At 46.0% G+C, this 72089-nt stretch overlaps 1 protein-coding gene and 1 pseudogene across 1 annotated transcript; one reads left to right on the top strand and one right to left on the bottom strand.

The window, feature by feature from the left end:
* Nucleotides 1-17178: 17178 nt before the first annotated feature.
* On the top strand, nt 17179-18742 carry LOC121055960 (annotated as a pseudogene).
* Nucleotides 18743-49858: 31116 nt separating this feature from the next.
* On the bottom strand, nt 49859-59375 carry LOC102713590 (probable Ufm1-specific protease). Its single transcript, XM_040529336.1, has 13 exons — nt 59095-59375; nt 58661-59011; nt 57464-57717; nt 56686-56773; nt 56263-56438; nt 54000-54090; nt 53775-53894; nt 53613-53660; nt 53443-53519; nt 52247-52335; nt 51743-51854; nt 50782-50884; nt 49859-50177 (listed from the first exon to the last, which is right to left on the bottom strand). The coding sequence occupies exons 1-13, from the start codon at nt 59291-59293 to the stop codon at nt 49948-49950; spliced, it is 1938 nt and encodes a 645-aa protein (XP_040385270.1). The 5' UTR covers nt 59294-59375; the 3' UTR covers nt 49859-49947.
* Nucleotides 59376-72089: the final 12714 nt, after the last annotated feature.

Genomic DNA, 72089 nt, shown 5'->3' with positions numbered 1-72089 from the left:
GTCGTGTGACCCAGATTGAATCTGAGTCTAACCTGATGCTTCCTTGTTAGGCTCGAACTGGCAACTTCTTCGTCGGAGTCGGAGGAGCTTGAGTCGGTATACGACAATGCGCCGAACTGGTCGGTCTGAAGTCTGATGCTGCCGAACTTGAAGGTCAAGCCCGGCGGGAACTTCCTCTTCATGATGTCCGAGTTGAAGTCCATCGAACATCGCTGAAAAGAGCTTTAGATTGAAAAAGAAAGATAGCGCACCCCCTACCTGGCGCGCCAACTATCGACGATTGGTGTCGGCAATAAACTTATAGGGTGTCTACCGAGCTCGGAATTCAATGGTTAAGATGAAGAGGGAGGCGATTTATCCAGTTTCAGGCTCTCGACGTGGCGAGACAATACCTAATCCTGCTTGGCGATCGTATTGCGTAGATGAATCTTCGTTGCCCTCAAAGGAGGCACCCCCGTACCCCTTATATAGTGGGGGGAGGGTCATAGATATGATAGAGTTCTAATCTAGTAAGACTAAGATCTATCCCAATTTGGTTATGCTTTGGGTCCGAAGTACACGGCATGCAATCTGGTATGTACCAGACTCCTAGCCGACACCATATAGATATATCCTTCTTCCTATTCGGTACCCTGTTGACCGGTATTTGTATAGGTATCCCACAAGTATCAATTTCAAATGAGAATGTGCTTATAAAATCTAACAAGTTTGAGAATGTTGTGATGATCAAAATTTCAAAAGTTTGATCAAATTATATTCTAAACACCAAATATTTATAGCCAGAAGAGATATTTCTTCTCTATTTCAATCACATAGAAAACGCCCACACAGACATGAGTACTTCTCTTAATATGCTCCGGCAACCGCTAGGAACAAAATTTACAAACCTCACAAAATTCATACCAAAAGCTTACTTACCTGCGTATGCGTTATATATTAGGATTTCAATGCTAATATGCGGAATTATGCACCCAAAATTTCATTATCTAGTTCATCTCCGCTATTCTCATAACATTCCATGAAACCTCACATCTCTTAAACCGAGCAAAATCTTATTGAAATATTTGCCCGTGATGGGCTACCGGCTATATTACTGTCAACACTGTGCAACCCATCTGCTCGCCTATGATTAAGCCTAGCTTAGAGATTAATCATGTGGTTCACCGCTAAAACAGGCCTCGATATACCCGATAAGGCCAGACATATTTCCTTGGTGCTCGATTACTTAAGTCATGCAATCACTAATTAGGGCCTGTGTTTTCTTTAACCTCTTTGCTACTCCCTTAATTTCATACACTTCTAATTTGTTCTATAAACTTTTTGAAGGTTGATCATACTTTTAAAAAATATAGTAACATAAATAAAAAATAAATATAATATAAAGATATATTCGACGTTGAATATTAATAAAACCAATTTGATGTGGTAGAAGTTAGTATATTTTCTACAAATTTAGTTAAATTTGAATATGTTTGACTTAGAATAAATCTAAAATTACTTATAATATGAAATGGAGCGAGTAAATTACACAAATCTCTCTACAACCAGCATGAATAATATTTTTCTGTATGCACCATTTCACACACACACACAAAAAAAAAACCCTGGCTTGTTGGGACTAAAATGGCTTCAATAAACCAGAAGTTGGAACTGAGTTCTTTCGCACAGAAAAACGTTTAGAAGACATTTGTAAGAAATCAGCAGTAGTCAGTTTTTTTCTCAACGATACGATACATAATATGAATCAGTAAAATTCTCATAGAGGCCAGGAAATATTCTTACTTTGGGCCTTATCATTTCCATTTTACGAAAATTAACAATGACACTGCCAACGTGTTGGGTAGCCGACAAAACGTACTGGGGACAGCTTTGGAAATGCAAAGATCCCGTCACCTTTTTTTTTTTCTGTCTGTGACAAGATTTTGGTCATAGCAACAAAAACAACCATATCTATCCGTAGTCACAAACTCCCAAGTTTGAGACACAACCATATCTATCCGTAGTCACAAACTCCCAAGTTTGAGACAAAACGGAAGTATAAAGACCTGTGCTTTTGGTTGTCCCCATCTCACCTGCAATCTTCTTTCAACCATAGAGTGTGTGATTTGTGCTGCTGCAGCAGCAGCAGAAGAGCCACATGAGAGCTTCTCAAGTTGCATGTTTAATCCTTGTGGTTGGTGCCTTGTTTATCGGCTTTGCTTCTCTGCAAGTGAGTGCAGGTGAGCTAACTTGTTCCGTGGTTTCTCTCTTGTTTAGGGTTTATTTGGAGCACATGAATTTTATATTAGTTTATTGGAAATTTGGTATGTGGAGTAGTTTATTTCTCACATAAAACTGTTGTGTTCCAGACAAGTCGCATGTGTTTTTAGAGCGATTAATTTTTCGAGCAAACATTTATTGAGCTGTTTATCCTAAATGTTTCTCAGTTTTTCCTCGTTGCATGGTTAATCATTGTGGTTGGTGCCTTGTTTGTCGTCTTTGCTTCTCTACAAGCAAGTTTAGGTGAGCCAACTTGTTTCATGGTTTCTGTTTTCTTTAGGGTTTCTTTGGAGCGAGGAATTTGACATTAGTTTATTAGTAACTTTGTATGTGGAGTGATTTATTTCTCACATAAAACTCGTGTGTTCCAAACAAGCCTCATGTGTTTTTTTAGAGCCATTACTTTTTCAAGCAAACATTTGTCGAGCTGTGTTTATCCTGAATGTTTCTTCTCATTTTTTTTCCCTCCGGGTTGGAACAACAAAGATGCTTCTGGGTTGCATGAAGAGGCCGGGGCATTGAGGAAGGGGAAGCTGCCATGGTGGTGGGACACCGATTATACACGGTCGAAACGTCGAAGGCCAATACATAACTAACCAGCTTGACGAGAGCAAGAACGAGACTGGTGCTACAGTTGTCTCCATAGTTCCATTCTACTGATTCATATATGAATCAATGTTCAATTAGGCTACATATGGTAGGCAATGCATTTCTGTGGCATGTCTTTCACTGCAATAGATAGAATATTTCTTTTAAGAAGGATAGAAGGAATCTTAATGATTGACATGATAGAAGTGAAAGTATGTACCAATTGAACACATTTGATGGCCTATGAAACTAGCTAGGTTGCGTTTTTTGGTTGCTAGGAGATAGACGATAAACGATTATTTATTTTTTATAGCTATTTAATAGCATAAATAATAGAATTAACTATTACAAATCTATACCAGACTTTTTAGCCTTATCTAGATTCATATGAATACTAATGAATATATATATATATGTATATATATATATACAATATATACATTCATCAATTGACGAATTTAGATAAGGCTACAAAGTCTTATAATATAAAACGGAGATAGTAGTTTAGAAATATAAAATAATAAACATAATATATTTATATATACCTTTTTCGAAAATATACCGTTTAGTCCACAAAACTTGCGCAAAAGCCAAAAAAAAAACTTAAAAAAGTTTGGAGCTTGGATGCAGCCTAGCTGGTCGGGATGAATGACTTGACCAAACAAATTGGACTACAGTGAAATCTTCCATGTAAACCTACTGGCACAACCTCACAAAATGTAGTAAATCTTACCAAGAATTGTCTATCCAAATAGCAAAGAAACCAATTTATCTAATCTAGGAATATGAGATGATAAATCCGAAACACTGTCAAAATGCTATTCAAGGGTGTAAAGAAAAATAAAAAGTAGATCCTCTAAAGTAATGCTAGAAGGTTGTTGCCACTGATATGTGGGCCCCATCGAGTTCAGGGCTCACACGTCAGTCCCTCTTAACTTTAGATCAAAGAATTTCGTTCCTCAAAAATGGTATTGTTTGCAGCATCACAAGTATGAGGAAAGCAGCTCGTGCAATCAGTACTACAAGATTGCCAGACTAGCGACCAGTTAGCTGAAATATACGAATTGGTGAGGCCATGATGGCTTTATCAGCCGATGATTTTGTATCTGTGAATTTCTCTCCTCAGAGGAGTATTCAGCCCCATTTTACCACATACAAATTTAGCCTGCACTTAGGCCACGTTCGGCCATGACCATAAGTTAAATAAGCTCTCCTTGTTTTCCACGCGCATGGTGTATTTTTTGCAAAAAGTTTCTATAGAAAAATTGTTTTTAAAATCATATTAATGTATTTTATATTTTTTTAATACTTAATAATTAATTAAACATGTACAAATCTATTACTACGTTTTCCGTGCCAGGTATATGTTAACTTATGTCCCCCATACCGATCAGGGCCTTAGTGAAGCCAACTAATGAATGGTCACAAAGGTAGGTTACTTGTATGATCAAACGGTAACGGAATGTTAAAAAACAGAGCCACTTTGTGTAACACCCACTGCTACACAAACTATGGTGCTACTAATCTCCTCAACACAAACAAAATATAACTATGATAAACAAAACAAAGACTGGATATTTGGATAAATAGTAAATCAATTAAGCAGAAGCATAGACTTAGATGCTAACAGTAAAGGAAGTCTTGACCATAGGTAAAACATCACATAGAACATGAACAACGGTAAATAGTTTGACTATCCAATTAAAGAGTAAAGAAGTCAATAAAGGTGACAAAACATTCTATGGTTGTTTTCTTTCTCATGTGGTGAAGACAGTGTGTGACTGACTATAGGTCCCTCCCACATGCTCGCGAACACATCACAACACACCTGGGTAGAAAGAAAACAAGGGGTGAGGTAATCTCGGCAAGTGAATTATTCAACAAGCTATTGGTATGCGATAATATTGTCATATTGTCATTCAAATTAAAACAAGTAGTAGTGCATCACATGTTGCAAACATTTTGTTATGAATGCAAATGAATGTACATGTCATGCCATGCTCTTCCTCACCATATCCCTTCTTGGGAATGTATAGTTTGTACCGGTACGGTCACGACGCTGCATGACAAAACTTCCAATGCATAATATGCAAGCCATGCTCAATGTATGGTAAATGCATAGCTTCTCAACCAACATCCTCGTTCTCAACCAACAAGTCTGCAATTATAAATTAGGTGGAGGCAAACAATAACAAGTTAAAAGAGTAGCAACACCGCTATATCAACTTGCCTTTACCGACGAAGATTGTGGGCTTTAATTACGACCTGAAGTAGAACCACCTGTACAAGATCAAGTTTAACCACCAATGCAAGAGGCAGGGCTCACAACATAAATACATACACGCTCCCTACGCTGGAAACCCACCCAAAACCAAACTATAAAATAAACTGAGAATCTGCCAACAAGAGCAGCCTGGCTTAACAATTTTGCATCTTTAGTTCCACATTACATAATATAGTAAATAATATTATTTCTGAAACCTAAAGAATTATATCTACAACTTTTATTTAGTCATCACAGTTAAATTCTATCATTTAAATGTCCCAAAGATAGACACAAAACATTCAACTGCGCTGATCAGGAAAAACTGCACATCACCTAGTTAAAAAGGCACTAACCACAAGCCACAACATGAATGCTCACAATTTTTATATAGTAGATAAATAACAACAAGATCTACAACTTTCACAATTGTCATGTCTTCTGATTCTAACGTTAAGGACCTCTAAATGCCCTCTGAACTTCGACAACAAGAAAAACAACAGTAAACTGACAGTCAACTTTTGAAAATCATAAAGCCGAAACCGTTTGAGATAAAATCACGTCATTTTTACAGATTATAGATCTCAACGTTTTCTACAAATTTTGTATAGAACATATTCCCTAGGAAAAATTATTAAGATGTCGAAAAATACTACGCAAACAGAACTGTGCAGATTGCGACCAAACCAACGCTAGGCCATGAGAAAACTCGGTTAATCTTCAACTTTTTTCGCCCCCAATACTTGATCTAAACCTTAGAACACAAGCCAAACAGTGGATAGATATCATGGTTGGAATACCTTTGTCTCCACAAGTGGCGGCAATGGAAAACGATCTTCTTCTTTCTCCCTCCCCTCCCCTTCCCTTCCCTTCCTTCTTCTTCTTCCCCCCCCCCCCTTAGAGTCTCCAGCAGTGTGCTGCCATGGGGAGGACTTCTAAGGGCTCGGGGATGACGTCTAATGGAGGCTAGGGTAGGTGGGGATGCCTACTAGGGTTATGGGGGGAATATGAGTGACCAATGAACCTTGGGTTTTCGCATAGGCCGGCCCAAATACCCTTTCACCTTGGTTTATTAGCCATTTACACTATTTTTCTTTAGATATTTAATCGATATGAATCTCTATTATAATGTCACGGGCATTACATTCTTATCCCCTCGAAGGATTCGTCCTCGAATCTACTCTTTTCAAGACATAAAAACAGAACAACTCATATGACAAAAAGATAAACATCAACTAATGCTTACCGGCCTCAAAGAGCTATGGGTAGGTTTTCCGCATTTTTCCTTGAGTTCCCAAGTGGTTTCTCGTTCAAATTGATTTGTCCAGGGTACCTTTACATATTTGATTGTCCTCCTTCTCATGACACGCTCAGAAAATTCTAAGATGAGCAGTGGTTGACATTCCACAGTAAGGTCTTGTTCCACTCTAATTGGATCCAAATCAATCTTATGCTCGGGGTCACGTAGATATCTTCGTAGCATAGAGACTTGAAACACATTATGCACTCTATTCATTGAGTCAGGTAACTCTAGACGGTATGCCAAACTGCCAACACGGGCAATAACCAAGAATGGCCCAATGTACCATGGGCTAAGTTTACCTGCGGTTCCAAAGCGAACGATGCCCTTCGTTGGTGACACTCGGAGAAGAACATGATCTCCAACAGCAAACTCTAAGTCACGACGCCTTACATATGCATAACTCTTCTGACGGCTTTGAGCAGCTAAAAGGTTTTGTCGAATCTCTTGCACCTTCTCTGATGTTTGGTGAATAAAATCTGGACCAAGCAAAGAACTTTTACCGAGAACATCCCAACAAAGAGGGGAACACACTTCCGTCCATAAAAAGCATCAAAGGGGGCCATTTTGATACTTGCCGGATAACTATTGTTGTAGGCAAATTCTGTCAAAGGAAGATGGCTTTCCCAATTACCCTTCCATGACAGAACACATGCACGCAACGTATCTTCCAAAGTCTGAATGGTTCTCTCTGATTGCCCATCAGTTTGAGCGTGGAAAGGCGTGCTAAAATTCAATTTTGTATCTAGAGCACTATGTAGGCTTTGCCAAAATTTGGACACAAATTTAGAAACTCGGTATGATACAATTGACTTTGGAATACCATGCAACCTCACCACTTCCTTCACATATAAGGGAACTAACTCTTGTGCAGTGTTTGTTGTTTTCATTGGAATAAAATGCGTGGACTTTGTGAGTCTATCCACAACAACCCAAATAGCATCATTACCTCGAGGCGATCGAGGTAACCAATCACAAAATACATGGTGATACATTCCCATTTCCACACCGGGATCTCCAATGTTGCAACAAACTTGCAGGCCGCTTATGCTCAGCCTTTACTTGCTGGCATACACCACATGAGGCAACATACTTAGAAATGTCAAACCTCATACGCTTCCACTAGAAGATTTGCTTCAAATCACGGTACATCTTGGTCTCACCTGGATGTAAGGAATATGGCGTCAGGAAGAATATCATCTTTCACTTCTAACTTCTGCGGAATACAAAGGCGGCCCCTAAAGTGGACTATACCATGCTCATCTAAACTGAACTCACCAGAACGACCGTCCAAAATCCTCTTCCTCACACCAAAAAGAAGACGGTCATGTTGTTGGGATTCACGAACACGCACTGGAATAGAGGATTGGATGTTCATCTGTATCTCTTGTTGTGCAACACCCGCAAAACAAAAGGATATACACATCCTCTCGAATTCAGAGATCAAAGGCATCACAGCGTTGGGAACTCCTGTTCTACTCAAAGCATCTGCCACCACATTAGCCTTCCCAGGGTGGTATTGGATTGTAAGATCATAGTCTTTAATTAACCCCAGCCACCTACGTTGCCTCAAATTGAGCTCCCGCTGAGTGAAGATATACTTCAGGCTTTTATGGTCTGCAAATATATCACATGACTCTCTGTAGACATAGTGCCTCCATATTTTCAAGGTAAAGACAACTGCAGCCAACTCTAGGTCATGAGTAGGATAATTTTTCTCATGGGACGTTAACTGCCTAGAAGCATAGGCAATAACATGACCCTCCTGCATCAAAACATAACCCAACCCAATTCGAGAAGCGTCTATGTACACTATGAAATGTTTGCCACTCGTAGGTAAGGTCAGAATAGGTGCATTAACTAGCTTGTGTTTCAATGCTTGAAAACTAGCTTCACACTCATCAGACCAAATAAAAGGATCCCCTTTCTGAGTGAGCCTCGTCATGGGCTTAGTGATGGTAGAAAAGCCTTGCACAAAACACCGATAGTAGCTGCCAAGACCAAGAAGAAATGTTTCTTGGATCAACAGTTATACCTCTCTGGTTAATGACATGCCCAAGGAAACTCACTTCAGACAACCAGAAAGCACACTTCTACAACTTGTGTATAGAACATATTCCCTAGGAAAAATCATTAAGATGTCGAAAACTACTACGCAAACAGAACTATGCAGATTGCGACCAAACCAACGCTAGGCCGCGAGAAAACTCGGTTGATCTTCAACTTTTTCGCCCCCAATACTTGATCTAAACCCTAGAACACAAGCCAAACAGTGGATAGAGATCATGGTTGGAATATCTTTGTCTCCACGAGTGGCGGTAATGGAAAACGATCTTCTTCTTTCTCCCTCCACTCCCCTTCCCTTCCCTTCCTTCTTCTTCTTCCCCCCCTTAGAGCCTCCAGCAGTGTGCTGCCATGGGGAGGACGTCCAAGGGCTTGGGGATGACGTCCAATGGAGGCTAGGGGGAGGTGGGGATGCCTCCTAGGTTTATGGGGGAATAGGAGTGACTAATGGGCCTTGGGTTTTCGCGTAGGCCGGCCCAAATACCCTTTCACCTTGGTTTATTAGCTGTTTACACTATTTTTTTTTCAGATATTTAATCGATATGAATCTCCATTACAATGTCTAGGGCATTACACTTTGTCTAACCCACGTCAGCAACAAAAACATATTTTATAATAATTCGTATAAATATAGAGTCATGCATGGTTTCTTAACTAATACAACAAAATATTTTTTATTACACTACTTTCCTTTTTATCCACCCTCATACCACAAAAATTCATTTAGTAAAGGCTAAGAGTCAACTCTAAACCGTTGGGGCACGTACAAAGGTGTTTATTAGCTAACTCTACTAATCGACATGCAAACAAATTTGGTAACATGGAGGAAAGAGAGTGAATGAGAGAGAAAAGTCATTGTCATACATGACAATGGCTTAGAGTCGACTCTCGGCATTTATTAAACAAAACTTTGTTACATAAGGATGGATAAAAAAGTAGTGTGATAAAAATATTTTGTTATATTAATGAAGAAACCATAGACTCTACCTTTGCATGTAACATTATAAAATAGTTTCTTGTTGCTAAGGGCATTAGATAAGAGTACATAGTGAACTCTACCTTTGAACATGCCCTTACCAAGCATAAGGACTTTCTCCTCCCATGCATAAGGACTTTCTCTCTACTTCATGTCACCAAATTTGCTTGCATAGCAAGGATGTGTCATCCATTATACGTGCCTTAATATCAACTAGCCACAAATGCCCGCGCTTCGCCGTGGATTATGAACTATAATAAGCTTTGTCGATGATTGATGTCGACAATAAACTTATAGGGTGGCTACCAAGCTCGGAATTCGATGGTTAAGATGAAAAGGGAGACGATTTACCCAGGTTCACAATCTCGATGGGGCGAGATGATACCTTACTCCTGCTTGGCGATTGTATTGCGTAGATGAATCTTTGTTGCCCTCAGGGGGCACCCCATACCCCTTATATAGTGGGAGAAAGGTTACAGATATGATAGAGTCCAAATCTAGTAAGACTAAGATCTATCCCAATTCGGTTACGACTCGGGTCCGAAGTACACGGCATGCAATCCGGTACGTACCAGACTCCTAGCCGACACCGTACAGATATATTCTCCTTCCTATTCGGTACCCCATTGATCGTACGTATTTGTATAGTCTCTGGATACCCCCGATATAGGTATCCCACAAGCTTATTCTAATATTTTTTCAAGAGTCATTTTACCCCGTATCAATTAAAAGATATGTTATTTAAATATGTTATTATTTTTGTATTATTACTTGTATGATTATATTATATAGCCTAAATGTACGTACTTTTTATAATATGTAATAAGATAGAACTTGTCCATGCTGTGTTGTTGTGTACACACTACTAAGTATAAATGCATGTTTATGTTTGCATCCCTAAAAACACAAATATTTTCATGATAATATATAATGAGAAGGAAACATGTTGCTTGGGTACCACTGCACCCCACAACGCATAGGCATAGAGAAATATACAAGGCCTATAAAGCCAAGGGATATGAAGAGCCCTCTCGGAAAGAAGCCACCCTTCTCATTGGAACATCAAAACATCTTAGTGCTACCATAGCCTTCCCATCCAAAATGGGGAACTTCTCATAGGAAACCCTGGAGTTTTCCCCTAAAGTCGTCCATGGCAGTTATGCCGAACAACTAGAGCTCCTACTTAAGCAGTTGCGCTTTCCAATGAAGCCGATCCATCATGGAGAGCAAGTGATCTGTCGATCCCAGAAGGACTGGAGAATGAAGATCTACTTCAAGCAAGGGAAGAGGAGTGTCAAGGACATGTTTTCAAGTCCTGCCACCTCCAAGCTAGCAAAGAGGTAGCAATTCAAGATGCATCGCGTGAGGCATTCATGCAACTGTCTAAGATCTACAACAATGAGATTGCAACAACTCTATTTTTCCTACACCCATGTCATGCACGTGGTGACCGCGACTGCCATATCCGAAAGGTGAGGCTTCTTGAGGAACAATCACCGATACATTTTTCCAAGTGGATCTGTGCTGCAGATGAGGCCTACGAAAGAGCCCTCGAGGAATTGGATGTGCTTCGGGGAAAGATAGTTGACTACGAGGAGAGGTACAACCAGCTTGCCTAGGAACATACCACTCATGGACTGCAACTGGAAGCAATTAATCTCCGCCTCCAATGGTATTTTCAAACCCCATCTCAATCTCAAACTCTACAAAACATGCCACCATCATTACAAAGTGGGATAGAATTATTGGTGATAATTCCACTCAGATAAATGTACCATGGGCATGCTTGAAATGGATGGAGACTGGGTATCATAGTGCCACTTTACAAAGTTGTTTGCAAGGATTCGGGGTCACATCAGAATCTCTCAGTGCTATATAAAGTCAAGGGATAAAATAGCTAAGAGGAGTGCAATGTTACCAATAGGAGGAAGTCATATAACTTTTACATGGAAGGACGAGCATTATATTCTAATGGAATGATGAAAATAGACCATAGAGAGAAAATGAGTTCTTATTATATGATGCAATCTTACCTTGTAAAACCAATTTGGTGACTCTAGAACAATGAAAGGATGTCCTTCAACTTAACCTTTCTTGGTCTATGCTTGGCTAGGTCTAGTAGCAAGACCTATATATAATGAGTGTGCAATATATAGAGGGAAGGCTTGGGCATGTGTTGCAGCAATGCATAATAAACTAGCTATTTGGACGGATGAAACAAATCTGCGGGCTACTGAAAAATGGTATGGACAAAAGGATAGAGTCAAAGATGACCAGCATTAATTGCAATGACTTTTTATCAAAACAAGTGTAAATCATTTTCTTATTTTAGGAGGAAGGTAATATTATATATGAGGTCATGGAATAAATACACAGACAATTGTTTGAAGCACAGCTTTGGATGAAAAAGATAAAGACATGGCATATCACGATGGCTGTAGTGAAGAAACTATACGTGTAACTCTTTGTTTATTATTCAAGTTGTTAGGAGTATTAAGATGTAAGAACTGTACCAAAACTTTCATACTACACATTAGCGATGATATAATATTTATTACCAAAATATTATAATTATCTTACAAGCAATTGTATTGCATGTAAATGGTAAGGCTATGATCCGAGTTTATACACCCTATCACAATCATACATTATTGATATGGATCTTAAATTATATATTTTTTGAAGGGCATCTTAAGTTAGTCTAATTAGTTTGGAAATCGATTGTAAGTTTTTTAAGTTGAAATAAACACTGGAGAGTAGTATCCATGATAGAGAAATTTCCTAGTCCAATTAAGCACCAAATATTATTTGGTCTGAAGTTATATTTTTTAGCAAAAAAATATATATGTTACTCTTGTAAAGCGGTAAATGCTTATCTCAAAAAAATATATACATAATGTGTTGGGCTTCTTTTTAGACTTGTAACTAAAGCTACATTTTTACTAGCATTTTCTTTCGCTTCTGTAGATTGGCATGTGAATGATTTAACAAAGCGAAATTATATTGAGATCCGTAAGGATTGGCATTTTAATTTACATATCACTACACACTAAGAATAGGACTAAACCTTGATATTTTTAGGACATCAACTTGATTTTTCAGTTGCTAATGCTTGAAAGAAACTTCTATGTGACTAAACTATTCACTACAACAAGAACCCCTCTTTAGCAATACATGCTTACCAACGTAAAAAACAAACTTAGTAACACTTACTGCTAGGTGAGTTGAGTTTGCAATGGATAATTCACGTTGCAGCACATGCGTTACAACATCTTACACAATTGGCAATAAATAATAGTATATATTGCAAGTTATGTGTTGCAAGGGATGAATTATGTTGGTAAAACTTTAAGGACTAGATATGTCAATCTTTTCCGTACTTAACCAAAAAAATTCTCATATATATATAAAAAATAACATATTTCAATCTTATCCGTAGTTAGCCAAAAAATCTCATTCATGAGAAAAATAACATATTTTAATCTCATCCGTAGTTAGCCAAAAAAATCTCATTCACGAAAAAATTACATATTTTAAAAAATAACATATTTTAATCTTATCCGTAGTTACCGAAAAAAATCTCATTCATCGGAAAAATAACATATTTTAATCTCATCCGCAGTTAGCCAAAAAAAAATCTCATTCACAGAAAAATAACATATTTCAATCTCATCCATAGCCAAAAATAATCATTCATAGAAAAAATAGCATGGTAAAAGTGCACAAGTCCAGGCTCGGCACACTACCTATAGGTTGAAGCATTGAGTCACTAACCAAGTAATCAATGTATGAAGACTTGATACAAAGAGTACTTAACTTTTCTAATAAAGAGTATATATCAGAAGTGGATTAGTCATTCACATTCATTGACAAAATAATACATTTTATTATAAGTTAAAATATTAAATTATTGTACATGTACGTACTCAGGGGTACATGTCAATAATTTTTAAGAAAATTGACAAAATAATACGTTTTATTATAAGTTAAAATATTAAATTATTGTACATGTACGTACTCAGGTACAGATTAATAATCTAAACTAGAATAATATCAAAATATGTCACGAGCTCACGAACCTAATCGAGATATTTTAGATCATCCTCACGCTTAGGCTGACTACAAATCAAGATCATGGTGCAGTGGGTAGGATGTCCCTCCACAAACAGGAGGTCCGAGGTTCGATCCTCGTCTCCGGTCATTCTTTAGTTATATTTAAATAATAATATAATATAATTATAAATATAATAATAAAATCATAAAATTAGAGGAACATAAAACTGTCCATTATTAAAATTAATAGCGCACAAATATATTGCTACAACTTATATTCTTTATTGCTAACTAGCCACGCTTATTGTCACATATTAATATTACCAACAGTTGTGCATGTTAGCAAAGGCAACGTATATTTAATGTGTTGGTGTAGACCCTAGCAATACTTATTTGAACTTTTAGCCATATATATATATATATATATATATGTATTGCTAAAGGGGGTTTTCTCTAGTAGTGATTATACTTGCGAGCAACAATGGAGTATATATATTTTTTTGAAAAACAGAGAGCCCACAAAGTTTTCTATGATATGTGTAGTAAACAGGGAACACCTTTGCATCTGTACAATCAAACAATTGCCATGACTTAGCATTATGTTTTCCCGCACACGCCTCATTATTGTCATAATGTTTTCTAGAAAATTTGCTTTAAAAATCATATTAATTCATTTTCATATTTTTATAGCTAATACTTAATTTATCATATGCTAATCTATTGCCTTTTTTTGCATGCTTGAGCAATTTTTTTCCCATCACAGACATCCAAACGGTCACTAATCTTGGCTGTTTGGCTGTAACAACAAAGTAAAAGGAATTGTATGTGTTTAATTGGATCACCACTAATGTCCGTATATACCGCTCCATACATGGCTACCTGTTCCACGTTAGTCATGAACGAGTTTTCAAATTAAGTGTGCCCAGAAGTGTTGCACCCTTTGATACATTAGTAAATTTATTTTAAAGCAACTAATATGAGAATATTTATTACTTGACAGATGCACATAAAGATACAGCAAACATGAAAAGCCAGATATGCCCACTTCCTTAATTCTAACGATATTTTTCTCTTTCTAAGATAGCTAATAGAAAGACTCGAAATGATAATATAACATATTATACACCAGTAAGGATGTGCATATCAATTTAGGTACAACAGATGGTACCAAATATTACAGGATAATACAGGGATTTATGGCCACCTTCACATACTTTTTTAGGGAACAAATAATTTCCTCTATAAGGAAACTTGTGCATGTGCTTATTTGGATGGTGGCTGTTAGAACATCCATTGCATTACAATAAATATTGCTTCACCATTTCTGAGAGAATATTGGCACATTGTCTGTCCTGAAAAGATAAGCCCCTGTAAAAAAAGTTGCCTATATATTTTTCCATAATTGCAATAAAGTAAATGTTGTAGACAAGAAAATAAACCAGTGTAAAGACCACATACCAGATAATTTAAATTAAGGTGTTGTTGGGAGTGTACTCATGGATGATGTTGAATAACTCCCTAGCAAGCTTTTCAAGCCGTGTCTCCGGGAGTGGTTCAACAAATGAACTGAGTGGATTTGTTGGTGGTGTAGGGACTGTCGGTGGAACTATATCATCATAACTTTTACAATTAAACTGAGTTGTGTCAGAAGATCTTTGTGGCTGTCAGAGAGCCTGTTCTTTTCAGCAAGAAGCAACTCATATCTAATTTGGAGAACTTCCACCCAATCGGTATAATGGAGCAAACTTGTAACTGTTTCCATATAGGCAGCATAGTTCACATCATCAACATTTATATTCATGTGCATGATGCAATCAAATATGGGTTTTTCACAAACATTTCCTCAACATCAAAATTATTTGCACAAGGAGCTCCACAAAACCTCTCCATTTTTACTTTCCCAATATTGTTTGGTGGAGGAAACTCCAGTTCTAGCCATGCTAGCCTTTGAGTTTCCCCCAGCTTCACTATTCCTTCAGTGAATAATTGCACCTAGCTTGCTAGTAATTTGCCTCAGCATGCTTTTACGTGAAATGTAAATGACATTGGGTTCCTGAGTAAACAAAAAGGAAATATAGTCGGGTGATGTTTATTATGCAAATAGTTTGAAGTAAATAGTAGATGATTTATAATAGTGCACTACAAGGATTAAAAATTTTTGAAGGCCAGAAACATGATTAGGTAGCATTGGCACAGTTTTTACATATCACTTAATTTAGGCACTACTATTAATTTTATCTAACTATAATATGTCCAAGTCTCATATCTTGTGCAAGCATTGCATAACAAAAATAAAGGAATGAAATTAATTAGTTTATAGTCAAATAGGAATTAAAAATAAATACACTGAGTGCAAAATCATCGGGTTGATTGTTGTCCTGAGTGGGCATTGATGATTGTTCGACAATATTTTTGCCCTTGTCCATGGCACTGCTATTGCCAGGTGATCTCATCATTCTCTACATATAAAGTAAGGAATCTGATTCATGAATTAACAAGTAATAAATTAATTATGAAAAAATAGGGGACTACACATTTAAGCAATATAAATTAATTAGTTTCTAGTCAAATGGGAATTAAAAATAAAGACACTGAATGCACGATCGTCGGGTTGATTGTTATCCTGAGCGAGCATGGATGATTGTTCGATAATATTTTTGCCCTTGTCCATGGCGTTGCTGTTGCCAAGTGATCTCAACTTTCTCTGCAAATAAAGTAAGAAGAAAGTAAGAAATTTGATTCATGCATTCACAAGGAAAAAAATTATTATGAAAAAAATAGGGGACCACACATTTATAAAAACACAAGCAATCTAATCTCCTGTAAAAACTTCATGTTAGTAATTGGCATAGAGGCTCAAATAAAGTTAATGAAGGATATCATTACACACTCTTCATGGTACAATTTGAAGGATATGTATAACACACATTCATATCCTATATTTTTTGTCTTATAAAACATACCAGGATTTATCCAATGGTAAATTACCTATGATGAAAGCTACACTTGAAGAAATATGGTGAAGGATGAGAAGCATGGTGAGAACATTCTTGTATAAATAGGCAGAGAGGAAGTTGATGCATGCCATGCTAGTGGCTGTGTATAGGAAGGAAGTATAGCCTGTCCTTATGGTTTGGTAGGAGTAACATTGAATGGTTACATGAGGCAAGAATGCTTGTAACTATGGTACAATAGCTGTACATTGACATGACCAATCACTTGCACTAGTGTATAGGCATAAACTGTTGATATACAATGGAGCAAGATCATATAGAATGGATAAAGTTGTCATGCTCTCCACCCCTCTTTAACTACGTATACAGGTGCAGCACACATTAAAGTGTTTAATTGATAAGCACTTCAACGATCAGACTCTATAAAAAGGGCATACATGATATCGAAGCAGCAAGAGACTTACCCCACACATGTCTACATGAAAGAAAAAGTTTGGTAGGAAGCAAGGTATGTTTTCTAAACATTTATGTGTCATTATGAAAATAAGGTAATAACCCTATGGTGTGCATCTATGTCTTTTTATCCACCACACCTCTAAATTTGGAAACGAGGAAAGATTAATATATGCAAAATTAATTATTATTTTGTATTTACATTTAATTGGTTTTTACATCTGGTTATTTTTATAAACTTTATACGATTTTTTTGAAGGATTTCACCATGGCTGAAGTAACTTTAAGTTATGTGAAGATTCTAATTAAAATTTTGAATCATCTTGGATTAGAGAAACCAACGATATCACATGGTGAAATGATAAGGGAATTTAACTATTTGCCACTCTAAGAAATGGCATCTCTTCAAATGCCATCTTTAAGATTGCTCTTACACAATTGTCATCAGAGAGAAACGTTGTTAACTATTTGCCACTTTCTGCCTCCGTGGCATGCCCACCATGGCACTGCCTCTGTGGTTGCGCGGGATCAGTGGTGGTGGGGAGGAGGAGCTCGGCAAGGTTGGCAGCGGATCGACGGCGTGGGCGGAGGTGCGTCGCCGGCGCTTCGGGCGGTGGATCTGGCACCGTGGACGGAGGGGCGTAGCCGGTGCTGGGCGGCGGATCCAGCGGCGTGGAGGACGGGCGTCGCCGGCGCAAGGCGGTGGATCCGACGATGTGGGCGGAGGGGCATCCCTGGCATCGAGCAGCCGATCCGGTGGCGTAGGCGGAGGGGCGTCATCGGCGCTTTGCTGGCGCTAGGCGGCGGATCCGACAAGGTGCACTGGCACAGGCGCGCCCGCGGCGAAGTAGCGATAGATGAGTACCTGGTGCTCCATCTCCTACTGTTGCATGAACGTCAATGCCGTCGGCTTATGCGCCAGTGCCGGGGCCTATGCCGGCAATGTTTCCACATCATGCTTGCCATGGCTATCGCCGCCGAGGTATTGGGCGGGTGGGCCTCACTGGCATCGAGCGGCCGATCTGGCGACATGGGCGGGAGGGGCGTCGTCGGCGCTTTGCTGGCGCCGAGTGGTGGATCCGTCGGCGTGGGTGGGAGGGGCGTCGCCGGCGCTTTGTTGGCGCCGGGCGGCGGATCCGGCGGCGTAGGCGGGAGGTGCGTCGCCGGTGCTAGGCATCATTGGCACCCACGACGACGACAACGAGAAGAGTTCGTCGGCTGTGGAGGAGAAATGATGGAGAGATGAGATAAGCCACTGACTTGCGGGGCCTACACGGGGTAAAATAGACATTGCACGCCCTCATCCATGTGGCAAAGTGAGTTGGCATGCCACAGAGGCATGAAATGGCAAATAGTTAAGAACATTTATCTCTCTAATGGCAAATGTGTAAGAACAATCTTAAGGATGGCATTTGAAGAGATGCCATTTCTTATAGTGGCAAATAGTTAAATTCCCGAAAATGATAGATGGTATCTTCCATTCCTCTATTGAAGTTGATCTACCAAACTGGGTGTCTAAAGGGTTTCGAGGTTCATGACAATTCACGGGAACATCACATGTCTCTTTGAGAAGAGTTTTGAGAAAAGCAGCTCGTAATGTTGTCCGAAGGCTAGAGAAATGTGGCCTTGTTAAGATCAATGACTATAGCTGATGTGATTTGAATTTATGGAAAACAGAGTCATGAAGGTTACTAAAGTATGCAAAGAAATTGTTGAAGATAGAGATGAGCTTGAGAGTGATTTCCTTTTTGCAACAAAACCACGCTAAATTACTTGCAGAGAACTGTAAACTACATAAGAAGATAGCTGAGTTGGATGATAAGCTAGATTGAAGTATGACAGGTAAGTGGACGAAACATAAAATCATCATTGAGGATTAGGAAAACTGTATGCTTAAAAAAGTACCTTGTAGAAGTTGAGAATAAGATCAAATAAGCCTATGTAGTTCTTAAAACATAGTCCTAGGTGTAATGTTTTTAGATGTATTATGTATGTGCCTCGCTAAATAATATAATGTAAACTTAATTACTACATGTGTTCTTGTGGTATGTTTCTTTATGAATATTATTGCTAAATAATATAGTATTTAATTATGGTGAGAAAACACACTGGAAGCCTTGTTCCAATAAACAACGAAGATGCAATCCAGTGGATGGAGCAATAGAATCTGCATGCTTCATGCGTTCAATCACTAGACCACCTCCTATATAGATCCAATATACACATGCTAGATTGTGCAGGTTCCTGTCCAATTACCAGAGCAATTGTTATATGGGTCCAATGTACATAGGCTATATTGTGCAGGTGCTACAACTCCCACTCTGTTTCTTTATTTTTCTAGACTTAATGAAACTTGAATGGACCTAAACGGAGACTAGATGAATTAGCTATAAATTTTAGAAAATTAACTGTGTTTTTAAACTAAACAGAAAACCTTAATTGATTTATTGCGCAATTAACTGGAGGTATGACGTCAGCACAGGAGAGAGAGGGGATCGGCTGACGCACTGGGCCCACTGGTCAGTGAGGCCCAGGGGCTGACAAAGGGGCCCCGAGGGAGAGAGAGAGGGGAGTTGACAGAGCAGGCCCACAACACAGTGAGAGAGAGGGAAGAGAGGAGGCTGACATGTGGGCCCGTGCGCGAGAGAGAAAGGGAGTGAGCTGGCGGGCGGGTCCACGAGGCAGTGAGGAGAGGGAGTATGACGGGTGGGGCTCACGGAGAGAGGGAGCTGGCACCCAACAGAAGGGCCCCACTGGCCAGTGGCACAAGACAGAGGAGAGGGAGGGGAGATCAGCTTGGCCGAAACAGAGAGAGGGGGCGGCGACAGCGCCGGCGGCAGCGTGGGCAACGGCCGAGGAACAGCGGTGATGGCTGCACGACAGAAGCGGACGGCGACGGAGCAGACGGTCGATGGCAACCGGCGAGGCGCGGTGGGCGGCGGCCGAGGGGAAGAGCGGCGACGATCCAAGCGGCGTCGGCAGCACGAGCGCGGCAGCCGGGGGAAAGGGCAGCGCGAGGAGGAGACGGTGGTGGCGCGAGAGCTAATGACGCGGTAAGAGCGGTAGCGCCGAAGGGAGGACAGGATTTATAGGTGGCGGCTACCGCGCTTAGGGCGGGTCGGTTCGTGGCGGCGCGGCCGTTGCAAGCGCGGCTGTCACGCCCAGAAATTTACACCTAATTTCTGAACAATAGCATGTATTAAATCTCGGTACAGGCATCAGCCCGAGTACACACTATGACAAATCAATACACAGTTCCACGACTTAAAAAAAAACAATTATCTATCGAAATGCAGCGGAAAAAGAAAACAAACTAAACCATCTAATCTTCAGCTTCAGCTGGCGATGACGGCTCCACACCACAGGCATTCTCGACGGCGGACTGAATGTCATGCCCAGAAATTCCTCAGACGAATTTCCAAACTTAATTGTGTATTAAAATCCCTGTCCAGGACCAGCCAGGGTACACAAAAAGACAATGTTGATTACATAACAATCGTTCTTAGAAACAATTGAAAATAACACTTATTCTAGCGGAAATGCAGTCGAAAGAAAAGGTAGACTAGCTCCAGCGGGTACGGCTCCAGTCCACAGGCAAAGCTTCGACGGCAGATCAGCTCACTCCTGAGAGGCACCTCCATTGGACTCGACTTCCAGCTCTGGTGGGGAAAGTTAAGCAAGGCTGAGTACAAACCACCGTACTCAACAAGTAACATGGAAAAGAGAGTAATAAATGATGTATAAGGACCATCATGGACAGGCTTAGGGTTAGTTGCAATAAAGCAGCGGTTAAACAAATAACATAGATTAAAAAGAATAAAGGTAATTGAATACATTAAAGGATAAGTAAATAACAGTTGTAGAATACCACAACACTGTCCAACGTTACACCACGTTGCAACAGGCCCAACCACTACTCAACGTTACACCACGTTGCAGTAGTCCCGAGTGAAAACCAGTTTACTCAAGTTATTAAAGGTTCACTAATCACAGTGAAGCTAGGAGTTCGGCTGTAACCGTGGGCACGGCTATTCGAATAGATTATACTCTGATCAGAGGTGTACTACTGTACCCACAAGACACGACTCCACTACACTTGAACATGCGCCGACATACCACCACGGCATACCGAAAAGGAGACCGTGATAGGACCCGTCACATAACCCTCCCTATTTAATCGCACTGCACTTCAGGTTTCACCCCCTCCTTTACACCAAGTCGGGCAGTCCCCTCTTGTGCCTTGGTAGATCTGGAAGCAGCAGAGGCTTTCGTTACACCACGATTGCCCGTCCATACTCCATCACGCCTACCCTCGCCTTGGTACGTCAAATAGTTCGAAGCCATGCTTCAAATCCCACCTTACCCATTTCGGCATGTGGTTAGCACTTAATTATCTCAACTATTCAGGACTAAGCATGATTAAAGGTGATCCCATGAGCTACTTGTTCTAAGCACGGCTAAGCATTAACCTAGGCCTAACTCTAATCAAGTTACCCCTGGTCCATCAATGAATAAAGTTGGATAAACAACGGCATAATAGTAAGGTTTACCCGAAGAATAAATACAGTAAATACTTTAATTAAAACAATGCATATTTGAATAAAGAAAGCAGGGAATTTACAATAATGGGTTCAATATGATCAAAGATGAGTGCCACTTGCCTTGCTCTGGCCCATGGGGAACTTCGGCGACGATCTCGAAGTAAACCGGCTCTTCAGCGGGGTCCGACTCTAAGCGACAAAGCACAAAAATAAATAAAACAGGCACAAACTCTACTGAAACAGCAAAAGATAGTATTTTTAATGAATTCTTGACAATTTTATGAATTTAATGAAATTTGAATGGACCTAAACGGAGACTAGATGAATTACTTATGAATTTTAGAAGTTTTCTGGGTTTTTTAACTAAACAGAAAAGTCCTAAATCAATTATTGCGCAATTAATGGGGCTGCTGACGTCAGCGAGGAGAGAGGAGGCACTGACGGGTGGGGGCCACATGTCGGTGGGAGAGAGGGGAGAGGAGAGGCTGACAGCTGGGCCCCACGGGAGGAGAGAGGGAGGAGGGGCGAGGCGGCGGCTGACGGGTGGGACCCGTCGGTCAGAGGGAGAGAGAGCAGGGGAGCGGGGAGAGTGGTTCGGCCGACGGCGGCGGCGACAGCGGCAGGCGCACGGTGACGGTGCGCGGCGTGGCGGCGACGGCGCGACGGTGACAACCGACATCCGGTGACGGCACGCGGCGCACAACCGAGGCGGCGGCGCACGCGGCGCAGCCGGGCAAAGCGGTGGCGACGGACTGGCATGGTGACGACGACCGGGCGACGAGCCCGGGCGCGGACGGGCGCGGGTGGCGGCGGCTTGACGACGGCGTCGCGAAGGCGACGACGACGCGAAGGCGACGACGACAGCGGCAGGCGGCAGCGATGACGAGCTCCGCACACGTCCGGCGACGGCGTGCGTCTCGGTGGCGGTCAGCCGGGAAGGAAAAGAGAGAGGGGAGAAGGAAGGAGACGCTTACCGGCGGCGGCGACCGTGCGGGTGAGTCGGCGAGATCGTCGCGGAGGTGGTGACGCTGACGAGCGGCGAAGGGCGCGGGGTGCCCTCCGGCGCGACGGGAGCCGGAGGAGGGTTGGCGACGCCGAGGCGGAGGTGATAGCGTGGTTGGACGGCGACGACGGGCGGCAGAGGGCGCGGTCGCACATCGGCGGCGAACGGCGGGGCACAGCGGTGGCTTGGTGGCGGAGGGGAAAACAGCGGCGACGCGGCGGCGGGGAGGGGATTTATAGGGTGGCGGCGCCAGCTAGGGCGGGACGGAGGTTGGAGACCGAGTCGGGCGCGGCGAGGACTCGGCAGCGGCGGTTGCGGCGGCGGCGGTTGCGGCGCGGCGGCGGACTCGGACTCGGCCAGCGCGGCGCGGCGCGGGCTCAGTCACTGACAGGTGGGCCCCACCTGTCAGTGGCGCGAGGGAGGAGGGAGGCGGCAACGGACTTCGCGGGCGAGCACGGGCGAGCGAGCTGGGCTGAGGCGGCCCGACCGGGAGGAGGCGCACGCGCGCGGGAGAGGAGCGGAAGGCCGGCTCGGCTGGGCCGGCCGAGCGGGGAGAGGTGGGCCGTGTCACACCCGGAGTTTTGTCCTAAGCCTAAAATCGTAAAAAGAAATTCGTAAATAACAATTGGCTTAATTAACTCAGGAAAAATCCCTCTAAAACAAATTAATTTAATTAAATCGAGGTTCCAAATCAATTAACTGGATTTAAATTCAAATTGCAGAAGGATAAAATTTGATCAAACAAATTAATTTAAAACTCGGCAAAAGTGGGGTTTTCCTTTTTCCCTCCTTTTTCCTCTCTTTTTCCCTTCCTTCTCAAATTGGGCTGAAGTCCAATTTTCCTCCCTTCCTTTTCTTTTTCCTTTTTCTTGTTCCTCCCCTCCTTCCCGGGCCGGCCCAGCCGAGCCGGTCCACTTCCCATCGGCCGGCCCAGCCGACCGACTCCGGCCTCCTCCGCCCGCGCGCGCTCCTCCCTCCGCCTGGGCCGCTGCCTCGGCCCAGCTCGCCGCTCGCCCGCGCCGCGAAGTCCGTCGCCGCTCCCTCCTCCCTCGCGCCACTGACAGGTGGGGCCCACCTGTGTCACGCCCAGAAATTCCTCACACGAATTTCTGAACTTAATTGTGTATTAAATCCCTGTCCAGGACCAGCCAGGGTACACAAAAAGACAATGTTGATTACATAACCATCGTTCCTAGAAACAACTGAAAATTACACTTATTCTAGCGGAAATGCAGCGGAAAGAAAAACAAAGGGGTAGACTAGCTCCAGCGGGAACGGCTCCAGTCCACAGGCAACACTTCGACGGCGGAACAGCTCACTCCTGAGAGGCACCTCCATCGGACTCGACTTCTAGCTCTGGGTTGGGAAAGTTAAGCAAGGCTGAGTACAAACCACCGTACTCAACAAGTAACACGGACAAGGGGAAAATAAATGATGCAATGGGATTTACAAGGACAGGCTAGGGTTAGTTGCGATAAAGCAGCAGTTTAAACAAATAACAGAGCTTAAAGAATAAAGGTAATTAAGTACAGTAAAGCATAAATAAAATAAGCAGTTGTAAAGTACCACAACACTGTCCAACGTTACACCACGTTGCAACAGGCCCAACCACTACTCAACGTTACACCACGTTGCAGTAGTCCCAAGTGATAACAAATTTACTCAAGTTATTAAGGTTCACTAATCACAGTGAAGCTGGGAGTTCGCCCTTAACCGTGGGCACGGCTATTCGAATAGTTTATACTCTGATCAGAGGTGTACTACTGTACCCACAAGACACGACTCCACTACACTTGAACGTGCGCCGACATACCACCACGGCATACCGGAAAGGAGACCGTGATAGGACCCGTTACACAACCCTCCCTATTTAATCGTACCACACTTCAGGTTTCACCCCCTCCTTTACACCAAGTCGGGCAGTCCCCTCTTGTGCCTTGGTAGATCCGGAAGCAGGAGAAGCTTTCGTTACACCACGATTGCCCGTCCATACTCCATCACGCCTACCCTTGCCTGGGTACGTCAAATAGTTCGAAGTCATGCTCCAAATCCCACCTTACCCATTTCGGCATGTGGTTAGCACTTAATGACTTCCAGGGTTTCCCGTGAACCGGTCCTTAATCGCCATGGGTGCGACTCTCAAAACCATGCACCCACAGCCCACCATTATCAATATTTTAGTTGACATTAACCCGAACCGGGTAGTGAATCCATGTCTCAGCTATTCAGAACTAAACATAATTATATGTGATCCCATGAGCTATTTGTTCTAAGCATGGCTAAGCATTAACCTAGGCCTGACTCTAATCAAGTTACCCCTGGTCCAGCAATGAATAAAGTTGGATAAACAACGGCATAATAATAAGGTTTACCCGAAGAAAATAAATACAGGAAATACTTTAATCAAAACAATGCATATTTGAATTATTAAAGCGGGGGAATTTGCAATAATGGGTTCAATATGTTCAAGGATGAGTGTCACTTGCCTTGCTCTGGCTCTTGGGGAACTTCGGCGACGATCTCGAAGTAAACCGGCTCTTCGGCGGGGTCCGAATCTAAGCGACAAAGCACAAAAATAAATAAAACAGGCACAAACTCAAATGAAACAGCAAAAGAAACTATTTTTAATGGATTCTTGACAATTTTATGAATTTAATGAAATTTGAATGGACCTAAACGGAGACTAGATGAATTACTTATGAATGTTAGAAGTTTTCTGGGTTTTTTAGCTAAACAGAAAAGTCCTAAATCAATTATTGCGCAATTAATGGGGCTGCTGACGTCAGCGAGGAGAGAGGAAGCTGACGGCTGACAGGTGGGGACCACCTGTCGGTGAGAGAAGGGGAGAGGGAGAGACTGACATGCGGGTCCCACGGGAGGAGAGAGAGGAGGCGGACGCGGGGTGACTGACGGGTAGGGCCCACTCGTCAGCGAGAGGGAACAGAGAGGAGGGGAGCAGAGCGTGGCTCGGGCGGACGGCGGCGACGACGGCCGAGGCGGCGACGCACGGCGACGGTGGAAGGACAACGGCGACTGGCGAGCAGCGACGGCGCGGCACGCGCGGGCGCAAGCAACGGCGGCCAGACATCGGCGACGCGGAGACGACGACGACCACGGCGGCCGGCGGGAGCGGCGAGCTTCGGCCTCGTCCGGCGACGGCGCGCGACTCGGCGGCGGTCGACCGAAAAGGGGAAGAGAGAGGGGAGGAGGATGGGGATGCTCACCGGCGGCGACGAAAGCGCGGACGGGTCAGCGAGATCGAGGCGAAGGTGGCGACGCGGGTTGGAGCGGGAGATCGGTGGTGGCGGCGGAGATCGATCGGCGGCGGCGAGGCGACCGGGCGCCACGGCGACGACGCGACGGAGGAATGCACGGCGCGGGGACGTTCGCCGGCGACGACGAGGACGGCGACTGGTCGGCGACAGCGACGCTGAGGTGATGATGCGGCTGGACAGCGGCGAAGGCGTCCGACGGCGAAGTTGCGCGGCGGCGACGAGAGGCAGCAGCGCGGCGGCGACTCGAGCGGACGGCGGAAAGTGAGCGACGGCACACGGCGGCTCGGGATTTATAGGGTGGCGGCACCGGCTAGGGCGGGCGGAGGTTGGAGACCGTGTCGGCGACGACGCGGTCTCGGCGGCGGCCGTTGCGGCGGCGGCGGTTGCGGCGACGGCGCGGAGTCCGGACTCGGCCGGCGCGGCGCGGGCGCGGGCGGGCGGAACGGTCACTGACAGGTGGGCCCCACCTGTCAGTGGCGCGTGAGAGAGGAGGGAGGCGACGCGGACTCGCGACGCGGGCGACGTGGCGAGCGCGGGAGCTGGGCCGGAGCCGCGGCCCAGGCGGGGGCGCGCGCGAAGGGGGAGGGAGGCCGGCGCGGCTGGGCTGGCCGAGGAGGAGTGGGCCGGCTCGGCTGGGCCGGCCCGGGAAGAAAAAGAAAAAGAAAAAGAAAAGGAAAAAGAGAGAGGGAGGAAAATTGGACTTCGGCCCAATTTGAGAAGGAAGGGAAAAAGAAAGGAAAAAGGAGGGAAAAGGAAAACCCCACTTTTGCCGAGTTTTAAATTAATTTGTTTGGCCAAATTTTATACTTCTGGAATTTAAATTTAAATCCAGTTAGTCGATTTGCGAGCCTCGATTTAATTGAATTAATTCCTTTTAGAGAGATTTCTCCTGAGTTAATTAAGCCAATTGTTGCTTACGAATTTCTTTTTACGATTTAGGCTTAGGACGAAACTCCGGGTGTGACAAACCTACCCCCCTTAAACGGAATCTCGACCCCGAGATTCGGAGGCACTAGCGAAGAGGTGCGGATGGGCGGCCTTGAGATCATCTTCTCTTTCCCATGTTGCTTCTTCTTCTGAGTGGTGACTCCACTGAACTCTGCAGAATCTGATCACACGGTTCCGAGTCTTCCTTTCACTGGTTTCTAGAATCCGTTCTGGCTTCTCCACATAAGTTAGATCTTCCTGCTGGTCGATGTGCTCGGAGTTGGTCTATTCCTCAGGCACACGGAGACACTTCTTGAGCTGCGACACATGGAACACGTCATGGATTCCGGCCATGTTAGCGGGGAGTTCCAACTGATACGCAACTTCTCCCCTGCGTTCCACTATCCGGTATGGTCCCACGAAACGTGGTGCCAATTTTCCTTTGGTCTGAAACCGGTGTACTCCTCGCAAAGGTGTGACGCGGAGGTACACATAGTCTCCTGCTTCGAAGGCTAAGTCCCTTCGACGATTATCTGCATAACTCTTCTGTCGGGTTTGAGCTGTTTTCAACCTATCACGGATTATTCTGACTTTTTCTTCCGCCTGGCTTAAAACTTCAGTCCCAAAAACTTGACGTTCTCCTGTTTGATCCCAGAAGAGGGGTGTACGACATTTTCGCCCATACAATGCTTCAAAAGGTGCCATCTGCAGACTAGCTTGATAACTGTTGTTGTATGAGAACTCTGCATACGGTAGATTCTTATCCCAAGTTCCACCAAAGTCGAGAGCACAAGCTCTGAGCATATCTTCAAGAATCTGATTTACCCTCTCTGTCTGACCATCTGTCTGTGGGCGATAAGCCGTACTGAAATTCAGTCGGGTTCCCAATTCTTCCTGTAGCTTCTGCCAAAACTTTGAAGTAAACTGGCTTCCACGGTCAGAAACGATCTTCTTCGGTACTCCATGTAAACACATGATCCTAGCCAAGTAAATCTCGGCTAATCTTTTCCCCGAGTAGATAGTGTGAACTGGTATGAAATGAGCGACCTTTGTCAATCGATCAACAATTACCCAAATCGAGTCATGACCAGCAGCGGTCCTTGGTAAACCAGTGATGAAATCCATTCCGATTTCTTCCCATTTCCATTCTGGAATCTGGAGAGGTTGCAACAATCCTGCTAGCCTTTGGTGTTCTGCTTTGACTCGTTGACAAACATCGCACAAGGCGACGTATTCTGCAATTTCTCTCTTCATACTAACCCACCAAAACTTTTCTTTGAGGTCCTGATACATCTTGGTACTCCCGGGGTGAATAGAGTACTAGGTTTGATGAGCTTCTTGGAGTATCAACTCCTTTAACTCCTTGTTATCTGGTACACACAACCTGTTTCCCATCCAGATTGTTCCATGTTCATCTTCTGAAAAATCTCGAGCTTTACCGACTCGCATATTTTTCTTTAGCTCGCCTATCCCCGGATCATTTGCTTGGGATTGGCGAACTTGATCCACCAAAGTGGGCTGCGCTTCTAGGGCTGCCACAAAACCTTCTTCGACTAAACCCAAATTTAGTCGTTCAAACTCCTGTTGTAACTGCTCACAAACTTCTGTTGTTACCGCAGCATTGCAGTAATTTTTCCGGCTCAAAGCATCTGCAACTACATTTGCTTTGCCTGGATGGTAATGGATACTTAGATCATAGTCCTTGATCAATTCCAACCATCTTCGCTGACGGAGGTTCAAATCTGGTTGTGTAAAGATATACTTTAAACTCTTATGATCTGTATATACTTCACACTTGTTACCGATCAAGTAGTGTCGCCAAATCTTTAGTGCATGCACCACAGCTGCTAATTCCAAATCGTGAGTCGGGTAGTTACCCTCATGTGGTCTCAACTGTCGAGAGGCGTAAGCAACCACCTTTCCTTCTTGCATTAGCACACATCCCAGTCCTGATCTGGATGCGTCACAGTAAACCTGGAAGTCCTTCGTTTGATCCGGCAAAACCAACACGGGTGCCGAAACCAACCTTTGCTTGAGCTCTTCAAAACTCCTGTCGCACTCACTAGATCACTTGAACTTCTCTTCTTTTTTCAACAACTGTGTCATTGGCTTGGCTATCTTCGAGAAATTCTCAATGAACCGGCGGTAATAGCCCGCAAGTCCTAAGAAACTCCTGATTTGGGAAACCGTCTTAGGTGGGGTCCACTTGATCACTGACTCCACGTTACTGGGGTCCACTGCTACACCTTGGGCATTGATCACATGGCCGAGGAACTTCACTTCGTGCAGCCAAAAATCACACTTGCTGAACTTGGCATACAACTGGTGTTCTCTTAGCTTCTCTAGCACAATCCGCAAATGTTGCTCGTGCTCTTCTTCTGACTTGGAGTAGATAAGAATGTCGTCGATGAAGACAACCACAAACTTATCCAGGTATTCCATGAACACCTTATTCATGAGATTCATGAAGAATGCCGGGGCATTAGTAAGTCCAAACGACATTACCGTACACTCATACAAGCCATAGCGAGTAGTGAATGCCGTCTTAGGGATATCTTCTTCCCGAATTCTCAACTGGTGATACCCGGATCTCAAATCGATCTTGGAGAACACTTTGGCTCCCTTCAACTGATCAAACAGATCATGAATCCTTGGCAGAGGATACTTATTCTTGTTAGTGACATCGTTCAAAGCACGATAGTCCACACACATTCTCTTAGTTTTGTCCTTCTTCTCAACAAAAATAACCGGGGCACCCTAAGGCGAGGTACTCGGTCGGATATAACCTTTCTGAAGCTGTTCATCCACTTGCTTCTTCACTTCTGCCATCTCATTGGCGGCCATCCTGTAGGGTCTCTTATAGATCGGTGCGGTTCCGGGTACCAAGTCGATACGGAACTCGATCTCTCTTTCTGGTGGCATCGTGGTGAGATCATCTGGAAACACCTCTGGATACTCACAAACCACTGGTATGTCTTCCAACTTTTTGGGTCTTTGGCTTTTTCCGAGGGCTGCTCTTCGGCTTTCATCTGATTCAAACAAGTCCTGGTTGTCACTGACTCCAGCGACTGATAAGTCACCACTTTACCTTCTTCACTGGTCAAGGTGATTGTACGCTTGGCACAATCAATCACCCCTTTTTAACCCAAGCAATCCCACAAACTTCCTTGAAATAAAAGAGTGTGTAGCACCAGAATCAAAAAGTATTGTAGCAGGTACGGAGTTGACAGGAAACGTACCCAGTATTACTTCTGGCGCAGCCTGTGCTTCTTCGGCGGTGACGTGATTCACGTGAGCTTGCACGAACCTTTGCCCACTGCGCTTCGGCTTCGGGCACTTGTCAGCAAAGTGACCTGGGTCGCCACAGTTGTAGCACACCCCAGGCTTTGCACCTGCATCCTTCCTGACTGGAGGAGGTTGAGCTGTTGGCGGAGGAGCATTCTGTTGCCGGGGAGCTGGTGCAGGGAGAGCGCGTTGAGGTGGAGCACGCTGGGATGAACCGCTGGAGAAGTTGCTGGGATTGTAAGGACGATGTTGGCGGACAATGAAGGTTGATTGCCCGTGCTGCTGATTCGAAGGATAGGAGCCGGTGTGGAATCGGGGCTTCTGAGGAGGTGGCTGGTTAGACCTGGACTGTGAAGCCTTCCTCTTTCTATCCATCTGGAGGTGTTGGTCCTCTTGACGGATGGCCTTGTCTACTAGTTTCTCAAAATCGGCATAGTCGCCCGAAAGCAACTTCTTCTTCAGTTCATCATCCAAGCCTCCGAGGAACTTTTCTTGTCTTTCGGCGTCGGTGCGGACGTCCTCGGGAGCGTATCGCGTTAGGCGATTGAATTCATGAAGGTACTCAGTCACTGTCTTGGTACCTTGCTGCAGAGCGCGGAACTCACGCTTCTTCTGGGTGACTATCCCGTCGGGAATATGGGCCTTGCGGAAGTTAAGGCAGAACTCCGCCCAAGTCACTTTCGTGGTAGCGGTGCGGGTAACCAGGAAATTATCCCACCAAGCAGAGGCGGGACCCATCAGTTGATGTGCGGCAAAGGAGACCTTCTCTTGGTCAGTGCACTGCAATAGGTTGAGCTTCTTCTCGATAGCATGGAGCCAATCACTTGCCTCCATGGGGTTGGTGGTGCTTGAGAAAGTTGGGGGACGAACACGGAGAAACTCTGGTAACTTGGACTGCACAGGGGGTGGTCCATGCTGTTGCTGGTTGTTCTGGTTCTAATTTAGAAGCTGGTGGAGCACTTGTTGGTGTTGCTGCTGTTGCTGTTGCATCTGCTGCATCATCCAAGAGAGCATCTGTGTCAGGCTAGCAAGAATCTGGGCAAGCGACGGGTTCTCTGGTGGAGGCGGCGGGGGCGGTCCTCCGGTGCTGGACTGGTCGGTGTCGCGGTTGCCGTGGCGGGTGTTCACCATCTGCGGGGCGGGAGGAACAGAAAGAGAAAGAAGAAAAAGAAACGACTAAGCAAACAGGGGCTTTAATTAATTAGTGAACTGTAATTGTCTTGCTTAAGAAACACACTTAAAACCACACAACTCCTGGTAGCACAACCATAACCCCACTACTGCTATGGTTCACCACTAGCCCCAAGCGAAGCAAACCTAACACACCAAAAACTAGCACACAACGACTAAAACGAAGCTAAGGGCGGCGTCTAGGGCACGGAAGGAGAGCGACGATCGACGACGGGAGACGGATCTTCTTCCTCGTCTTCAGAGCGACTTCTGGAGTTGCTAGGGAGACCATCTTCATCTTCACCAGAAGCGGACTCGCTGCTGCTTGAGACCGAGACGACCCTGTTGCGGTTCCTTGCAGCGTTGAACGGGGAGACACCTTCCTCGGGCACTAGGGTCGGAGAGGTTGGCACCATCTGCATCAGGGGTCTTGGTTCATCCGGGGCACCTGGGTAAGACTGAACTCTTGGCGGCCCACGGGTTCGCTTTCTTGCCGTAGTGCGACACCTTGCACCTCTGGGCTCTGGGAGTCCTTTGAGCCTGGCGTTCTCCTTCTTCAAGCGGTCGACCTCATCTTGCAGACGAACGATCTGAGTGAGCTTGGCGTCGTTCAAGGCCTTGGATGCTTCGTGAAGGTCGTGATGCATCTGGTCGAGACCCTGCAGCACCGTGCACATCCTACCAAAGGTAGGGTCTTGCTCACTTCGGGCAGACCGAAACCTACTGACCATGGAGTTGGGTCCACGACCAGGGTGATACCGGTAAGCCGAATGTCGAAACGTCAGGTCATGCCTGGCCCTGAGCGTTGTCATCAGACTGTAGGCAGCTTCCTGGCAGGCATGCTCATGCGAACCTCCAGCTCCTTCTGCTTCCAAGTTAGGGAGGAAACCGGGGATTCCATGTAGCTCCAATCTGACTCGGTGGGGGAACTCGCCTTCGAGAGGGTGGATCGTGGTGTACTCCGGCTCATAGGGGTATCCTGCTGTGAACGAGACTCTTGCCAACTCTGCCACGAATCCAGCCATCCCGTTTCCACGATGATACAAAGGGTGGTCAGCCATCTAAAGAACACAACGATCTGGAATCAATAGATGCAAAATTTTATTTCAAGATAAATAAATCATAAAAGAAAGAAAGTAAATAAAGTTTTACCCGTAAATTGATTTACTCACGCTTTTCAATCAAAGGGGTTTTGTCTTTTTAAATCACTCAAGCTTTTGAAAAGCACTAACCCATTTTCAAAACACTCCCACTTTCGCAAACTATGCACAAACATGAAAAGCAGAGGGCTCTTAGGGTTTCCATTGGGCTGATCCTACGGTCAAAGGTGGCTCTGATACCAACTTGTCACGCCCAGAAATTCCTCACACGAATTTCTGAACTTAATTGTGTATTAAATCCCTGTCCAGGACCAGCCAGGGTACACAAAAAGACAATGTTGATTACATAACCATCGTTCTTAGAAACAACTGAAAATTACACTTATTCTAGCGGAAATGCAGCGGAAAGAAAAACAAAGGGGTAGACTAGCTCCAGCGGGAACGGCTCCAGTCCACAGGCAACACTTCGACGGCGGAACAGCTCACTCCTGAGAGGCATCTCCATCGGACTCGACTTCTAGCTCTGGGTTGGGAAAGTTAAGCAAGGCTGAATACAAACCACCGTACTCAACAAGTAACACGGACAAGAGGAAAATAAATGATGCAATGGGATTTACAAGGACAGGCTAGGGTTAGTTGCGATAAAGCAGCAGTTTAAACAAATAATAGAGCTTAAAGAATAAAGGTAATTAAGTACAGTAAAGCATAAATAAAATAAGCAGTTGTAAAGTACCACAACACTGTCCAACGTTACACCACGTTGCAACAGGCCCAACCACTACTCAACGTTACACCACGTTGCAGTAGTCCCAAGTGATAACAAATTTACTCAAGTTATTAAGGTTCACTAATCACAGTGAAGCTGGGAGTTCGCCCTTAACCGTGGGCACGGCTATTCGAATAGTTTATACTCTGATCAGAGGTGTACTACTGTACCCACAATACACGACTCCACTACACTTGAACGTGCGCCGACATACCACCACGGCATACCGGAAAGGAGACCGTGATAGGACCCGTTACACAACCCTCCCTATTTAATCGTACCACACTTCAGGTTTCACCCCCTCCTTTACACCAAGTCGGGCAGTCCCCTCTTGTGCCTTGGTAGATCCGGAAGCAGGAGAAGCTTTCGTTACACCACGACTGCCCGTCCATACTCCATCACGCCTACCCTTGCCTGGGTACGTCAAATAGTTCGAAGTCATGCTCCAAATCCCACCTTACCCATTTCGGCATGTGGTTAGCACTTAATGACTTCCAGGGTTTACCGTGAACCGGTCCTTAATCGCCATGGGTGCGACTCTCAAAACCATGCACCCACAGCCCACCATTATCAATATTTTAGTTGACATTAACCCGAACCGGGTAGTGAATCCATGTCTCAGCTATTCAGAACTAAACATAATTATATGTGATCCCATGAGCTATTTGTTCTAAGCATGGCTAAGCATTAACCTAGGCCTGACTCTAATCAAGTTACCCCTGGTCCAGCAATGAATAAAGTTGGATAAACAACGGCATAATAATAAGGTTTACCCGAAGAAAATAAATACAGGAAATACTTTAATCAAAACAATGCATATTTGAATTATTAAAGCGGGGGAATTTGCAATAATGGGTTCAATATGTTCAAGGATGAGTGTCACTTGCCTTGCTCTGGCTCTTGGGGAACTTCGGCGACGATCTCGAAGTAAACCGGCTCTTCGGCGGGGTCCGAATCTAAGCGACAAAGCACAAAAATAAATAAAACAGGCACAAACTCAACTGAAACAGCAAAAGAAACTATTTTTAATGGATTCTTGACAATTTTATGAATTTAATGAAATTTGAATGGACCTAAACGGAGACTAGATGAATTACTTATGAATGTCAGAAGTTTTCTGGGTTTTTTAGCTAAACAGAAAAGTCCTAAATCAATTATTGCGCAATTAATGGGGCTGCTGACGTCAGCGAGGAGAGAGGAAGCTGACGGCTGACAGGTGGGGACCACCTGTCGGTGAGAGAAGGGGAGAGGGAGAGACTGACACGCGGGTCCCACGGGAGGAGAGAGAGGAGGCGGACGCGGGGTGACTGACGGGTGGGGCCCACTCGTCAGCGAGAGGGAACAGAGAGGAGGGGAGCAGAGCGTGGCTCGGGCGGACGGCGGCGGCCGGCGGGAGCGGCGGGCGACGCGGCGGCGGCGGCGCACGGCGACGGCGGCGCGACGGCGACGGCGCAACGGCGACGACCGGCGAGCGGCGACGGCGCGACGGCGACGACGGCCGAGGCGGCGACGCACGGCGACGGTGGAAGGACAGCGGCGACGGCGACTGGCGAGCAGCGACGGCGCGGCACGCGCGAGCGCAAGCAACGGCGGCCAGACGTCGGCGACGCGGAGGCGACGACGACCACGGCGGCCAGTGGGAGCGGCGAGCTTCGGCCTCGTCCGGCGACGGCGCGCGACTCGGCGGCGGTCGGCCGGAAAGGGGAAGAGAGAGGGGAGGAGGATGGGGATGCTCACCGGCGGCGGCGAGAGCGCGGACGGGTCGGCGAGATCGAGGCGAAGGTGGCGACGCGGGTTGGAGCGGGAGATCGGCGGTGGCGGCGGAGATCGATCGGCGGCGGCGAGGCGACCGGGCGCGACGGCGACGACGCGACGGAGAAATGCGCGGCGCGGGGACGTTCACCGGCGATGACGAGGACGGCGACTGGTCGGCGACAACGACGCTGAGGTGATGACGCGGCTGGACAGCGGCGAAGGCGTCCGACGGTGAAGTTGCGCGGCGGCGGCGAGAGGCAGCAGCGCGGCGGCGACTCGAGCGGACGGCGGAAAGTGAGCGACGGCGCACGGCGGCTCGGGATTTATAGGGTGGCGGCACCGGCTAGGGCGGGCGGAGGTTGGAGACCGAGTCGGCGACGACGCGGTCTCGGCGGCGGCCGTTGCGGCGGCGGCGGTCGCGGCGACGGCGCGGAGTCCGGACTCGGCCGGCGCGGCGCGGGCGCGAGCGGGCGGAACGGTCACTGATAGGTGGGCCCCACCTGTCAGTGGCGCGTGAGAGAGGAGGGAGGCGACGCGGACTCGCGACGCGGCGAGCGCGGGAGCTGGGCCGGAGCCGCGGCCCAGGCGGGGGCGCGCGCGAAGGGGGAGGGAGGCCGGCGCGGCTGGGCTGGCCGAGGAGGAGTGGGCCGGCTCGGCTGGGCCGGCCCGGGAGGAAAAAGAAAAAGAAAAAGAAAAGGAAAAAGAGAGAGGGAGGAAAATTGGACTTCGGCCCAATTTTAGAAGGAAGGGAAAAAGAAAGGAAAAAGGAGGGAAAAGGAAAACCCCACTTTTGCCGAGTTTTAAATTAATTTGTTTGGCCAAATTTTATACTTCTGCAATTTAAATTTAAATCCAGTTGGTCGATTTGCGAGCCTCGATTTAATTGAATTAATTCCTTTTAGAGGGATTTCTCCTGAGTTAATTAAGCCAATTGTTGCTTACGAATTTCTTTTTACGATTTAGGCTTAGGACGAAACTCCGGGTGTGACAACCTGTCAGCGGCCAAGCTTCGCCCGCGCCCACGACGCGCCGCGCCGGCCGAGTCCGCCTCCGCCCCGACTCCTCCGGACGCCGCGCCGCCACCGCAACCGCCGCCGCCGAGTTCGCCGCGTCGTCAACTCGGTCTCCACCGGCCGCTCCGCCCTAGCCGGCGCCGCCCCCTTTAAAATCCCTGAGCCTCTGCCCCGCCGCCACTTTCCCCCTCCGCCCGAAGCTTCCCTTTGTCGCCGTCAGCCGCCGATCTCCTCGTCGGCCATCGGACGTCGCCGCCCACCCGCGTCACCACCGCCGCCTCTACCTCGCTGACCTCCCGCCGGCCTCCGTCGCTGCCGGTGTGCACCCGAGCATCGTCGCCGCCCCTCCGTCCCTCCCGCCGCTGTGCCCCGTCGTCTCGACGCCGTCGGCCGATCTCGCCACCAAACGTCGCAAGCTGCCGCTCGTCCGCGTCCCCACCTCCGCCTCGCCCTCGCCGACGCGCCGCCGTCTCCGTCGCCGCTGGTGAGCTCTCCTCTCCTCTCTCCCTCTTTCTTTCCCCTCTTCGCCGCCACTGCCGACCTCCCTGTGCCATCGGTAAGTGCCGGTCGCCGTCCGCCGGGTCGCCGCCCGACGTCATCGCCGTCGCGCCGTCGTTGCCGTGCCGTTCGCCGTCACCGCCATGCGCCACTGCTCCGGTTGCGCCGTTATCGTGCGCCGCTGCTCCGGTCGCGTCCACCGCTCAGCCGCCAAGCTGCGTCGCTGCTTGGCCGACGCCACCTCGCTCCTCCCTCGAGCTCCCGTCTAGCTCCTCTGGCCGCACCCGCTCGCGCCGCCGCTCCACAGCGCCGCCGCGCCGCGGTCGGCCGGAGCTGGTCGATCTCGTCGCATCGGCCGTCGCCGCCGCACCACCCCGGTGAGCCCGCTCTCCTCCCTTCCTCTGTTTCTTCGTGCGACCGCGAGTGTGCCCCGCCGCTCGCCGTCGGTCGACGTCCTCCGCCGCCACCCGATCCCGCGCGCCGTCGCTGGGTGTCGTGCACTGCCGGTGCTCGCCGTCGCATCTCCGCCCTTCGTCACCGTCGTCGCACGGTCGCCAAGCCCCCGCTGCCGGCGTCCATCATCGTCTCACCCTCCCGCCGCCCGTCGCCTCGCGCCAGTGCTCGCCGACGCCGTCGTCCCCCTCCGGTCACCGGTCGATGTCGCCAGTCGATGTCGCCAACGTCGACGCCCTCGCGCCGTCGTTGCTGCGCCGTCGCCACCTTCTCCTTCTCCTCGGCCCTCGCCGTGCGCCACCGCCGCCGCGCCGCCCGCAGCTCCCGCCGGCGGCCACGTTCTCCGCTCCCCTCCTCTCTGTTCCAGCCTCGCTGACGAGCGGGCCCCACTCGTCAGTCGCCACCGCGCCCTCCCTTCCTCTCTCCTCCCCGGGCCCGCGTGTCAGTCTATCCCTTCCCCTCTCTCTCACCGACAGGTGGTCCCCACCTGTCAGCCGTCAGCCTCCTCTCTCCTCGCTGACGTCAGCAGCCCCATTAATTGCACAATAATTGATTTAGGACTTTTCTGTTTAGCTAAAAAACCCAGAAAACTTCTAAAATTCATAAGTAATTCATCTAGTCTCCGTTTAGGTCCATTCAAGTTTCATTAAATCCAGAAAAATGCCAAGAATCCATTAAAAATAGTTTCTTTCTCTGTTTCAGTAACTCAACAAGTAACACCCAAGAGAGGGAGAATAATGAATGCAATAGGGTGTCATAGATAGGCTAAGGTTAAATTGCAGAAAGCTACAGTAATTTAGCAAAACAGTAAATAAAATAGACTGAAATAAAAGTGAAGTAAACATTTAAAATAATCATCCACTGTCCAACGTTACACCACGTTACAACAGGCCCAGACCGATGTCGAACGTTACACCACGTAGCGACAGGGTCAACCCTCTATCCAACGTTAAACCACGTTGCGACAGACCCAAACCACTGCCAACGTTACACCACGTTGCGCAGGGTCAAACCAGTTCCAAGATTAATCCAATTATAAAAGGGGTTCAACTAATCCCAGTGAATCTGTCAGTTCACCCAAGAACCGCGGGCACGGCTATTCAAATAGTTTTACTCTGCAGAGTTGTACAACTTTACCCACAAGACATGGCTCCCAAGCATGTTACCATGCCCCAACGTATCACCACGATACCTCAGTATGGAAACTATGATAAGACCTTTCACCTAACTCTCCCTAGACAATCGCACCGCACTTTAAGTTTCACCCCCTCCTTTACACCAAGTCGGGCAGTCCCCTCTTGTGCCTTGGTGAATCCGCAAGCAGCAGAGGCTTTCGTTACACCACGATTGCCCGTCCATACTCCATCACGCTCACCCTTGCCTTGGTACGTCGAATAGGGACAAGCTAGATTACGAGTCTCACCGTTGCCCATTCTGGCTTGTGGTTAGTACGTGTAAGACTTTCAGGGTTTCTTCAGAACCGGTCCTTAATTGCCATTGGCACGACTCTCAAAACCATGCACCCACAGCCCACCATAAGCAATATTTTAGTTGTATTAATCCACATTAGGAAATGAATAATGATAACAACCATTAAAGGTGTATCAAAGTGTAACAATAATTAAATAATAATTGGTGAGCTAGTTGAACTAAGCATGGCTAAGCATTGTCTAACCCTAAGTCTAGTCAAATTAACCCTGGGATGACAATAATAATAAATGGGGATCAACGGGTATATAAAGGTAAATGCCCAATAGATAAATACAATAAATAGATTTGCATAAAACAATGCATGTTTGAATGTAAAGCGAGGAATTTTATAAACATCGGGTCAATATGATCAAAGAAGGGTGCCACTTGCCTTGCTTAGACCCACGAGGGAATTAACGACAACTTCGGGAACGGACGGCGCTGCGACGGGGGAAAAACCTACGCCAAACAAGGCAAAACAAACAAAACAGGCTACAAAACTACTGAAACAGAGAAAGAAACTATTTTTAATGGATTCTTGGTATTTTTCTGGATTTAATGAAATTTGAATGGACCCAAACGGAGACTAGATGAATTACTTATGAATTTTAGAAGATTAACTGTGTTTTTAAACTAAACAGGAAACCTTAATGATTTATTGCGCAATTAATCGGAGGCATGACGTCAGCACCGAGGAGAGAGGAAAGCTGACAGCTGGGACCCACATGGCGGTGAGGGAGAGAGGGAGAGGGGAGGCTGACCGGCTGACGAGTGGGGTCCGCTCATTAGTGGCCCAGAACAGAGCAGGACGGGGCGGCCTCGGCCGAATAGAGGGGAGAGGCGGCGACCGGCGAACGGCGGCGTGGACAAGCGGGCGGCGACGGGCGGTGGTGATCCGGCGAACGGCGATGCGAGAACCGGCGGTGGCGCTGAGAGCGGCAGCGCCAAAGGAGGACAGTGGCAGCTCGCGGAGAGCGACGGCAGTGACGCGACGAGCGCGGCGGCGCTCCAACGGTGGTGGGGTCGCATCGGCGACAGCAAGGCGAGGGTGGCGGCTGGCGGACGGGCGACGGAGACGGCCGAAGCGTGCAAGAATGCGGCGGCGGCGTCGGCTCCGGCGGCCACGGGCGGAGAGGAAAACAGAGGGATAGAGAGGACAGCGACGGCTTATCGGCGACGAGGACGGCGGTGGCAAGTCGGCGAGGGCCGAGGACAGGTGGTGACGGCCGGCACGAGGTAGATCGGCGGCGGCGATGGAGATCGCTCGGCGGCGCTAGAGCGGTGGCACGACGGACAACGGCCAGCGACGGCAACGGCCGAGAAGAGAAAAGGAATCCGACGGGGAGAGGAGGGAGGAACGGTGCGCAACGACGGCTTGCCGTCGTGGCGTGTGCGCGGGGAGGCAGAGGATGATGGAGGGAGGGGAAACCATGGCGATGGCGGCCGGGGACTGCCGGCGGTGTCGGCGCGACGACGGCTTGGCGTCGTGCGGCACGGTGGCAACGACCGAGGGGGCCCGCTGTGGTGACGGCAAGGCGAGGGAGACGGCTAGAGCGTGCGAGGTAGATCTGCGGCATTGGTAGAGATCGCTTGGCGGCGCTAGCACGGCGGTGCGAGCGCGAGCCGAAGGGGAGCGAGCGGCGGCCGAGGGGAGGATTTTATAGGGAGGCGATGCGGCGGCGGCACGCTTAGGGCGGAGCGGTGGTTAGCGCGGCCGGGTGGACGCGGCGCGGCGAAAGCTGGAGGTGGTTGGTGGCGGCGCGGGTCGTGGCCAGGAAAAGCGGCACAGTGGTTGCGCGTGGCCGGTGCAGGACGCGGGCGGGGCAAGGTGGCACGACGTGGATGCGGGCGAGGCAGACCGAGGCGAGACACGTCGGCGACGCGGCGCGACGGCGCCGAGGAGAGCAGCGGTGCGGGGCGAGAAGGCGAAGGCACGAGGCAGCGGCGGTGGGGCAGCTCGGCAAGCGCACAGTGACACTGGCACGGCGGTGAGGCAGGCCCGCAGGCGCAGAGTGGCGGTGCACGCGGGCGCAGGCGCACGCAGCTTGGCGGCCAAGCGGCGGGGGCAACCGGAGCGGCAACGAGACAACGGCGCGAACGGAGCAGTGGCGCACGGCGGCGACGGCGAACGGCACAGCAACGACGGCGCCCGACGATGGGAAGCGGTCGCGCGGGAAGGCAGGGGGTGGTGTGACGACAGCGTGACGATGGCGGAGACCGGCGGCGACTCGGCTGCGACGGCCGGGAGGGAGAGGGACAAGGGAGAAGGAAAGGGAGAGCGAGTGCTCACCGGCGACCGGCGAAGACGACGACACGTGGCCGAGGAGGAGCGACGGCGTCCGCGCGACGACGGGCAACCGGTGCGGTGGCGGCTCAGGAACGAGTGCGGCGGCACGCGCCGGTGGGGCTTTATAGGGGAGCTGGCGCAAGCTAGGGCGGGGAGGAGGTTAGCGGCGGCACGCGGAGGATGCTAGTGGCGGTGCGGCTGTTGCGGCCGTTGCGGGCGCCAGGAAGACCGGGCGGCAGTTGAAAGCGGCTTGTGCGACGCAGAAGAGGTTGTTGGCGGCGGGCTTGAATTGCGGTCGGGAGAAGAGGCCCATTGGTGGTGTGCGGCCTGGGCGGCGGCGGTTGTGGGCGGCGCGGCTGCACAGCTCGTGCGCGAGCATAGCCAGCGCGGCCAAGGCAGCAGCCGAGACAAGCTCGGCGCGGCACGGCGCAGCTAGCAGCGCGCGACGCGGTGGCGACGGCCACGCCGAGGCGGTGCAGCGAGACGGAGGCGGGGAGGATGCGAAGGGCGGCGGCCAGCGGCTCACGGCGACAGCGGCGGCGAGGCCGACGCACGGCGTGGCTGTCGCGCGCGCGAGAGGGCGGACAAAGGAGGGAGACGCCTCCGACAGGTGGGGTCCACCTGTCGGCGACCAGGAGACAGGGAGGTGAGCTGGACTTCGGGGCGCTAGTGGGCTACGGTCTATGGGCCGGCCCAGCGGGAGGGAAGGGAGGAGAGGAGGGAGAGCAGGCCGGAAGGGAGAAGTGGGCCGGCGCTGTTGGGCCGAGAGAAGAGGGAAAATGAGGAGTGGGCCGAGGGAGGTGATGCAGACTTTGAGCGTCGGTTGGGACACGACTCGGGAAATTGCAGACAGTACACGCATTCACACGACAGAACCAAATCATGCACGAATTAGAGATTCGTACGACAAATTAGATCCGATATGTAAAACCGTGAGCTGTTAGCGGAACAACGGCAGGGGTTAACGACCCGTTAAATTGAGATTTAATGACTCGCTAAACTAGAATTAGACGACTTTAACGTTAAACCAATCTACGCTTACGAAATTGAATTCCGCACCGTAGATCAATCTCACGCTAGCTAATAGATTGGAAAACCTAAGCAATTACACGATAGATCAATAATAGATTGATTCGCATGAGTGAAACGTATGCGAACCTGAGATTTGGTGGAGAGATCAGCGACGGATTGCGGTTGTTCCTCGCTGTTTGGCTAGAAAACCTGAACAATTAAACGGTAGATTAATTTAGATTGATTCGCAAGAATAAAATATATGCGAACCTGAGGATCGGTGACAGATTAGATCGGCTAGGGATGCAACAGGGCTGCTAGCGGCTTGCTGCGCAGCTGCTGGATAGGGGCGGCACAGCTGTAGCTGAGGCACAAGAGGCGACTGGAGATGCACGGGAGAGGGAGACGAGGGAAAGAGGCCAGGCTGTGGGGGGGGTATTTATAGGGGGAGTTAGACATAAATCTTGTTACCCATCTCCTATTAAAAAGGAAATAGATAAGGTTTCAAAGAGAAAAAACTAGAGTCCTAATTAATTGGAATTGATTTTTTGGTGGAGATAGAGATGAGGCTGTATGGCTTGGAGAGGAGGAGGAGAGGATCGTACAATCAAGGGAGGAGGAGGAGTTCGGCCAAGGGAGAGAAAAAAAGGAAAAGAGAAAAAGGAAAGGGAATAAAGGGAAAAAAGGGAGAAGGGAAAAAAAAGAAAAAGGAAGGAGGGAAAAAAATTGCCTCCAATTTTGCTGATTTTTATTAAGTTGATTTAAGCAAATTTTATTTACTGCAATTCAAATTTAAATCCTGTTAATAATTTAAAATGCTTCCGGGACATTTTAGAATATCCGAAAAGCTTCCAATTAATTAAATTAATTTATTACACTGGGTTTTCTCCTGAACTTTAATTAACAAATTATTTTTAATACATTATTTTATTGAGTTTTAGCTAGGGTAAAACTCAGGGCGTGACAGCGGCGCCGGGAAGAGCGGGCCGGCAGTTGACCGCGGCGGCACACACGTCGTGCGCGTGGCGGTTATGTGGCGCGGCGAAGCTCCAATGGTGGCTAGCGGTGGGCGCGTGGGACGCAGAGGAGGTGGGCAGGTTGTTGGCGGTGGGCGCGGATTGCGGCCGGCGGTTAGCGTGCGTGGGGCTGACGCGGCGCGGAGAGTTGGCGGTGCGGGCGCGGGCGAGGCGGCGAGGCAGCGGCCGGTGGCAGCCATAGCGAGGCGGCGGCGCAGCTCAGTGGCCAAGTAGCGGCGCGGCGCAGGAACGCGGCGCGACGCGACGGTAGCGACGGAGGGAGGCCAGTGGCGTGGCGTGGCGTGACGGCAGCATGCGGCCAGGCAGAGGCGACACGGGTGTGCGCCAAAGGAAGACTACGGGGCTGACAGGTGGGGACCGCCTGTCAGTGGCCCGGAGGAGGAGAGGGAGGCGGTCTAGACTTGGCGCAAGCGAGGTGGCGTCTGGGCCGTGGCCTTCGGCCGGCAAAGAGTGGTAACGGAGGGAAGGAAGGAGGGGATGGGCCGAAGGGGAAGTGGGCCGACGACCTGCCTGGCTGAGAGAAGAGGGAAAAGGAGCGGGCTGAAGGAGGTGATGGAGACTTCAAGCGCGTGTTGGGCCGCGGCTCGGGAAATTTGCGAATAGTACGCATATTCGCAAAATAGAACCAAAACGTGCACGAATCAAAGATTCGTACGACGAATCAGAACTAAAACGCGAACCTATGAACTGTTAGCGAAATAGCGACAGGATTTGACAACCCGTTGAATCAAGATTTAACGACTCGCTAAACTGGAAACTAAACGACTTTAAAGTTAAACCAATCTACATGTACGAAATTAAAGTCTGCACTGTAGATCAATCTCACGCTAGCTAATTAGATTAGAAAATCTAAGCAATTACATGGTAGATCAAAGATAGATTGATTCGCATGAGTAAAACATGTGCGAACCTGAGATTTGGTGGATAGATCAGCGACGGATTGCTGCTGTTCCTCGCTGTTCGGCTAGAAAACCTTAACAATTAAACAGTAGATGAATTTAGATTGATTCACAAGAATAAAATAGATGCGAACTTGAGATTCGGTGGAGGGATTGGCGACAGACTGCTGCTGCAAACAGGGACGGGACAGCAGCAGTGTAGAGGAGACAACCGGCGGCTTGCTGCAAGGACAGGGGCGGCAGGAGGCGGTTCGAGGTGCACGGGAGAGGGAGACGGGGAAAAGAGGTGAGGCTCTAGAGGGGTATTTATAGGGGAGAGGTAGAGATAAATCTAGTTATCCATCCCCTATTAAAAAGGAATAGATAAGGTTTTAAAGGGATGAAAATTGGAGTACTAATTGTTTGGAATTGATTTTACCGTGAGGGGGAGGTGGGCGCGCACGGCTGCGAGGGTGGGCTGGAGGTGGCGCACAAGGGGGAGACGGAGAGATGTGCCATCCTAGGGGCAGCGGGAGGATCGCACATGGCAGGGAGGGAGTTGGGGTGGAGAGATCGCACAAGGGGGAGAGGGGAGGTGCGACCAGGAGGGAAAAAAAAGGGAAAAGAGAAAAAGAAAAGGGAAAAAAGGGAGAAAGAAAGAAGGGAAAAAAGAAAAGAAAAAGGAAGAAGGAAAAAAAAGAAATTGCCTCCAATTTTGTCGATTTTTATTAAGTTTATTAGAGCAAATTTTATTGACTGCAATTCAAATTTAAATCTTGTTAATAATTTAAAATGTTTTCGGGACATTTTAGAACATTCCGAAAAGCTTCCAATTAATTAAATTAAATTACACTGGGTTTTCTCTTGAACTTTAATTAACAATTTATTTTTAATGCATTATTTCATTGAATTTTAGCTAGGGTAAAACTCAGGGCGTGACATCAGATTTGTTTGATTTTGTGTTAAGCACTGCGTATGTGGTTGCTTGGCATAAGAGATTAATCATCATGTGCATGTCTGTCTAAACTTATTGGAGTCATGCATCACCGCAACCTAGTTAATTAGCACTTTGGGGGATTTAAGACTGCTAGCTATATGACTTCTTGCTCATTCTAATACTATTATTAGACTAGAGAAAAGAAACGATGATATGTATGAACTAGTTTTATATCAGACACATGCCCACCAGTTTTTTTTACATCTGAACCGTGCCCCCGCACAATCACAAAATTAAATAATGTACCTCCTCCTGTAAAAAAAACAACATCATCCATATGCCTAACTTTTTACATGCATACATATATCGAAAGCACAAGACAAGTTTGTCTTCCACAGTCTAGTTTCTTTCTGCATGCGTGTACAAAGGCAAGCATGCCATAAGTTTTATTTGTACCCTCTTGCTCTCTTCATGCATTAACTGCATAGAGACAAGTTATATAAATATCGATCGGTCACATTCTATAAGCATGCTATTGATGGGTCTTTTTCTATAAATAGTAGTACCTACCATATAAATAGTAGTACCTACCATGTTGTATTCTGCATGCATGCTTAAAACAATAATTCGACTTTATGTGTGGAAAGTAGTTCTCCAGTCCTTTCTTGGACATCACCTCATTAGTCATTAAAAAAATTTGAAACCAAGTAATGAGATAGATTAATGATATAACGGTTAACGAACTTGGAAGTTCAAAATCAACTACAAATTTAACTGGGTGGCACATCGGCCACGGAAAAAGGAATTACTAATAAGTTTTCTTATAATTGGATGTCTGATGCCCCTGAGTTTTTAGCTCTTCTTCTTGAGGAAGATTGTAAACTTTTAAACTTAGATGAATAAATTGCTAGCGATGTTTACCCTCAAAAAATTTTTACAAATTTAACGGTAAAAATGTGAGCATACTAATTTTGGTCTAATTTATTTTTTTTGTAATAACTTGTAGAAGTTGAATTAGAACTTGCATATTTGTGGAGTGATATATCTCTTATTAATCTATGCTATCAAAAAAATTCAGTTTTCTAATAGCTATTTAGATAAGATGCAGGAAACGAATGAATGTCCAACCTAGGGATGAAAATTCATCTCCACTTTAAGTGTGCTAGAAGACCGCATATTAATTAAAAAGGTATAGTCAAATTTAAAATTTCTGCAAAAATTGAGAATTTGTATAGATTTCCATGGTATTAATAATAAAAATACTCCCTCTCGCACACTGACGTATAAAGAGCTATAGGTGTTTTTTTGGTGCTATGCTTATGGTACAACTTATGATTTGATTTAGATAGTCATGACCTAATATAGAGGAGATAATTCACTTATTAAATATTTTTCAACAAACCTCGGGCTAAGTCAATAGATCGGCTAACAACTATTGCATATGGCATATTGCGCCTCTCTCTTTTACTTGTTATACACCATGCAATCCTAAATGGTTGGTGGTGAATTTTTTTTTCTTTGCACTTGAAGCAGTTATATCTATTATATATATGATGGTTGGTTTTCATTGCTTCTTATATATAAGATGTGCCCTTTGAGTAGCCGTCCTGGCTAGTGTTATGCAGGAAGAAGAGCATGGCTGATGAGAACAACATGAGTGTTGAAGATAATCCATCCGAGGGGTTTAATAATACTCGAGAAAGCTAGGAATTAGAGTTCAAGGGTTTTGAAATACAAATGGCAATAGTTGCTGGTATAATACATGAATTTTCCATAGTTTGACAATTTCATTCTCTTTCATATATTAGTGAATTATTGGGATTGGTTGTGTGTTAGTAGGTGGGCTCCATAGTTTGTTGTGTGTTATATAAGTTCTACGGTATTGTTAATTTCAACACCATAGTATTTTATGTAGAGCGAATTATTGGTGCTGATATTTCTTCCAAGCTCCTTGTTTCAAAAATACTTAAGGAGTCAGATCTTATATATGAAGTTCGGTGTGTACAATACATGCAGTGGTCATGTTACCTATGGGGTGGTTCCAATGGTGGAGCTGAACCCAAAAAAACATGCAATTAAACCCCTATTACTAAAAGAAATGATGTCGTTCAGTTGATTAGGTAACCGACGCAACCAATCACCGCCGCGTGGGCATGGCCTGCATGGCGCTGGTGCATGGCTGCATGCCAACTTATGCTTCTTACAGCAAGTATAATAGCAGGCTATAAGCCAGCTAAATGCTGATGTGAAAGAGAGAAGGGAGGAGAGAGAGGAGAAGCTGGCTATAAGTTTATAGCCAGCTCAAGCACAAGAACCAATACAGTATGTGAGGCGGATATGTGGGTCCTACATTAAAAATAAAGAGCGAACCATTATATGGATAGGCTATAAAAAGACTATAAAAAGTCTTATAGCCAGCTTATTGGCTATATTATTAACGTTGCTTACGCTGATGCGTGGAAGGTGGAGTGGTGACCCGATCGAACAGGCTCACCCTCTCCTGACTCGGCGCCGGCGACTCGTCGTCTACGGTCTACTCGTCTTCCTCCTCGGTGACAGGGCGATCGGCGCGACGGCGTCTGGCAGATCGGGAAATGGCGGCGGACGGCAGATGGAGCATGAGCGGCAGGCCAGTAGTCCGCGCCTCGCGCGCGACACCGCCCGACCGGCGACCGCCGTGGCGCCGTGTTCACGCGCTGACGTGAGTTGCATCCGCGCTCGCCAAGCACCGGCCCTGGCAGCCCGGTCAAACGGTGGTTCGACGGTTCCTTCCCGTCTGACGTCGTCCGTTGAATGGTCGTCATTGATACGGTCCAGCCGTCTAGGGCGTCCTGCGTCTAGGGCTAGTACTCAACTACTAATTTTATATGTTTTAATATGCTTTGTTAATATATCACGGTGCATTTTTGCTTAATTTAATGTATTAACTATAGATGTTTTATATATACTAGCTAAATACCCGTGCTTTGCTACGGAGAAATATGAATTATACGCATGTTAGTATTGTCCGAAACTTGTATTTTGGAGATGAAAAATAAAACCAACGTATAGAACTATTTAGAAATATTTTATATACATAAAAATGTAGTTGGTAATACGATATATAATATAGCTGGTGGATGGCAGATTCACTGCCATCACATTATTTTTTTTTATAGTAGTATAAATTAGCATGGTTAGATTACTGTGTTTGAGAAAAAAATTGGTTCGATCACCCATATCCTAAATCTAGATCCGCCACTACCGATGTAGCCAAATAATCACCTAAATTGTGAGGTAGCGCAAGTGTTATTTACACAATAGCTAATACATAATATATTATTTTACTGCATGTGTCAACTGCCCATCTTTCTTTGCTTTTATTATGGATCTCCGACGCTACTGTCTTTCGCGTATTGTCCCTCCAATGGAAGTTGAGCTCACACCTACAATTAAGAATGTATTAATTATTTAATAAAACAAAATTACCTGACCAGATCATATATTAACTTTACCTTGGGTTTGCTACTTTGATCATGTAAATGCAATTAAATTTTGTCTCATGCATATGGCATGATGGATAGCTATTGATCCATATATCTTGTACCACGTCAAGCCAATAAAAGCAAAGCTAAAGGTACGTGTTCTAAGGCCGTGTTCGGCAGAGGCACAAGTTAACTAAGTTTTCTCGTTTTTTACACGCACGCTTCCCGAACTATTAAACGGTATATTTTTTATAAAAATTTTCTATAGTAAGTTGTTTTAAAAATCATATTAATCTATTTTATATTTTTTTAATAATTAATGATTAATTAATCATGTACTAATCGATTACTATGTTTTCCATGCCAGGGATAAGTTAACTTATCCTCTGTCCGCCGAACGCGGCCTAAGAATAGCTTGCTTTCCAGCTGAATGCTTTCTTTTCCGAGTTCTGGAAGGTGTACTATCCATGAAACATAATTTACCCTTCAAATACCAATATGAAATATCTGAATTAATTGAAGAGTGCTATTTACTCTTGCAAAGTAGACTATTAGAAAACACACTGAACGCTATCAACGAACATGAGCAAACAAACTGAAAAAAGACAATTAACTTCAATATAATAAGGAAAAACTATAGGTAAAATAATTCAATCAATGTTGGTCGAAAAGGTCAGTTCATACGTTGTTAGGATCAATAATCACCATTAGCTAAGAAATTAGTGTGTACTTCAATAATAGTTTCCTAGTCAGTTGAAGTTACAACACGAGTTAGCATAACTAACAGGATTGTTATAGTTAGCCAAGTTACAACATAAGTTAAAATTAATACGCACCCTTGCATTGTAGAATTATTTTGTTATAGCATATTTATATTTGTAAAAAAAATGCTTCCATAAGACCATAATCTGTAGGTAAATAGGTAAATAAGAACTAAAAACACATGTACCATCTACCTTACTCTCAAATTGCTATAGATCTCCTAGGTGAGAACTATTAGCTGAGTGAGGTCTATCTTTTAGACGGTAAGACCCAAAACTTATCCAAGAATAGGGACGGAAGAATGCAATGTCACACTTATATAGACAAGGGAGGTGACATGACACCAATTATTTTTATATCCATTATTTAGAGCTACATCTTGGTTGTTTGTTGCCCCACGAATACATTGATGCATTAACGACAAACAAGTATGAGACAAGATGCATTCGAAGAGCACGTGGAGGCAGCGTGGCCCTATATTCCTTGAACTACACCCTTCTTGCTACAGCATCATACATGCAATGATATGTCACTATCAAGCAATAGGCATGAGACTATCCATCATAATAAATGCATATTTGAACCATCTATATCATATGTAATGGTTGAAATAAATCATGTTAACATGCACATAACAAGAGGCTGCGAATAGGTCTTGCATGTTAAGTCCACTATATTTTAGCAATAATTTTTACGAAAAATCATAAACACTATTCCATGTACCTTTTGCATAGCTATGGATATGTTGATATGATAACTACTTGTGGAGAGAAAACTATCTATTAATTGGATGTTTAGTACTTGCACATGTGTGAGTATACGAATGGAAGAATTCAAAAGAAAAGTACATGCAACATGCAAAGCTAGAAAAATAACATGGATGCTATAGCTAGTTGGTTGTTTGTTTTTTATGGAGACATGCATATACTGGCTGGTTGCTGCATGCTGCCGCAATGAAGTGTCATTGTCTAGCAATAGTAAAATTTGCAGACATGTTACATGCATATCCAATATCATTTGCTACTACCAGCATCTACTACTACCAAGATACATACATGCACAACCAGACAAAGGTAAACAAACATGCATGACTTGTATTTTTTGAAGGAACTCCACCGATCAATTTTGCCGTCTTCGGTGCTTGCATTGGAGCCGCGCAATGGATATCCAACGGCTGAAACAAATAACGCTGATGTGGGCATAGCAGGAGGCGCGCAGACGGCGCGGCCTCGTATTCTTAATGAGATCACGGTGACACTAGTTTCTCTATAAAGATAAGATGTAGACAAGCCTCCTTGCACAGACAAAAAAAAAGGTTTGCTTAAAAGTTTCACATTGACAGTTGATGCTCTCTTTGATTCATAGATGAACACTTCTACGTACAAGTTCCACAGCAATGCTGTTTTTACACCATATTGGGTCTTTGTGGTAGTAGGAGGTTGTAGAACTTGTCCTTCAAGAAGAAGCTACAACCTTTGCTGTCAACGGATTTCTTCCACCCACACCATCCACCATTCACGATCTTCTTGAGATCGTCAGAACCAGTATAGTGTGGATCAAGGATGAGAAAAGCACAATCACCACTGGTTTCGTTGTAATCAACTCCTAAAAGGGTGTAAGCCAAAACTCCACCACCTGCATTAGTTCGGTTCAGGATTTCAGCACATCTTAAATGAAGATTGAAGAATTCAAAGTCTTTTGAAGACAGCCCATGAATAACATCAGGAGTTCAATGCTTATTTAAGGGAAGTGCAGGGAGGACAGGAATATGCATTCTGGCGCTTAATAGTTCACAACCAATGTATAAAGTGAAGCCCACCGTTAGGATGTAATATTTAATCTGGTTTGGATGGGAGATCTGGTTAACATGAACAAATAAAACTATAACTTCTAAATTACTCTTGCATATAAAATCTCAAGTTTAAATGCAATCTATGCTAAGCAACAAATGCTGATAAATGATGAACGAAAAAGAAAAGGATGGTGGTTTCTCATTGCAAAAAATTAATATATTTTTCCTTTCAAGCAAAATATTAGTTCGTATGTCAGATTGTTAAGAGTGCTACGGTAAATCTATGGACTATCCCATCAATTTTCTCTGGAATTTTCATGATGATTTGGTGTATCTACAAAAACCAGATTGCATGATTGCACCATTAGGGTGGGTTGCAGGATAAATTCCCCTGATTACACACAAATGATGAAACTAAACAAGGAAACAACATCTAAAAACACATACCAATCATCACAGGAGTTCCCTGGGTTTCAAAATGGATTGCAAGTTCTCTGCATTTCTCAGGAAGCTCATCGCCCGATCTCACATTAATAATCTTGCAACTAGCCTGCACCATAAACATTCTGTCAAGCAAACATGGTAAAACATGGCACAATGCCAACAAACAGAAAACTACATTAAGCTAACATGGAAACGAACTGCTTTGCATAATACGAACACAGGAAACTACGTTAAGGTATGTTTTATCTCTTCTTAGATAAGAATAATCAAGGATAACAAAGCACATTCTAGGGAAGTAAGGACAACCAAGGACTTCCACCAATAAAATCTTAAATCGATTGTTGGTTCTCGCCATGAAAATGGACCGGGTGGGAAGTGATAAGAGAAAAAGTGGAAGCCAATCAAGAAATAGCTACATAAAGACAAATAAATGAAGATAATTAAAGAATATCAACCTGAATCAAACACATTAATTGTTTGAATACAGTATTTCACTAAGAATTCAGAAAGACCCTAGAGATAGCACAAGTGGCACACAGGAGCAACAAAAGGTGAGCATAAATTTTACTTCCAAAGTACATGTCCTGTGAACCATCGTGTAATCTAACATCATGAGTGGCCACAAAATCAACATCTAGCAATAAAAAGTTTATATCTGGAATATTGAACTATAATTTTGATTGTTCTGCTTATAGAGGTATACAGGCTACAGGTAACAACACAAGCTAATTTCAATAAACACTGAAATCATACATTATACAAGAGACAATATTGCATTGATTACTCATGGACTTCAGGCATTAGATATCACTACATTGCGGTTGCCTATCTTTTAACTAACAAAAACCCATTAGATATTGTGACAATGCCGTTGCCTATGTTTTAACTTACAAAAACCACATTCTCAAGAATAAAAATTATCTAGAAAAGTGTTCATTAGAAGGGAAGTAAAATAGAGACATACTCCAAGCAGTTTGTCAAGGACAAAGCTTAGTTCTATTGCTCCAATCCACTCTCGAGATCCAATAAATGATGAGTCCTTATCACCAATTTCAACAAGAACTTGCTGAATTTCCCTGAATAGGAAGGCCAGATATATGAATTAGTCTCGCATCATAATCCTTAAGTGAAATTTACTCCAAAACTAAATCTCTCCAGTTGAAAGCACATATGGCAACCTAGTTTTATACTACCAATGAATATCGATGGACTAAATGCAGTTACAGCATTTCCCCCCTCACACATAAGACATACCTAAGATACCAAAAGTTGCATTTTAAGCATAACAGAAGTACTACAACTTTGTTACGGTTTCCAACGATATATTACAAGCACTTGCATTGAACAAACATTGATGCAAGTTTCACCATTGTGAAAAACAAATCATGGTAGACAAATGACTTAGTAATTAAGTGTGATGGTAAATAACTAGAAACATAGGCACATAACAATATTAATACTTTCAAACCTGTGGGATGGAACATTTATAGATGAATACTGCTGCAATTTGTACCAAGACACAATAGTTTGCAGAGAACGATAAGCACATCCCCATCCCTGAAATAGAAAAATAGCCAAGACTTATCAACAACAGCAGGTCAGTGACCGAACCATCCAGATCCCAGAAAAGTCTGATGAGGACAATAAACCCTGTTCTAGGTATCTCCTCCATGCATGCACTAAACAAAACACCAACTGGATAATCCCAAGCAAAGGATAACTATATTAGGGTCTCATCCAGTAATAACAAAGTTTTAGCTTGGTTATATGGCAAGCAACTCTCTCCTGCGTTTAAAGAAAAAAGGCAAGCAACTGTGACCAATATGGTAGTTTCCAAATTTGAAGAGTACTATGTATGCAGTGTCCTCCCATAGTTCAGCATGGGAATGAATAAAAACAATTTGATGTTACTGGAGTGTTATCCATGAAACCAAGTCATGGAAGTGGAACTAACAGCTTCGTTTCAGGTGGAAGCACTTCAAATGTAAGCCTATGTAGCATGGACATGTCCAGCAGGCATCATGTTTGTGTCACATATTGTCTCAGACAGGGACATAGCTCTAAAGCACCACTAATGATTTGCTTGACATATGTGATATGTTAGTGTTGGAGTAGATATAGGAAACCTCTTGAATCATCTTTAAAAATCCTTGACAAAAATGGCACTAATACAGTTAATTTTCTGGTTCAAAGCATAAGGTAACTTTATCCCTCTTGGATGCGGAGTTGAAAAGATATTTTTATAAGAGAAGGTAACAGTCAAATACATGATACTTAAAAACAAATAGTCATTTTGATGAGCCAAAAATAACAGTGCAATATGCTGGAATCTTTATTCTGAATGGCTAAAATGATCTTTCTGAGACTACATTTCTGCAGTGCACTAACTTGTTGACTACGGTTCTGTCAACATCAACTATTGAACTTCTTTCTAATATTCATTTATATTCAACCTTTAATTTTCAAAAATTGATGATAACTTGTATTAAACTACTCCGGAACGTGTCAAATTATTCAGATTTGAGGTAGGGACCTATAATCTGATTTGAAGCTGAAATATACATATTATGTTGTGCAGGCTGCTTGAAAGAAACATTCAAAAAGAAATTGTACAATACTGAAGTCAAAAACAAACATTTAGCATAGCTGGAGGTGAAGCATTACATTATCATCAATACCATCATGAAGGTAATGGTAGTACTCATATGAACCATCAATCAATGACATAATTCCTCCAGATACTGCAATAGATTGGAAATGTAAACCCATTATCTCCCTAAAAAATAATCATGGGATTTGTTTACTCCTAAACTATAATACAGGAGATCACTAACCACCACTGGATGGAATCTCTCTGTGGACATCCCGTAGCAATGATGAACCTGAAAATCGACGACAGATAATAACGAACAAAAGAAATTATTTTCACAATAAGTCAACAAACAGGGATTTCATAATATGCTATAACATTGTAATAAAATATGCATATATTATACTATTTCTTGATGCTTTCTTATCTGTCCCTCCAATGGAAAATTTTAGTGCATTGGAAATTCGTAATAAAGGACGATCTAAGGGAAGCTGTAGCCGTAAGTGCAGATTTCTTCTCAGTTCACCTATAAAATAGGTAGAATGTATGAAACAGTAACAATTCCATGGATACATGCTCACTGAAGTAATTAATAATTTCGAAAATATTAGCATAAATGCAAGTTTCATACTTTGTTTTTCTTCAATCTCCCCATATCTTGTGTCATATATAGCTGTCACTGGGATAAACAATCCAGGAGGAACAAAATGGTACGGACAAAGCTGCAAACAATGACAATAACCATTTGATAAAAATTCTTCCCTCGATAAAACTTTGAACCCAAAATCAATTTATTGTTAAGACACCAGAAAAATCATACCTAATGATGTAAATGATTAGATTAACAAAAATACAAGCACAACAAAATCATGCATAATTTTCTACAGAGATCCATGTTACCTTTATTTTGTATATGTTCATTTGGTATAGAAGTAGTTTTATGAATATAAATCCATCCTCCACAAGACCCTCAATGAAATAAATGTGGATGAGCAAGCATGATAAATGGAATGTCTGCGCCTATATACATGTCACACGTATGTTGCATGTTTTGTTCATGACAAGTCAATCAAGTATGACACGTATGTTGCATGCTGTTTGAACGATTACATAGCTGACGCGGGATGTCAGGTTAACAGTCAAGTCAGAACAAGACTACATCTTTTAGCACCTGATAATTACATTCTGTTCAGAATCAAATAAACATGGCCTAGAATTTCACAAGTTATCCTTGCCATAATGCTTGTTGAGTGGACTAGTGGAGTCAAAGGAGCAATGCTGCACCATCTTTAATAATTCACACTATTGCTAAAGCATCTCCAATGTAGTCAAAATGGTTCTTCAAAAAAAAAAAAAGCAAATGCACAGCACCATACACTCATATAAGAGTTCAATCTTACTAAGGAAGCACCTTTTCTAACAAGTGGTTATATGCTCTAATGCCCCCACGAACTCACAGGAGTTAAGCATGGGTAAATTAATTGCTGCCAGAATCACGTCAACCCATGTTTTGTTTTGTGTACTCTGTACTTCAAAAGAAATTAGAACAAAATTCTTAAATCAGAACATGTGCACTAGCAGATATTTGTGGAAAAATGTGATCATGCATGCACTGCCTCGAAAAGAGATGTCAAATCTTGTAATATAGATTTATTTCTTCTGTAGAGTGCATGTGATCATATCTCTGTAAAAAAATCATGTGGACATATTCTATATTTATGATTCATTTTATAATATTCTGGAATGCATAAAGAAAATAGGTTCATGTTATCCTAGGAGCATGAAAACCATTAGCACTCAAGCATTAATGCTTAGGTTAGAAAAAATTATACCCTTTGTTCATCATGGCAAGAATACTAGCTTAATTTTCAAATAACTGACAACGTTGACTTTATTGTGCAAACTTTGATCAATATATTTGGCATCAAAATTTACAAATATTAAAAAGTATACTATTATGAAAGACAAAAAATTTAATGAATGAGGTTTAGTATTCATAAGTATATAATATATAATTTAATTTAGAATTTACTACAGGTCAAACTATGAATAGTAAAGTCAACACTGTGATTACTCCCTCCGTCCTTTTATATAAGGGATTCTAGGTTATTTAGGAGAGATTAATGATGGAGAAAAAATATTATAGTGCCTCTCATTAATATAGGGAGTGGAGGGTGTTTAGTGGTAAAATGAAGAAAAATTTGAATGGGAGGTGATTGATGGGAAAGCAGTACGGACAGAGGGAGTATCAAAAACGGAGAGGGTAACTTCTATGGAATTGCCAACATGAAGCATTGAATATACCCCCTTAACATATGTATTGTAAATTATATTTTCTATTGATCTAGGGTTTTATATTGTGCATTTAAGTCATGTATTGCATATTTACATATATGCCCTTTGGGCAATGCAATTTATTTTTATTCATTCTCATGGATCATAATCATGCTGCGGTAGTCTATGACACAAAACTAAACTGTAGAACACAATAGGGAATACTAAAAACTCAACACCATCTCTCAAATGAAAGGTGTATGCAACAGCATTTCATTTGAAAAGGTTAACGGCAAAATAAAGAATATCCAAAGTCTCAGTCTTGATAATGCTGCCCTAGTGATTGTGGGCAGCTATCGGAAAGTGTGTAATTTCAGGCTGCAGAGCAGAATATAATGCACAAAGTGCAAAATGATGCTGAGAAAATAGAGGTAGCAGAAATATTGTTGACTGTGGCAAAACAAGAAGGATGACAAAAGCCTGGTACCAGCATTTTCTACAATCTTTAGCAGCTCCAAGGGAAGAGTAGCAGCTGGGGCAATATGGTAAGTATGGGGGCATATCACATTATTCCTTCAATACTGTGCTTCAGTAATAATCAGGACTAACTTATCACATACCTGGGGTTGTTGAGTTGTGAGCTCTGAAACAATAGCTTTCTTCATAACATTCAGCTGATCAGCTAATCCTGGAATAACTAGCTCAGATACCGCAGCAGCTACAGGAAGATCAACAGAACTGTAGCATAGTATATCCAGCTTCAAGTTGATTAATCTCAGGCTAGCCAATGCAGGTGCTGAAAAAAAAAAAGAACACAACATATTTAACTTTAGTAAAGAGCAAACATTGCACAAATTGAAGTGAATGAGAAAATAAATATGCATATAACATTAAGTCACGTGGCAGCATAACTAAATATACATGAAGACATATTTTACTTGGCCAAGGCAGAATGTCATCTGGCACACCACATTACCACAACCAGGAAAATAGGGGGGATTAAAACTTTTGAGGGTGCAAAATAAATTTAAGAAAACAAGTACCTGGAAAGTACTCTACCACTGGGATGTTAGCCTTTGAGTTATTGAATGACTGATTGGACAATATGGTTATTTGAATTGCATCTGCATTCTAGCAAATAAAAGTTTCAGACAGGTGCACACAGAATGGCATAGGATACAAGAAGTCTGAATCATCCTACTATAGAATGCACCAAACATACCATGATGAATATTACTTACAATTTTCAAACACATCAATTAGACAATTTGAAAAAAAAAATAAACATGCTATTGTATGATACTGAAGTTGGATATCTATAACTCTATACTCTTCTAAAAGAACGCAATGGTGGTGGCAGTGAACCTGCCACCGAGAAGCTCTGTTGTATTTTTCTTACCAACTACTTCATGCACTTTAATATTACAAAATAGTCCTGCATATTGGTTCTATCTTATTTCATCTCTAAAATACAAGTTTATTATGCAAACACATCACACATCTACAGGGTCAAATTGTTTTAAAAACCTCAAAAGTTATTAGTTCCAAACAATACTAACAATACTAATATGCGTACAATTCATATTGATCTGTCGCAAAGCACGGGTGTTTAGTTAGTATACTTAATATTTGATGCCTTAGAAACAGTCAAGCTGATAATGCCCACATGCCACACTACTTATTTGAGCTCCAGGAAACACATTCCCACAAGCCCACTAAAAGGTAAATTCGTTTCACATCAGAACTAGTAAACAATTCCAACATGGTAGCATTAAGATGAGTCTCAACTTATATAGCAGGTTTAGTTGAGTCTAAGCTTACCTCTCCTGTCAATGAGAGGTTAAACCTCTTTGCTGGGAAGAATTTTGAACAGGATACAATATTTGCACTGTAAACCTCTGCGCTTTCATTGTGAGTTAAATTGGAAACAGAATCCAAATCATTGCCATGCAAGATAACAGAATAATGTGATTCATCACGAGTTGCTAATGGGCCTTCAATTAGGTAAGAAACATGAGGATCTCTGAGCTTAGAAACTGTTGATTCAATCAGTGAAAAAAACCTTGCTTCAATGCCTGCAAAAAGTAACAGAATACATTATATTGTCAACTGACTTGAAAAGTTGCAAGACAAAGGCCCTGTTTGAGAGAGAGCTGAAATTAGTGGATTATCTGATTTTTTTTGGATAGCTATTTGAGGGTACAAATGAATTAACTGATACAAAGTTGAAATTTGTTCTAGAAAAGCATTACAACAAAGGTTTTGTGCGAAGCGCACTGTTTAGGAGCTTGGGAAGCATGCAAATGAAAATCCAAAATCCAGAACCAGAAAATAACAGGGCCAAAGTATTGTCAACTTGAATGTTTTTAATATGCACGCCATCAGTACAAGCACAGCCATAATAGAACTGCAGCATACCACACATAGATAATAAAGGAACGAATTCTTTCTTACCATAATAAAGGAATGAATTCTTTCTTACCATTATTTAGTTCTTTTGTTCATTTCATCGGATGAAAGTCTTATGTTTTTTATAATAAAATGTAGTCAATTTTCCTACATATCACTAGAGCAAATAATAGAAGGGGCTGGAGAAAATATCAAGGTGACATTTTGTGTTGTACAAACCATGTGAATCAATCTCGATTAAAAAAATACCTCCTCCATTTTGAACTAACCAACTTCATACTTTTATACCACAAGAAAATGGTGACACAACCCGCCTACTGTAATTTACCCTTAACACTTCACAATCACCACATGACCTTAATGTAGCATTTTGCTGAAAAACAATCATACCGAGAACAATGTGATTGACGCCATCAAGATAATCCACAGCATGATTGTGCTACATAGTCCAATATATTTACAATATGATCATGCTGTCCTACATAGTTCGAATAGGTCCATCCATACATATGCATGCAAAGTATGAAACATGTTTGCATTGGATGTGTTGAAAAGATTTTGGTGTCTGCAGCTCAAGGAGAGGAGAGGAATAGAGGATAACACAATTACCGGACATGTCGTCAGAAGAAGCATAGAGCGGGAGCTTTAGAGGCAGCTCGCAGCGCAGAAGGCAGCCCTTCTCCCACAGCAACCTCCCCGGCTCATCCTCCCACACAACCCCCGCCGCTTCCACCGCTTCCAGCCCGTCCCCCTCTGAAACAAGAAACTGGATCTCCCCGGTGCCGGCGTCCACGCAGCCTCCGACCATGCCATGGCTCGCCCTCTCGCCGGACAGCCTCTCCCTCAGCGCCCGGGCCAACTCCAGAGCCCCGCGAGCATCCGCCCCGAACTCCGCGCTCCTCCCCACGTGCAGCGCCCCGACGACGTCGAAACCCCGCACCAGCAAACCCCTGATCTCATCTGCACGGCGCGCACGCACGAAGACTGTTGTCAGAGAGAACACCGACGGAGAATCGGCAGGAGTAGTAGGGAGGGGATGGTGCCTGCTTCTCGCTGGAGATCGGGGGAGGAGGAGGAGGCGTCGGCGCCGCCGGGGAGGCAGCGGAGCGCGGCGGCGACGGTGAGCGGAGGGAGGAAGCGCGGGGAGCCAACGAGCCAGCGGAGGGAAGGAGAGGGCGGGGAGAGGAGCGACTTCTTGGGGCATAGGAGGCGGACCGTTGGATGGCGGCGTGATCCGGCCATCGGCGGCGCCGGAGCCGGAGGTGGAATACGGCGCCTGGCTGTCCTGTGGTGCGTTTGGGCGTTCGTTCGGCCACTTTTGAGTGGATCCGAGATCGGACAGGCCCTACGTGCGGTGTGGGCTGTTAACAGGCTTGTGACTTGTTCCTGCCTGCACTATTGCGCCCGTTTTGTTTTTGAGAGAGACTACCGAACGTATACTGTGCCAGAGCGGCATTTACCTATATCTACTAGCTGAAATGTCCGTTGCAGATATTATTTATAGAATAAATAGAAAAAATCATAAAATATGTGACCATCTTTATATGTAGAAAATATTCATATCTATTTGATTTTATATGGATATCCATCTATATTTAATTGATTTTTAATATTACAAAGTCAAGGGAGTAAATTGTAAAAATGCAATGAGAGTAGGTGGTGGTGGCACTGGAGGCTTTTACAGTAGTAAACGCATCTATACTATTTGTGAAATACTTGTACTAGGGGTATTCGTAGACTATATATATACATACAGTCGTACGGGTACCGAATATGAAGGAAATTATATCCGTATGATATTAACCGGAGTTTGATAACTGTAGCATAGCATTGCATGCTGCATATACCAGATCTGAGTTGTAACCGAATTAGAATAGATATAAGTCTCATCAGATTAGGACTCTATCTGTAAGCCCTATCTCCCACTATATAAGGGGGATGGGGGCACCCCACATGGGGATGGCCAAACGCACGGCATATTCAGATCGGCTATCTTCTAGTTGATCTGTCCACAATTCAATAAAATCGCCACGCAGGAGTAGGGTATTATCTCGCTAGTCGAGAGCCTGAACCTGGGTAACCGTGTGTTCATCCTAACCATCAATCTTTACGCCTCTAGCCACCCCATGTATATTGCCGACATCCAAATCGTCGACACTATTATAAAAAAATTATAACAATTGTACGACGCGTGGCAGGAGTTGGTTCGGTGAGTAGCGAAGATGAATCTTGAGTCGAACGTGGCCGAGATGGCACGCACCTCGCGCGGCTGCGAGCGGGACGAGGCAGCCATACATGCCACATGGTCGTCTCTGATTTCCTACGCGGGAGGGCGCTAAACCAATGGCTGACACGGTAGAATTGGGAGTAGAATTGGGAAGTAGTACAGGAGGGGAGGTTCGTCTTGTCTCTTTATGTGGCTGAGTGCATTCATAGTGGGGGCACTCCCTCAGTTGTCATGTAGACCAGACTACTTCGTAAGCCACGACTCTCATGGTGAAAACTACTTAAAGTGGGACCCTCAAAGCTTTAAGTGGAGCCACCACTTTTAATGCCCCTCTCTCTCCCCGCCAGAGCTTTCTCTCCCTCACCGCCGGCGCTCCTCTCCCGCCTTTCTCTCCCCGCCGCTTTGTCCTCTCTCACCGGTGCTCACTCCTCTCTCTCCCAAGTCTCTCCCTCCCTCAAGCCAGATCTGTGGGGCGGCTGTGCCACTATCGGCCGCATGCACCGGTGGATGTGTCCGCGACGACATCGGCAGCAGTCAGGCGGTGGATGGTCCTCTTTCTCTTTCCCAGGGCCCACGCCAAGGAATGAACCGTCGCAATGGGTACCTCTGGGCACGCCTCCCACGCCCGAGGTGGAGACCCTCGCATCCTTGTGAGGAGGCGCGGAGGTTGGCAAGACGAGCAAAAAGCTAGATTTCTCTTCCTCTCTCCACCATGGTATGCTGGAGCTAAACGCCACATCAGCGCAATGTGACTGCCCTGAAAGAGCTTGAAGCTTGTGCTTTCATATTTTTACTGAAGATGGATTGTTCTTGAGGAGCGAATAAACTATAGCACATCTAGATACAATTGATTTTTTAATATCTATATATATATATATTTATATCTACTACTTAAAAAATATAAAAATTCTATCTTGTTACGTTCATGGCCCTGCATGCCGGTCACCGAATTCTCGCGTTGCCGCCTCACCCGGCACGTTGCTTGTTTGCGTCCGTGATTAAGCTTGGCTGCCTCACCCCCGCTCTTGGGCCATGCGCCGTCTCGCCCCTGCTCTAGAGTTTCACGTGCACGCGGGTTGGCACCTCACTCGCCGGGTCGTGCCTCCGCCTCGCCTTCACGCGAACCACGCGTGCGCACTAAGCACGATTGTCCGCCACTACTGTCCGCCACGGCGCTCGTTGTGTTCAGCCCTAGCCTAGGTGAAGCTGTGCGCGTTATCGAGTGATGGCTTGCTTTGTTTTTTTGTGACTTTTGGTATCAAGCTATTAGTAGCGATTAGGTTTGTGTAATTGCTCTTGCATCCAGTTCCAAGTACTATAAGCGTGCTGATAAGTGTGCTGGTAGACATAATTATTGTCGCACCCTAAGTTTTTATCCTAAGCTTAAATCATTAAAGAAATCATCTAATAATAATTGGCTTAAAAAGTTAATTTAATTAAATTTGAGTTTGCCGGAATAGTCGAAATATCTCGAGAAAGAAAGCATTTACAAGATTTAAATTTGAATTGCGGAGAATAATAGTTTACCCCTCATTTTTCCTTTTTCCCTCTACTTTCTCCCTCTTTCCCAATTCCTCTCCCTCCCTCTCCCGGCATGCCTCCTCTCCCTCCTCCTCCTTCCTTTCTCTCTGCCGAGCCACGGCCCAGCTCAGCCTCCCTCTCCTACATGTCGTGCTCACCCCCCTCCTCCTCCTCTGGGCGAAGCCAAGTACGTGTCGTGCCCGCGGCCGCCTCAAGTCCACGTCGCTTCCCCATCCACCCGCGGCACTAATAGATGGGCCCGCCTGTCAGCCGCCTCCCCTCCACGCCCAGCCGAGTCGCACCACCTGTCACGCCCTGAGTTTTACCCTAGCCAAGAAATAATTAAATAATGTATTAAAAATAATTTGTTAATTAAAGTTCAGGAGAAAACTTAGTGTAATTAATTAATTTAATTTAATTGGAAGCTTTTCGGATGTTCTAAAATGTCCCGAGAGCATTTTAAATGACTAACTGGATTTAAATTCAAATTGCAGAAGTATAAAATTTGCCAAACAAATTAATTTAAAACTCGGCAAAAGTGGAGTTTTCCTTTTTCCCTCCTTTTTCCTTTCTTTTTCCCTTCCTTCTCAAATTGGGCCGAAGTCCAATTTTCCTCCCTCCCTTTTCTTTTTCCTTTTTCTTTTTCCTCTCCTCCTTCCCGGGCCGGCCCAGCCGAGCCGGCCCACCACCACCTCTCCCCTCGGCCGGCCTAGCCGAGCCGGCCTCTCCCGCGCGCGCCTCCTCCCTCCCGGGCTGCCGTCTCGGCCCAGCTCGCGCCCGCGCTCGCGGCGAAGTCCGCCTCGCCTCCCTCCTTCCTTGCGCCACTGACAGGCGGGTCCCACCTGTCAGCGACCAAGCTTCGCCCGCACCCGCGTCCGCGCCACGCCGCGCCAGCCGAGTCCGCCTCCGCCCGACTCCTCCGCCCGCCGCGCCGCCGCTGCAACCACCGCCGCAACCGCCGCCGCCGAGTTCGCCGCGTCGTCGACTCGGTCTCCACCGGCCGCTCCGCCCTAGCCGGCGCCGCCACCCTATAAAATCCCCGTGCCTCTGCCCCGCCGCCACTTTCCCCTCCGCCCGAGCTTCCTCGCCGCCTCCTTGCCCTTTTCGCCGTCGTGCCTGACTTCGTCGTCCGCGCGTCGCCGTCCACGCTCGCGACGTCGCCGCCCCGCCCCGTTCGCCATCTCCCGTTCCTCCTCCTCGCCGACGTGCTGCTGCCTTCGATCGCCGCTGGTGAGCTCTCCTCTCCTCTCTCCCTCTTTCTTTCCTCTTCGCCGCCGCGGCCGACCTCCCCGTGCCGTCGGCAAGCGCCAGGAGCCACGCGCCGCCGCCGCCGGGTCGCCGCCCGACGTCGTCGCTGTCACGCCGTCGTTGCCGTGCCGTTCGCCGCCGTGCGCCACTGCTCCAGTTGCGCCGTCGTCGTGCGCCGCCGCTCCGTTCGCGTCCGCCGCTCGGCCGCCAAGCTGCGTCGCTGCTTGGCCGACGCCACCTCACTCCTCCCTCGTGCTCCCGTCTAGCTCCTCTGGCCGCTCCTGCTCGCGCCGCCGCTCCGCCGCGCCGCCGCGCCACCGTCGCCCGGCGCCGATCGATCTCATCGCATCGGCCGTCGTCGCCGCGCCACCTCGGTGAGCCCGCTCTCCTCCCTTCCTCTTTTTCTTCATGTCGTTGCGCCGCCCGCCGCTCGCCGTCGGCCGCCGTTCTCCGCCGCCACCCGGCCACCTCTCCGCTCCTTCTCGGTCGCCCGTGCCTGTCGTCCTCCTCCGCCGCGACCAAGCTGCACGCCGCCGCGTCAGCGCCTTTGCCCGCCTCGCTCTGTGCTGCAGCCGCGCTGCGCGTCGGCCTCGCCGTCGCCCTGGCCGGGCATGAGCCGCCGCTGGCCGCGCTGCGCCGTGTCGCCGCACCGCCGCCGCCAGCTGCTCGCCGGGCCGGCCGCACCGCCTCTCCCCCCGTGCGTGCGCCGTTCTCCGTCGCCGTCGGGCGCCATTGCAGCCGTCGACCGTTCGCCCCCTCTCTCCCCGCCTAACCGCCGATCCTTAGCACCGCCCCTCGCCGCGCCATCGGTCGTCGCCGCCGTCCGCTGCCGTCGCGCTGACGTCGCCGACCACCGTTCGCCCGGCCGCCTGCCGCCTAACCGCGCCACCTCCTCCCGCACGCAACCATCGCTCCGCTTTCCCCCGGTCGCGCCGTCGCTCGCAACGGTCGCCGCCGATCCCGCTGCTCCGCTCGCGCCGGCCCGACAGCCATGCCGCTTTTCCCGTCCGTGCCGCACAACCACCTCCTCCGCGCCGCGCGACGCAAAGCCGTCGTTGCGCCGATGCCGCCGCCAGTTCCCGGTCGTCGTCGCCGCAGTTTCCCCCTCCATCCTCCTCTGCCTCCCCGCGCACGCGCCACGCTGCCAAGCCGTCGTCACGCGCCGCTCGTCCTCCTCTCCCCGGCTATGCTCGGCGCCGCCCTGGTCCCCCCTCTCCTCTTTCTCCCCGACCCTCGCCGCCGTGTCGCACGTCGTCGTCGCACTGCCTGGGGCCGTCGTTCGCCAACTTCCTGCCGGACGTCACCGCCGTCGCCCCTCCGCCCACCACCACCCTTGCCTCCGCCGACCACCAACCACCGTTCTACTGTCAAGCCGTCGCCGGCCGTCGCGGCCCCCGCGCCGCCGTCAAGGCCGCCTCTCCTCTCCTCTGTCGCTGCCGCTTGGCCGCTCCGCTCCCCTCCGCCGCCGCCAGCCGCCGGTCGTCGCTGCCCACTCGCATCACCGCCTCCGCGCTGCCGTCGCCGTCGGATTGCCGCCCCGTCGTCGCCAGTGGACATCCCCAGCGCCGCGCGTTCCCTCTCCGCCCGGTCGCCGCAGCGCCTCGTCGCCTCGCCGTCGTTCGTCGATCTCCGCCGCCGTGGCCGATCTTCCGCTCCTACCCGCATCGCCACCTCCGCCTCGATCTCGCCGACTCACCTGCGCGTTCGCCGCCGCCGGTGAGCGTCTCCATCCTCCTCCCCTCTCTCTCCCCCTTCCCGGCCGACCGCCGTCGAGACGCACACCGTCGCCGGACGGGTGCGGTGCTCGTCCTCGCCGCCGGCCGCTGCGTTCGTCGTCGCCTTCGCGACGCCGTCGTCTAGCCGCCGTCACCTGTGCTCGTGTGTGCCCGCGCCCGCCGCTCGCTCGCCGTCGCCGCGCCAGACCGCTGTCGTCGCCTTGCTCGGTTGCGCCGCGTGCGCCGCCGTCTCGGTTGTCCGCCGTCGCCGGTCGCCGTCGCGCCGTCGTCACTATTGCGCCGTCGTCGCCGTGTCGTGCGCTGTCGTCGTGCGCCACCGCCACCGCGCCGCCCGCAGCTCCCGCCGCCGGCCGCGTCCTCCGCTCCCCTCCTCTCTATTCCAGCCTCGCTGACGAGCGGGCCCCACTCGTCAGTCGCCACTTCCCCCTCCTTCCTCTCTCTCCTCCCCGGGCCCGCGTGTCAGCCTCTCCCTCCCCCTCTCTCTCACCGACAGGTGGTCCCCACCTGTCAGCGCCTCCTCTCTCCTCGCTGACGTCAGCAGCCCCATTTATTGCGCAATAATTGATTTAGGACTTTTCTGTTTAGTTAAAAAACCCAGAAAACTTCTAAAATTCATAAGTAATTCATCTAGTCTCCGTTTAGGTCCATTCAAGTTTCATTAAATCCAGAAAAATGCCAAGAATCCATTAAAAATAGTTTCTTTCTCTGTTTCAGTAGTTTTTTAGCCTATTTCGTTTGTTTTGCCTTGTTTGTCGTAGGTTTCTCCCCCGTCGCAGCGCCGTTCGTTCTCGAAGTCGTCGCTGAAGTTCCTCGTGGGTCTAAGCAAGGCAAGTGGCACCCTTCTTTGATCATATTGAACCTATGTTTATAAAATTCCTCGCTTTACATTCAAACATGCATTGTATTGAAATGTGTTTACTTTATTTATCTATTGGGCATTTACCTTTATATCCGTTGATTCCCATTCATTATTAGTCATCCCAGGGTTAATTTGACTAGACTTAGGGTTAGGCAATGCTTAGCCATGCTTAGTTCAACTAGCTCACCAATTATTATTTAATTATTGTTACACTTTGATAGACCTTTAATGGTTGTAGTCATTATTAATTTCCCGTTGTGGATTAATATAACTAAAATATTGCTTATGATGGGCTGTGGGTGCATGGTTTTGAGAGTCGTGCCTATGGCAATTAAGGACCGGTTCTCAGGAAACCCTGAAAGTCTTACACGTACTAACCACAAGCCAGAATGGGCAACGGTGAGACTCGTAATCTAGCTTGTCCCTATTCGACGTACCGAGGCAAGGGTAGACGTGATGGAGTATGGACGGGCAATCGTGGTGTAACGAAAGCCTCTGCTGCTTCCGGATCTACCAAGGCACAAGAGGGGACTGCCCGACTTGGTGTAAAGGAGGGGGTGAAACCTGAAGTGTGGTGCGATTGTCTAGGGAGGGTTAGGTGAAATGTCGTATCATGGTTTCCATACTGAGGTATCGTGGTGATACATTGGGGCATGGTAACATGCTTGGGAGCCATGTCTTGTGGGTAAAGTTATACATCTCTGCAGAGTAAAACTATTCGAATAGCCGTGCCCGCGGTTATTGGGCGAACTGACAGATTCACTGGGATTAGATGAACCTCTTTAATAATTTTATTAATCTTGGAACAGGTTTGACCCTGCGCAATGTGGTGTAACATTGGCAGTGGTTTGGGTCTGTCGCAACGTGGTTTAACGTTGGGCAGAGGGTTGACCCTGTCGCTACGTGGTGTAACGTTCGACAGCGGTTTGGGCCTGTTGCAACATGGTGTAACGTTGGACAGTGGATGTTTATTTTAAATGTTTACTTTACTTTTATTTCAGTCTTTTTCATTTACTGTTTTGCTAAGTTACTGCAGCCTTGTGCAATTTAACCTTAGCCTATCCTTGTTACCCTATTGCATTCATTATTCTCCTCTCTTGGGTGTTACTTGTTGAGTACGGTGGTTTGTACTCAGCCTTGCTTAATTTTCCCCCACCAGAGCAAGTGCCAGAGCCTGTGTCAGAAGAAGGTTGCTCCGAAGGTTGAAGTGAGGTTCAGTCCGCCGTCGAGAATGCCTGTGGTGTGGAGCCGTCTTCGCCAGCTGAAGCTGAAGATTAGATGGTCTAGTCTTGTTTTTCTTTTTCCGCTGCATTTCGATAGATAATTGTTTTTATTTGTTTTTAAGTCGTGGAACTGTGTATTAATTTGTCATAGTGTGTACTCGGGCTGATTCCTGGACCGGAGATCTAATGCATGCTATTGTTCAGAAATTTGGTGTAAATTTCTGGGCGTGACACCACCCCTGACTCTGCCGCTGACTCTGTCTCGGCACCGCAACCGCTGCCACATCCTTCGAAAGCGTACGTGCCGCCACCATCAACCGTCGCCTGCCCTACGCGCGTTCCCGGGCCTATAAATCCCTGCCGACATGGATCGCCGCCGCCGCGTTTCGCATACCGACGCGACGCCGCCTCCTCCTCGCAATCGATGTCACACACGAAGGCCTGGGAGTTACTCTAAGACCACTCCAGTGCATGGCCTAAATTCTTAGATTGTTGTGCGTGCCAGTCAGTTTGATCGTGTAACTGACAAGATATAACATAGAAAAAGCAGTTAAACCCAAACCGCTATCATCCGGATAGCCGATACCATTTCAGGACCCTAGCCGACGAGCCAGACGATCGACTTTATAGGAATTTTGTGATGATGAACAGAAATATGCTCAATCAGCTGAATCAGGAGTAGAATAATTACCAAATAGCTCAATGAACCAGTTAATCTTGAAAGATCGGACTTAACCGAGACAGTCTTAAGATTAATCAGTCGATCAGACCGATTTGGTGCTTATCGCATGTAGAATCAGCAGCCGATAGTAGACTAAACATGGAATTTGAAATAAACTGGATTGCTATAGCAATTACTAATACGAAACAGTAATAACTAAGCACATACAGGCTCGCGCTAGACCTACAAGATCGGACTAAACAAAGACAGTTCAGATCTAAACATAATCATGCATGAACTCAGGAAAACATTGCAGCATATGAGTAATAGATATCAAACCAGCATAATCCATCAATCTACTTATTAATCTTAGTCGATTAGACAAGTTCTCGTGGCTAGATCGGACTTAACCGAGACAGTATGCAGTCCGGCACAATATAACTATGGGAAGCATGAAGATCGATAAGTTTAATACACAAATTATCAGATTACTTGAGATAATGCTGGCTAGGACTCTAGCGATAAGTCCTAACGAGCACTTGATCCAATCTGACGATACAAACCTGGCCAACTAGATTGATCGGACCAAACCGAGACATAATCAAGTTGAACAAGCTCATATTGACAGATCAAATAAGGAAACTCACAAGGAGTTGATCGACAACCTACCACTACTTCAAACTACAAGTAGATTAAAGCAACAATAGATCTCAGACCGTCAACCAGCTAGGTAGGAGATCGAACTTAATTGAGACAGTTCTGTTCTAGCAAACAGACAGGTTTGACGAACACGAACTTACATTGCGAAGCTGAGAAACCTTGCACCGAGATCTCGCTTTGTCAAAAAGGTTGGCGATGCGCCAATGTTGAATGGATGAACTGAGTCTTGTCTTTATAAAGCTACGGGATCACCTATTTATACCACGAAATCTAACTAACCTAACCGGACATGGATCCGTATTTACAACTAACCTATTACATTCAGACTCTAATTAGATATAAAATCCTAAACAAACTCTAAGACAAAAAGAAACTAATTTACACGGATTCTAATTAGTACGAAATCTATCTCTAAGCTTCTGGGCTCAATCGGACTCCAATTCTTGTCCGATTCAAACTCTATCGATTGAATTTGTGTCGTTTTCAGTCTATCATTCTAGCCGATTCCCCTTTTCCTGTCCGATTTGGTCTCTAATCGTGTATTAATCCATAACGGCAATTTCCAAAATCTAACATTAGCACATACCCCCCAATTTCAAAATATTTATTGATCCGAAATTTCCTCTTTTGTAACCACTTTTCCGCCATCGGCTCCATTTCTATTTCAACAGCCTTCCATCATCGGCTCAAATGTAGCTTCAACGGTACAGTTTAACGGTCTCCCTATTTTAGTGCACTGTGCTAACGGCCGTCTCTCGTTGGCTTACTTTATAAGCTTCCATCTCTCCCAGACTTATGCATTCTCATAGTAACTTCCACCTTCTTCCTTGAGCCCTTGCGATCCTCTCGCATGCATTCCTTGCACCTGCTGTGCCAATCTTCCTTTGCATTAAATCACATTCCCGCCAGAGTGCATTTCTGTTCCACGCCAGAGGACTTCACCGCTCCAAGCCTTGCTGTCTTCCTCCCCGACTCCATCGTTGCGTCCAACCTTCATCGCCACCAATGGTTTCATCAACTTCATGGGCCGACACTCCCTTTTTAGTCCAAGAGGTAAGGCTTTATCCCTGCTCCATTTTCGCTTCCCGTTATTGCGTGCTCTGTTTTTTCCGCCTAGGGTTTACAGTTTAGCATTTCTATCACCCGATTTCCATTCTGTTCCATATTGTGTTGACATGCTATCGGCCCATCAATGCTTAACTATTATGCCACTCTCCTTTTCCGGCAATTCAAAAACCAGATCATGATTCTTAGTCCAAACCCTAGATTTTACTTCCTCGGTCCCATGGGTAGTTTTGATCCAATAGATATTATATGCTCAGAGGCCAACAGAATGCCATTTAAGAATGCCAGATTGAACACCTCTGATTGGACCCAGTCATTTTGTTCCTTTCGTACCCCTCTGACTGGTTGGAGAAACCGGTACAATAGGCTGTATAAGTCATATGGCACCTAGTGGGAGGAATTGGAAATTGGCCACTGCGTAGGGCTAAGCTTATCTGAGATGGAAAAGGACGAGCCCTTACTTGCTGCTACATCATATTTCTGGTCTGATGCTTTGAATACCTTCCTTTTTGGCCATGGGGCACTAACTCCCACACTCATGGATGTGGTGATGTTAACCGGACTAAACATTATGGCCCCGGTAAATCCTTTCAACCTAAGAGGAAAGTTCCAGCATCGGCTGCAGACCAGGAGCATCGGAGGTTGGTCAAAATACATTGAAGCCCACTGCAAGGATTCTAGGCTAGCCGATCACAGAGAGCACAACGCATTTCTTAACCTCTGGCTAGAGAGGTTTGTGTTCTGCGGGTAGACACTAGGCCCAACCACCAATATGGAGAATATAACAAAATAGCTAGCCGATGACAACAGTGTACCTCTTGGACAGTACCTGCTTAGAGCAGTGTATCAAATGTTGCATCAAGTGTCTTCCAAGCTATCCATCGGCCAACTAGTCGGACAAGTTGCTGGACCTTGGTGGTTCCTTCAACTGTGGCTCCGATTGTATTTTTCCAAAATTTAGAACTATCAGCCTTTAACCAGCGCAGCTACGCCTCCTTATCTTATCTAGAGTCAGAGCTAGCAACGACCCGGAGATGCATGTCAGATGGTGAAGTAATCTCCTACTTGTCAGGTCATCGGATATCTGCAGCCCGATTAGCTCACATCTTCAAGCTCTGGTATCTTGGACCAGAGCCTAATGCTTGCACTTGGTTTGCATAGACGGATTCGAGAGATTATGAAGTGCCAAGCTGTTAACACCAAAATTTGGTAAATTTCCTTGGTGATTCGGTTAAGGAAATGCGCAATTAGCAGATGAAAATCTTATCCAGAAGAGACCGGATTCAAGAAGGAATCGTGAATACCAAGGCTTGGTGGCGTAAATTTATCTATCAATAGAGTTAGTTAGGATTTTTATTTTATCTGTAAGGGAGTTAGAGTCCGATCAGGACTTGTTTGTTTTCTTTTATCTATTAGAAACCGTGTCATGTTAGAAATAGAGTTTGTTTTTATCTATTAGGAGTCGTATGTCGTGTCCAACATGAACTAGCCTCTACCCGAGGGTCATTGTAAACCATCGACCTATCAATTAGATCAATTACTCTCGGCGCATTGCCACCCTCCTAACCGAGGTTTCAACTCTGATGGAACTTGGCACCTGACGCGGGGCTACATCGCTTCGATCTCCGGCGAAGGGGTATGTCCTGCGTTCCACCGGGCCACGGTAATCGCATCGGCTAGATTAGGATTGTCTCAGTTTAGTCCGATCTTCTAATTTGGTTGTACGATTGCTAGTTATCGTATAAGTTTCAACTTGAGTTACTTCTGTATCTTGGGTTGATTTGGTCGACCACTTTGGGTGATTTACATTAGTTTAATATTTGCTTTTTGACATATTCAATCTAGTACTATCTCGGTTTGGTCCGATCTAGTAGATTGTATTTGTCATATGGTTTATATCAGATTGGTGTATCTTGCTCATAGTTTTATCGGAGTACCAGCTGATAAGTTATCCATCATCGACTCATCGGCTTGATAGCGATCTAGATCTATTTAGTATTTAGCTTGATATTGCTAGGTGTAATCTTGAACTGTCTCGGTTGGGTCCGATCTTCTATGGTTATTCTTAGTAATCTAGGTTAGATATTTTATCTGTCTTGATCGTTTGTTAGTCGTTTATTGCCGATCATATTTGCCAATCTATATGTTCATTTTATTACATCAATAAAGTAGTCGATTGCTTTACTGCATTATCTTTATACCAATCGACTTGATTCCGTTAGATCGGTAGCTATTTATGTTGCATCGGCTTATGAGGATTGCATGTTAATTGGTTTTGGCCGATCGCAACACATGATTCATTGTTTATTCCAAGTAATTCGTTGGTTTATTTATTAGCCTTATTGATCTTCATGTTTCCTATAATTATATCATGCTCGACTACATACTGTCTTGGTTAAGTCTGATCTATGTATGTTTGGTTCGATCTGGTTATAGGTGCTCGTCTGATGGACTAAGGTTAATAGGTAACTCGGCGAATTACGTTGGTCTAATATTTAATTAAAAGTTGTTTCTATCAAGTTCTTAGTCGATCCAAGCTTTTTACAGCCGACCGTTCATCCTATCGGCTAACGTTGCAGCATCAACATCCGATCGACTGGATTAATAGTTACCTATCGGCTCGATAGCTGATCGGCTTGTTTTACCATTCATCTTGTCAGTTGCAGGATCAAACTGACTGGCATGCTCGCACACCTTCTAAGAATTTAGGTCCTGCACTGGAGTTGTCTAGGATTGACTCCCAGACCTTCGTGGGTGACACGTCAGATCACATTTTTTACGTCAACACAAGCATACTTAGACTAGAGGAAGTATTGGTCGTCAAATGTTTCGTCAGGA

The sequence above is a fragment of the Oryza brachyantha genome, chromosome 12 (assembly GCF_000231095.2).
Source record: "Oryza brachyantha chromosome 12, ObraRS2, whole genome shotgun sequence".
Lineage (NCBI taxonomy): Eukaryota > Viridiplantae > Streptophyta > Magnoliopsida > Poales > Poaceae > Oryza > Oryza brachyantha.
The sequence above is the reverse complement of the archived record's forward strand: the minus strand, read 5'-3'. Positions and strand labels throughout refer to the sequence as shown.

What these genes read in the sequence shown, in the direction of transcription:
- LOC102713590 (XM_040529336.1), bottom strand. Translation starts at nt 59,293, where the DNA reads ATGGCCGGATCACGCCGCCATCCAACGGTCCGCCTCCTATGCCCCAAG. An exon ending in TCACAACTCAACAACCCCAG is followed by an intron (nt 54,091 to 56,262) that starts GTATGTGATAAG and finishes CATTGTTTGCAG; the next exon opens with CTTTGTCCGTACCATTTTGT. An exon ending in GGGAACTCCTGTGATGATTG is followed by an intron (nt 50,178 to 50,781) that starts GTATGTGTTTTT and finishes GAACTAATGCAG; the next exon opens with GTGGTGGAGTTTTGGCTTAC.